Source organism: Anopheles coustani, chromosome 2 (assembly GCF_943734705.1).
Source record: "Anopheles coustani chromosome 2, idAnoCousDA_361_x.2, whole genome shotgun sequence".
Classification (NCBI taxonomy): domain Eukaryota; kingdom Metazoa; phylum Arthropoda; class Insecta; order Diptera; family Culicidae; genus Anopheles; species Anopheles coustani.
In genome coordinates, this window is record NC_071289.1 from 67,892,767 (window position 1) to 67,962,758 (window position 69,992).

Here is a 69,992-nt window from a genome sequence, read left to right on the forward strand (position 1 = left end):
CATCATCTGCGGCATCACGTCCGTCGCGTTCTCCAAATCCGGCCGGCTGCTGCTCGCCGGCTACGACGACTTCAACTGCAACGTCTGGGACACGATGAAGGCGGAGCGGGCGGGCATTCTGGCCGGACACGACAACCGGGTGTCCTGCTTAGGGGTCACGGAGAACGGTATGGCCGTCGCGACCGGCTCCTGGGACTCGTTCCTGCGCGTGTGGAACTAAAACCGTTCGCCCCCGGCTTTCCGCTGAATATTCGCTACTACCACGCGCGCCAGCATGACCACACACGGTCATGGGGGCAAGGTGGTTTCTGGCGACATTCCTCACAAATCACAACCGGCACAAGGGTCAAACCAAAAACAAAACAAAAACTCAAATAATGGACCAGAATTAGGCACAGGTTTTGTTCATGGAACACTCTCCAATGGAAAGTACCCTACGTTTTTGCTTTTCAAATGATACCAGATCCATTGAGGTAATCCTGTATTTTGGGTTTGTTCGTTTAAGTCACAGTTTTGTTGGAACTATTTCAGTACCTTTTGCAAATGTTGCCTTCTTTATTCCCTGCCGGTGCAAGTAGTCACTTCACTTTCCGACTGTTATGGCACTGAACAGTTCCATTGCAATAGCCTAGTGTACTAAAGGACTGTGCATCGTCAGTGTGTAATGTTTTGGCTCATTTGATCTCACTTTCCACTTGCCATTTAACACTTGACAGCTGTTGACAGATATTGGACGGAATTTCCAAATCAACCGCATTAAGTCGGTGTCATGAGGCAATTTTTATGCATGTTTTCGAATTATACATTTTTACAACCTTAGTTTATTCCCAAAACTTAGGAAAAACAACATATCCATTCTTTACCACCCCCTCAACCGGGCGAAAGGATGGACATGCTGTCACAATTGGCACAAAAGGCAAGAGAATTGGCATAAAAAACAAAAAGGGGCTCACCATTGGCAAACACAAAAAAAGTACATAGCGTAAAGCGTACAAGTCTTGCGATAAACATACAAAAAGAAAACAACGGGATTGGATCTTCCACAGGTGGTTTTGTGTAGAAGTTTGCAAACTTATTTTGTTAATTAGTACTGCTTGTTTGGGTATATCCACAAACATACCAACAAATATCGTGATGGGCTACAGTATTTATCCATTATAAATGCAACCACACAAGCGGGTTGATAGGCGGCGAACGGTTTCTAAGTAATTCTTTTAAATCAAGTGTTTAGATACATGTTAACCCTACCATAGATTACACAAAACTCTGGAAAAACTATAATTCATGCAAACATACAATACGCAGACTCACACATACACTCTCCAATTCAAACGAACACTAACACTATTTCACACTCATATTCACATACCAGTAACGCTTACAGTCACCTCTCCCGCCTCCCCTCCCATGTCTCACTAGGATAACGATTTGATTAGTAGTGAATGCAAATACGGATGGAAAGTACGCAATGGAAGCGTCTCCGCCGTGGAAAACCCGTTCTGTAATAGTCCTTTCCGAAGATCAGTTTTGTTTGAGTTAGTTATGCTATTTAAAAAAAATCAAAAAAATGCTTCTTCTCCCGTCCATTAATGTAGCTACGTGCTACGCTCAGGGTAAGGATTGTTTCCTCTTTTTTTCTTTTTCCGTTTTTCTTTCTACTTTATTCCAGGTCGAAAACGTATCGTTACCAAATGCCACGCACATGCGTACAGCGGGCGTGCGTGTTCGTGCGATACATTTTGTTTTTCCCTACACCCAACGGTTTATTTTTCTTCTCAATCTAGTTGGCTCGTGGTAGATCGCTAATTTCCACCAGGGATTTGAATTTGTTACCAGCGAACTCCATTGACCATTCAAGTCCGCTTGTAACAAATTCAAAACCGGGAACAAATTGTGTGCCATTTGTTCGAGTTTTAATAAGTTACGATGTATGCGTTGAGGGTGAAATTGAGATGTTGGAGGAAAGTAGAGTACTTTCATTTGAATATTTATCTTATTTGTTATTAAAGTTACGGTTATTGTTTCGAACATTTAAATTCAGATTATTTCAAATACATATTTATTGTTAATTCTATGTACAAGTAACTAATTATTGGTTTTATTTAACTTATTTTATAAAAACAAGTGCAAAACCAAACATCCCATTTTCCGATTCATATGTCTATCGATTCGGTGGCAGTGATTGTGCTACCTCAAATCGACGTGTGTGTTGCTTGTATTTAAGTTCCTACTATACGTGTATATGTGTCCCATCCGCGCCTATCGTGTACACCACACACTACCCCATGCTACACACAGACAACGCACAAATACACTAAACTTCATCTTCACTACACACATACATACACACCTATCCGCCAAGGCATATGCGTGTAAAACTTTCTTCACGATGTTACGATATAAGAAACCCTGCTACCTGTTTCCCGGAACGCGAAGGAATGCCGCTCAACAGGGTCGTAAAGTGGTTCGGTTCCCCGAGGTGGTCGAAAACAATGTTAACTGCTCCCTTTCCCCAACTTCCACGTTCCTGTTCGGGATCCACTGACTACAGATCTTTCTCCTTCCACAATCCTTTTCCGTTACATCCCATTTTAGAAAAAAATGATACACCCACACCCTTTCTTATTTATGCTGCTGTTCATGGGGACAATTTTCGACCCCGTTCGAGGAGATGAAGTGTCCTTCCCATGGCGTTCCGAAGGGCGACAGGGAATGGGGTAGGATGAGCGCCTCAGATGAGCTACTGGGCGCCTCCATTGCTCACAGGGTCGTCACCGCCACCAAACCAACAATCTCAAGTCGTAATTTTTTGTACCTTTTTTGTGTGTCGAATGAGAGAAGCAGGTGGATATATGGAATGGAGAGAGCAAACCAGGCATGGCAGGCTGTAATTATGTGTACGTTTTTTCTACTCTTATTGATAGGAAGCTACTTTGTGGAGGTCGATTCTGTGTGAAACAAAATAGCAAAAGGCCCACTAAATACTATCGTTGGTGTTGAGTGGAACATCTTCCTAGTACTAACCATCTTAACCCGAACGAATGAATACCGAAACTGTAGTACGAAACACAAAAAAAAAAAAACAAATCAACCAAAACGCAACAAAACAATGCGAGAGGAAAGAAGAGACATTCTCGAAGCCATACAATTATGCCATTTTAGGTGCCGTTTAATTCACACCCTTTAAAGGTTAAGTTCTAGTTTGGCATTTACTGCCATGGATATATTTATTGTGGTTCTACATGTTAGTACAATTGTTTAGCAGGCGGACACCTTTCTGTTTGTTACCCGAGGAACTAATGCATCCGAACACAAAGGGCTCACGGATGCGTTAAATAATTTATTTTATTTAATACAACACTTCCTCGCGCCTTCAACTGGGCTCAATGGACGCGTGACGGGAGTTACGTTTCATTTCGTCCATTGCAAGGGACTAATGGACGCGTTACAGTATTTACTTTTTATATGATAGATTTTATGGAATAGTATTGTTTTTAGTCCGACAATTCGACCTGCCAGTAAATGGGTTTTCGTTTGCTTTCGGCTGTGAACAGGTTGATGAGTGTCCGTAGCAGGAGAACACAAGAATACATGCAAGGTAGCAAAAGAAACAAAAACAAAACAATCCATTCGTTGCAACAAACGGGGCTAACATGGGTAAAAACAAACTGTTATCCGAATACGAAACTAAAATCAGAAAGTTGTACACTAAAGTGTGGCATACAACCAGCAACTTCAAAACAGTGTGAAAATGGCACCGCGATGTTGCTACTGGGCTCAGGAGGCATTTCGGTGTCCATTTTCACACCCGGCCCAACGAAACATTTCCTTGTCTCTTTGTACTGCCACTAGTTCTAGAGTTAGTTTGTCGCGTTTTGCAAACCTTAATCGTTTGCATACAAATGAAGGGCTCAGTTGCAGGCGATAAAGGTCAGCAAACGCGGGAGCCTCCCTATGGGAGCATAGAAGAAGCGAATGGGGGTGGGGGTTACTGGGGGGTGGATAAGGGTCATACAGAACAGACGTCGGCAATCCAGAAACATATTGCGAGGGCTCAATCAATTTGTCGGTCTCGATTGCGTGGAGTGTAATTGAAAAACAATATTCAAATAAGCAGAACCAGAACAAAAACGTACAAGGACATCGTGACAGAGCAAGAGCAAGAATATGTTTGCTGGGTCGCGTACCATATACCACCACATACGATCGGTGTCGGTCTTGTTGAATTTGGTTTTGATGTGCTTCTATTTTGATGTCATTCTAAGCATAAGACAGCAATTCCGAAGAGGCAAAGCGACGCGCAAGTCAACATACAATGCCTACAGAACGCGCAAATTAGATCTACTCGTTACTGTTTTTGTATAACAAAAACATGCTTCATTGGCAAGAGGTCAAAGGAGAACAATATCATAGACAAACCGCATGTTCCAACAACTTCAATCCACAATCAGGTATTCTGGAGGCTGTAATGTTTCATTCTTGATAGTGGGAATGGCCATTTTGGTTACACTCAACCAGATCATAGCACTCCAATCACAGCAAACCTACCGTAAATCATACCGTAAACACACTGACACTGCATCAAATCACCCATAGCAAACAAACCAATACACAAATGGATAAACTAAATCACAAAAACTTCGTACAAAAATACACAAGAAACAATCCTTTCCTAAAAACGAATGAAAAATAACAAAAACAAAGAATGCCACACACTGCCTAATTTCACTAAGTCTCAAAGTAATGCGAATAAGAATACCGTTGGACGCAAAAACACGATAAACGGAAGCGGAAGAAGAAAACATAGGAAACTGAAGAATAAGAGAGGAACACAAGAATTTTCAATAAATGTGAAATTAAAATGCACAAAAGTAAAGACAAACAGCGGTGCACAAAGATCTAGCAACAAAGAAACCACTGTCGATGGTGCACAACAGCACGCCATGCTATAAAAAGCGCACATGGTGCAAATGGTACAAGATATGTTCCATGAATCAGAAACCGGATCGAAAAACGATAAAGAAGAGAAGTGTGGAGTAGAATGAAAAAAATAACTAATAACAATGTAAAGAACAAGGAAAACAACATTCAACACGCGCACAAGGTGTAAAGGAACAAACTATGCTCAGTTTGGGTAATTTGTATAAGTTTAAAAAGATGCATTTTCCGATTTTTTCTTCGTTTTCCAAAAATGAAACGGTGAGCATTGAAAAAGTGGTTTGATAATTTTTGACGTTATAATTTTTTTTGTAAAGTGTGTATTCCTTATTGTTTTGCTTTCGAATGCTAGTGTCACCTGCGCTGGGAAAACTCTTTCCGATCGAAATGGCCATCCCGTTGGGTGTCATGATAATGGGCACTCTTCCGTTCGAACCCCTTCAATGGGGGAACAGACTTGTCCAACCGCAGTTGATACGTTCGGCACTTCCTGGATGAAATTGCTCGACGCTGGATGGGGACGGGTGGGTTACGTACGACGGTACATCTAGGGGCTTATGCCGGTCTTTGCGGGGACTGACTCGAAGGGGGCCACCGGGATAAAGGGCTCTCCCGGTTTGGCAAGGGGTCGAGTAGTTACCGGAGAGATTGGTTTTTAGTATGCATCGCCACGTGACCAGGCCGTACCTATCCCTACTGTCATCGAGTTGCATCCGGGTGCCAAGCTTCGAAGCTGTCCAATCGGACGGCACACTATGCAGGAGGAGCGCACTACTTGTGGCAAACAGAAGCCACCCTGAAAGAAAGCATGTACTAATCCAACTAACATAATGTGGAAGAAGAAGACAAGCGAAATCGCTCCTCCTGACCGTCCGTTGGTCGTTCAATTAGTTCTTTGTTTTGAGACGAGGTTACGCTTTCCTCGTTGATTCGCTCCATCTCGTCAACCTATTTTATGAGCTTTCCCTTGTTTCGATGTTACAATCGACAGTAAATGTCATCATATCGAGAGGGAGAAAATTGTACACGAAAGAGAAGTAGAACCAAACTCTATTTAATGCTTTTAAAACAACAAAACCGTGTATGCACAAGAAGAGCATACTTCAGAAGAAAAAGAAGCATATGACCGCCAACCAGTACAGAGTGGCACTGCTAAGCTGTGAAAACTTACTTGCTTCGTGGCAAGCTACTATTTCTCTCATGATGAAACAAATCAATAAAAGAACAACAACCTGGACACCATAAAATATCATGCCAACAAAAATATGAAAAGAGATGGAAACTGAACAAAAGTAATGAATAAAGTGCGTTAGGACAAAATCAAAGAAAATTATAGGAATGAAAGCGAAAATACGCAAATGTAATCGCTTGGGAACACGAATGGATTGTGCACAAAACAAAGAAGGATGGCCCAACTAAATAGTTGTAGAAACGAAGCAAAAGAAATGCACTAGCAAATGCTATCGTAGAAGGGAAATGAGGAAATGCCACTAAAGCGTGTAAAAGCGATGGATGTGGAGTGAAAAATACCTAACTTTAATTCTAATGTAACTCTTAGGGGCTTTTGAACTAGCGTGTGTAATATGGTGGCGCTATTTGTACAATTTATGTTACAATCAATAAACACGAACAAGTAAAAGAAAAAACCAGTAAAATAAGGGCCGATGCTCTCGAATTGATCGAGAGACGCAGAAAGTGAAGGAAAAAGCACAAAATATGACGGTAGGCAAGACTGCTTCGGGGTGGCAGCATCTTGCAGCTTGTGCTTCTAGGAGGATATGCTGAAGAGGTGCACTATGGCCGTTCGAAAATTGGGACTGCCTGGAGTGCGCTTCCTCTCTCGCTCTTCCTCTTATCGTACGATGTCGTCCCTAAAGTCGAACGCTGGTAAATTTGTACTGAACAAACAAATTCACTGCAACACGGCAATCTAATGGGAATGGCGTTGTAATACTAGTTGTATATGTGTATGTGTGTTCTAAAGCCAGCAGATAGACGGGACCGAGAAGATAAACTTCACGACGTGAGCAATGTTACTTTAGACTACATTAGGTATCCCTTTTTTCTTAGTTTCTATTATACAAGACGACTCTCTTTTATGTGTTTGTATTACATCTCTCCATATACGAGAAACTTTAGCGACCAAAGGCAGAAGGAAAGCTTATTTCTTGTTATCAATTCTATTCACAAGCACATACACAAATACAACTACCTCAGTATGTTCTATTGTATGTTCTCTAGGTCGTATTGAAATAGAAACAAAGATGAAGAAAACCGAACAAAAGAAAAACAGAGACATCGCTTAGACCAATCATCGCACACGACATCAGCACAAATACTGGAGCGGATATGAGATATGCGAATAAGCATTCAACAAAAACTCGTGAGCAAACAACCAATACCTAGTGTATCGAGTAATGTCATGTTCGTCTCCTTGGAATGTAATAAAGATGACGAAACAAACAGAAACAAAAAAACAACACATACACACTATCCGTATATGCAAACAAAGATGGAAAAATAAAATTAAAAAAATTTAGTAACAAATGTTCAATAACAACTAAACGTAAGCGGAAGAACGTTCGATAGGTGAGTGAAAAAACACAGAAATACAAAGAGATTAAGAGATAAGGAGATTGGGGAAGAAAATCACCATTTTTACACGTTTTGAGATATCGAAAATATTACACTGCGACCGGTAATAGACGGTAGAGAAAAAAAATTAATAAACGATCGAACCGGTCGGAAGACGCGAAGGGTAGCTGCGAAGAAAAAAAAACAAATACAAACAAACGACAGTAAAAGTGCGCTAAATCGAGAAGTAAACAAAATATAGCGTTTAAGAAAGTGAATGAAGGAAATAAAAATAAAAATAATGAAAATGGTATAGAAATACAACTAACTTATTATGAATAACAAGAAAATACAGAGTTAAGCGTACAACAAATCCTGTTTTTCCTATTTCCACTTTCAGTATATCGGAATAATAACAGGTAAGATGATGCAATTGAAGCGCAAATGTGGGGATAATCTGTGGGGATTGGGCATGCATGATGGGACGGTTAGCGGTAGAGTAAACCGTTTCAAATAATTTTGCTGATGTATTGAATCGTTCACAACCGTCAGTTTAAATTGCAATAGTATTCCTATTTTTTATCTTCAAGATAAGCTGGAAAGAAAACATTTCCAAACACTGTAACTGTATTGATGTGTAATTTAACTGTATTGATGTTACGAGTTGCCCTATGTCGTTAAAAAAATCACGGTAGTCAACTGCCATTTTGAATTGCAATAAAATGTTCACACTGAAAAAAATAGGAGAACATATCGATTTTCAACGAGAACAGAAACAGAAACAGAAATAACTGAAATCCGAAAATTACAATTTAGTTAGTATAATGGTGAATTTCTCAACTTAAAATATTCCAATTTGATAAACACAACCACAATGACACAGTTTAAATAAACCTTAACTTAATTTCTGCTTTGTTTTAGACATGCAGTTCAGTTTACGAATGGTTGGAGTAGTTTTCTTATAGAAACTGTTTTGTGATTGTCTTCCCAATAATTTCAATAGCTCTTTGGAAGTATAACTTTCTAAAATAATCACATAAACTAATTAATGTGCAAAAATGGGTTTCTTCAAAGTTAATAGAACGTGTTGGATAGCATCAAATTTTCACTGGGCTTTGACTGAGCAGCGAAAATGGCAGCCTTTGCCGTGCGCATGCGATTCGGATCGATTGCTGCTTTTCTCCGCACACGCGAGCCGTGAGAAGTAGTAGCCAGCATCCTGGCTGAGCGGGAGAGGAAAAACCGCCGTCTGCTGCCGGGCGGCGGCAGTGTGTCAGAATGGGATGCCTTTCGGAAAATGGGACGAGCGTTCCCTTGCCTTGTGGGAAAACTCGTCCGGCGTGAGAGCGCAGGAGAGCGCGTGAGCGCACTACCATGGCGCCCCAATTTTCATGGAGTTGCGCTGGCACACGTATCGGACTCCACCGACCGTTGTACGTGTATGAGTGTGTGTGTATGTAGGTGCAAAGTGTCATCGGTTGAACGAAGGAAGGAAAATTCTCTGTCGTCACGTCTGTCGAGTACGCGTTCGAGTCACCGTGTCGGAAAGAAAAGTGACCGTACTGAAAGGTGAAAATCACCTATCGCTATCGGGGGAAACGCTGGAAAATCGTGCGTGAAAACCGTGCGGGGACCGAGTGCAGTTAATTCGTGCCGAGAATGTGCCAGCAGCCGTAGTAGAGCGCCGTCAAACCGTACAAAGTTGCAGACGTTGGCCTGAGGAATAGTAGGGCACGGCTATGCAAGTACGTTCATCATCAGCAGCAGCAGCAGCGGCAGAAAATTTCCGAACCGCTCGCTCACCCACCCACCCGTTTCACCCCTCGATGCCGTGCGTTTCTAAAGGCATTTTCCGACTTTTCCGACAGTCACTTTTAGCGTGCGCCTCAACCCAACTTGCAACTGGTTGGAGCTTCAAAAATGACTGCGCCCATTGATTTCCCGTTACTTGGAATACAGTAGGCGAGCCGACACAAATGGGAGACAATCTGGACGATTTCATCAGCAACCCCCAAAAAGAATCCTGAGCTCGAAATGGTCCAATCCTCTCCTCTTTGGCATTTCATCTTTGCACTGCAGTGCAACTTTTCCATTGGCATTCGATAAAATCACACACACGCCCTGATCACCGTCTGGAGTAAAGGGAAATAATAATGTGAAAAGGCTGGAAAGCATGGAAAATGAGTCTTTAAGACCGACCGTTATCCGCGATGGTATTACAAACAAGGGGAAAATTGAATTGATCATTTGATCCCTACCCAATCATTCTATGGACGTTTTTTGTTCACACCCAAAGGTTTTCCGCTTTCCAACATCTTCTTCGACGGACCACATTTTTCGCTTGGCCATTTTCGTCTTCTTCTTTCTTACCATCGTTTCAATTTCCATCTCTCTCTCATGCTCCTTTTTCGAGGGTGCACTATATCGGCACTGTGTGAGCGTTGCGTGAGCGGACACCCTGTTGTACCAGAGAATGTAAATTCGCCCGTGTGCCTGTGTCTGTCCGTGCGTGTGACTGTGATTGTATGTGGAATGTGGATGGAATATAGAATCTAATGTCCACTTCGATCGGTTAAAAGGAAGGTTTGCTAAAAAAAAAGGACCATCACATAGTGTATCTTGGGAGGAAACAAAAGCGCGACAATAAAAAACGAATGATAAAACCGGGAACACTGTTCCCTGCAGGACCATTGCGTACGTGCTATCTGTGACAGATCCAAAAAAAAAAAAGATTCACGTCTGTCTGGCACTGAAAGGGGTATGCGGAAGGCACCTGAGTCTGAGTCTACTAGATATTACTTTTGCTAACGAATTGCGTGTAGACAGTATGAAATATGAAACAAATGAAAAGTTATTGGAAAGTTTATGTTTGCCGTGAGAAAGGACGATAGAAATGGGCCAGTTCCCACACGGTGTAATCGGAAAATTTCTCATCGTGCCAATATCCTGGCATGTGAACGGTGGAAAAGGAAGTCGCCTAATACGCACACACCCATCGACGTCGGCAGCCCCACACACAACCGCACGGTTGTGACCGCGCCTCTCGTTCGCGTTTGGCACGCACATATCCCGTGCTGTGCCACAAGTCAGAGCCTTTCGAGCGGCGGGGCAGACAGAGAGAAAGAGAGAGTGTGAGCGTGGCACTAACACCGACCACACTGACGCACCTACCACCAGTGAACGAAAGGACCAACGGAGAGCAGAGTGCTGACGGCAAGTGTATGCGCACACCTGTCTCTCGTGTGTTGTGATGGTAGTAATGAGGACGACTGAGGGGGGTTCGCACTCGCTGGTTTTTCTTCAGTGGTTGGACGTGCAGAACCTGTGTGTGATGGAACCGAAACGAAAGGAAAACCCAAAGGAATGTTGTGTGCGTGTGTGTGTGTGTAGGGATTGGTAATTACTAAGGACTCATACTAAGCTTTTGGAACTCGAGCTGAGATAGATAAAGTGTGTTTTAATCAATGTATACCTCCTAAATCAAAAGCAGACATCACCCTCAACGTGCATGCGGTGAAAAGTGAGCGCATATACCGGACAGTGAGACCGGAAGTGGGCAAGCGATCGGCAGGAATCGCGAATAGTGTGCGCTGAGATGAAATGTATCGCGACTAATAGACAACTTTGTGAGTTATCAGCAAAGTGAGCGAGTCAGTGAGAACTTCCACAAAACCTCTTCACGCAGGGTGTGGTGGTATGGTGTGTCCGTGCAAAGATCCTCCTTCGAGGACTTCTTACCTTAACGGAGCGTTGATTACCGTGTTTTGTTTGTCTAGCTTTTCACGGATTTTCCACAACGAACAACGGAGGGAATTTAAGGGAAACATGAAATAAATTCTAGTTTTTCTTCGGTGTTAAACTTCTCTCCCGTTAGTGCCGTATGTGAATGCTCCTCAGTAAAGCTGGACAAGGCCTGGATCTGAGGGCTGGTGGACTTTTCCGTGCGAATCGATAAAATGACTGGTGAAAAATTACAATAGAGGTTAGAGAAACTAAACAAGAGAATGCTACTCGGAAGCGCGTGTCAATGAACAGTTTCGGTCTGGAAATGTTGCCATCAGGGAAGAATAACTGCCTAGCTTCATCCGCTCAGTCGTTACTTTACCTTGTTGAACTCTACTGCTGATGTTACTATATCGAGTTTCATTGCAACATTATATGGTTTTCATAGTGTTTTCAGATTTCATTTGACATCATTCCGTTTTGCTCTCTCTTTCTCCATACCAGTAACCGGCGGTGAAAGCTGCTACTCATCCCTTCTAGACGGCATATTATCACCAAGCGCCATCATCACACCACTCTTCATCGTCATTGTGGTTCACAGAGATTCCTCGGGAAGCTCCAACTACGAACTCCCAGCCGGTAGCCGGAACGCCGAACGAACGCCGATGACGGCAAAACCACATTCCAGCTCCAGTAGTACGCGACTGCGGTGGTGGTGACCACGTCGAAGTTTGCCCATTTTGTTTTCAAGTGTACCGGACGCTCGGGACGGCAACAGTTCGGACACGGGCGCAGACCGGAGTGATACGGCAAAGCAAGCGTCAAACAGAAAGTGTTCATTATCGGTAGTAGTTTAGGCAGGAGAGTAGACCACTGGGTGGGACAAAAGCGAAGGCGCACAAGCACACAGGCGTCGCACAAAACCGGAGAGACCAAAGCAGATGCACGTACGCGCGGCCGCAATATTTGGCATAGTTTCAGGAGTTTAAGAACTTAGAATATATACATCTTTGTGACCTTTTCGAAAGCTGTGCGTGGACGTAGACATAGCACGGTGTGACTAGGAGTGTATTGCCAGTGTAGCAGTAGCCAATCAGGATCTCTTTCCTTTGGTCAGCGTGATCAGATCCGTTCAGAGCGTAACCTACCACTAAAGCCGACAGGATGAATGAGATGGAAGCGCTACGGCAGGAGGCGGAAACGCTGAAGAACGCCATCCGCGATGCGAGGAAGGCGGCCTGCGACACGTCGCTCGTGCAGGCGACGAACAATCTCGAACCGATCGGGCGAATACAAATGCGCACACGGCGCACCCTGCGCGGCCATCTGGCAAAGATCTACGCCATGCACTGGGGCAGCGACTCGCGCAACCTGGTGTCGGCCTCGCAGGACGGCAAGCTGATCGTATGGGACTCGCACACCACGAACAAGGTGCACGCGATCCCGCTGCGCTCGTCCTGGGTGATGACGTGCGCGTACGCCCCGTCCGGGAACTTCGTGGCGTGCGGTGGCCTGGACAACATCTGCTCGATCTACAACCTGAAGACGCGCGAGGGCAACGTGCGCGTGTCGCGGGAGCTCCCGGGTCACACGGGTTACTTGTCGTGCTGTCGCTTCCTGGACGACAATCAGATCGTGACCAGCTCGGGAGACATGTCCTGCGGGCTGTGGGACATCGAGACGGGCCAGCAGTGCACCTCGTTCCTCGGCCATACCGGCGACGTGATGGCCCTGTCGCTGTCGCCGCAGTTCCGCGTGTTCGTGTCGGGGGCGTGCGACGCCTCGGCGAAGCTGTGGGACATCCGCGAGGGTCAGTGCAAGCAGACATTCCCGGGGCACGAGAGCGACATCAACGCGGTCACCTTCTTCCCGAACGGGCACGCGTTCGCGACCGGCTCGGACGACGCCACCTGCCGGCTGTTCGACATCCGCGCCGACCAGGAGCTGGCGATGTACTCGCACGACAACATCATCTGCGGCATCACGTCCGTCGCGTTCTCCAAATCCGGCCGGCTGCTGCTCGCCGGCTACGACGACTTCAACTGCAACGTCTGGGACACACTGAAGGCGGAGCGGGCGGGCATTCTGGCAGGGCACGATAATCGTGTCTCGTGCTTAGGAGTCACCGAGAACGGTATGGCCGTGGCGACAGGGTCTTGGGACTCGTTCCTGCGGGTATGGAATTAAGTGTTACAGCGAGTTCTAGTGGTAGTAACATCGGTACAGGCAGCATTGGTCGGAAGGAACTAAGCAGGAAGAAGTTAGCAAGCTTCTAAACGGGGGAACGATGGGCATACGGTGTGTTGGCAGCTGCAGAAGTAGGTTAATACTATGATATATGATACAGATTTTTATTTCCGACACAAATCTTAAGGCTACCGGTTACAAGCAAATCTTATGGTGATGCTGTTCTTTTTTATATAAGGAGGTCCTGAGGACACACACCACTGTCGTAGAGGAGAAAAATAAGACGGTCACTGTTTCATCCAAGATTCAACCTAAGAAATATTTTCACACAAATAAACAGACACATAGAACACACATACACACATAGCCATCCATTACAGTATCACACAATCGATCTGATGAAATACTTAACATGTCCGGACTGCGCAGAGAAATTAAAAGCCGCAGTTATTGAACCGAAATATATTTCACTCCAGTCACGTGTCCACCACTGGAGGCGTCATTTTTTAAGTTTATATGCATTGGTGTGCAGCAACAACCGAACCGTATTCTTTATGTCCGGTTTTAGTTATTATTATTATGCGAATGATATCGAGAACGAGAGAAAACACGCACATAAAACGCAGGTAAATTACACGCACAAAAAGAAGAGCGAACAAAATTGCATTGGCATCTCTATGTAGATCGAAATGGACAAGAAAGTCACGAAGCGCAAGAAGAAGAAACAAATAGATAACAAACTAGTATGCTTGTGAGAGTAGAGAAAAAGGGACACTCGGAATACGATTATGAGATGGTTTAAGTAAACCTAATTTGACAGAAAAGAAAAAATGGAGTTCGGAGTGAATATCCTATTGTTTCCCTTAATATGTTAGGGCGGCTTCGCGTTTGTGAAGATACTGTGCTTTGCAGCTGGCTGTATTTCAAGGCAAACCTTTTGACGACAGGCGGATTCCAAATCGGTCATACGAACGAATCTTGTATGCTTCATAGCATCTATTGCGCCTTCCTTTTTTCCATTACGCCTAGTAACTGTTTGGGTTCCATTGATATAATAAAAAAATGCTCTTTCGATATAAACTTAAACAAAAAAACAAACAAAACACATACACAGCCACACAGAAAAGAAAATAAAGTAAAACTAAGAAAGAATGCTAAAACAATGAACAAACAGAACAAACAAATAGGTAAAATAAATATCAGTCGAATGTTAGAAAAACCAGCTAGAAAGGATGAAAAATTGTTTCAACAATGCGAATACAACCAAGCATAGCGTAAGAGGGGAAAAGCTGTCTCAATAGGTGACACTGAGAAGAAAACCACAGTAAAGGTAAAGGCACAAGGTAAAACTAAAATCAATAAATTGTACTAATTGGTGGTCACAGAAGCAAATCTCGAAGAAAGTTAAATCTGACAGAATAATGCAAAAGATATACTAATATTTGTCCCTGTAATATATGATCATGAGCTAGTGATGGGGTAGTGAATGAAAACGTTAGCGGATATCAAAAAGAAAAATAATAATAATTATAATAATTGCAAATAAAATTGAATCAGAAAACCCGAAAATCTACCGTAGTGTGGCTAACTCTCTTTCTCCCGGAAATGGCCTTCTGTGGTGGGTGACCGATGGTAACCGGATGTTTAGAAGCAAATATAAACCAAAACAAAAGGAAGAAGATAGGTATACTTACATGCCACCTTCAGTAAGAAACGCCGAGTAGCACACGAGGAGGGTCGTGCAAAAGTTTGTCACAGCTAGGACTGCGCTTTGGCACTAGACCAAGGTTCGGTCCTTAGACATTGCCCCCTTTTTTGTCAATATTCATCTCTATCTCTCGCTATCATACACATATACACACATATACGCATCACGAAACAGTTGCTAAATTATCGGACGACGGCGCGCGTTTGCAGTAATTATTGGAAATACTATTAACCTTCACACAACCATAACACACACCGAAACCTGAGGCAGAAATCAAATGGATTTACTCAAGCAAAGGCGCAAACAGAGATCAAACAAGAATAAAAAAGAAGCAAATAGAATCATCATGGTTTTTCTACGCATTGTGTATATTTAACTAAATGTTTTGTGTAAAATGTAATGACATATTCAAAGCAGCGATGTAAAGAAAATGAGAGAAAAAGCAAAGCAAAAATAATACTAACAACTAATTCAGTAAAAGCAAAGTAATAAAATTAAAACGATGACGTCAGCATTGAACGAGCAACAAGAGATTTACATCAGCAACTCAACACGGATAAAACAAAAACTATCAAATTATTAAACAACTCAGCATTTGTGGGCTGGTATGCTAGGCTATGAAAAATTGAGGCAAGTGAGATTGAAAAAAAAAGAATTAATGCGGATTGGTCACTCAAAACTCCCTTACTATTAGGGTCAACCACAGTGATTGAAAAAATATGCCGAAAGTAACAGCATTTGGAAACTCGAAGTATGTAATAAATATTTTATTTTCATCGAGAACAACCATTGGATGGTTAGGCCAGTGTAAACCATCTCGGTATCTTATGGAACCGGTGGTGTGAACTTGCAGGAAAATGGTAAAGTTTATTTTGATTTGCAGTATTTCTGGAAGAATTGAAAGAGGTTACTAAAAGAATGAACGACTTTCGTTTCTATTCTCTGCACAAATGTATTCCCCGGGGAACTTTGAATGGAAACACGCGATAATGCATTTACGCAAGTGTATCAGAATGATGGTTCAAGCCGATCGGCAAACGAAAACTGGCGATGTAGCGCGTTAGATCCGGTGCGATTGGAAAATAATAAAAGAAAGAAAAAACAAACAAAACGAAACACTACTGTAAAATTTTTGAAATCTAGAGCATTGACGAAGGAAATGTCGAAAGAAGTTACTTTAATCTGGAATCGTTAAAATATTGCTTCATTTCCACAGGTAAGAGGCATTCTTTTCCTGGCACAATACCCAGTACAGAAGTGGTTCCGCTTTCATCCGGCTCGACAACACGTGATTGAAGTTTTCGCTCTATATGCGAATGTGTACGAGGGTGTGTGTGTGTGTGCGAGTGTGTGTATGCTTTCTAAATTACATTTAAAAGAATTGACAAGGAAACCAAAAGAGGCTGGACCTCTGTTAACGTGAAGATATATAAGATATTTCTATAAGCAAAAATCGTCATCACGTTTGGTGCTGAATATTTGAACGATCCGATGTTGGAACATCAGAAGCATTAACTTACAAACAATTCAATCATAATAACTAAATTATTAAATTACACGCACACACAAGCACACACACAGAATTGTGCAATTTTCTTCGAAGGATTGACATTTTTTTTAACATGCTTTTCACCAGAATTGGTTGTATCTACAAATCAAATAGAAAATTAACAACGCACTTTTAATATATTACAAAAACTCAGTTGTTTGAAAAATCTATGCGACTATGACCAACGGCCGCGAAAGCTCGTCGAAATCAGAAAATATGAAAGAATAAAAACTATGCCACAAAATGGTTGAATCCCCCTTTTGAAATAGGCGAAGAAAATATATAGTAATTGATGGTATTCAATCACCTAGTTTGATGCAAAAGGGTAATATGATTTAAAAACGGACTATTCTAGCGTACATAGAATTTAACTCGTAACTATAGAATGAAACAAGTGAACTTGAGATAAGTATAATACATCAACATGTGAAAGACCATACCAAATATCCAAGGCACAAAAAAATATTAAAGCAGCAGCGTTGGACGACGGCCATGCTGTTTGCACATTGAAAAGAAACAAAAATAAATGAAAGAATACGCATTATGCGGATGCGGCTGTGAACCGGCCGTCATACAGTTAATAAAAAAAAACGAACAAATTTCAGCCATTCAAACATTTAGAAAGAGATTCCACTGCAAGAGTGTGAACAAACTGCATACCAAAAATCCCAAAAACCCAAAATGTTTTCATTCACTTTAGAATTGTGCTGTGGCCACAGAATTAGGTAGAACCGCGAAAGATTGATTCAGCAAGAAATGAAGCAAGGACAGGTAGAAGAAGGGAAATGGAAACGAAGGAGCATGTTATTTAAGAAGCTGTTTGTCTATCTATCCAACACCGAGCGAATCGTTAGGAGCAACCGATTACTGTGCAAAAAGATGTTGTCGGATGAAAACAATTTAGTACACTACGCTACATGTAATTGCCAAACGGAACAAACATTTAAAAATCAATAACGGTTAGAGAGTATGATGAGATGTAGAATGACACAAACTAGTACTACAATTACAAGAAGAAGATCATTAAGAAGAACAAAAAATAGCACTGATACATATTTCGATAACACTCCGAGTGCTTCAATGATGGAGAAAAGAAAACGAGGGAAGGTAAAGGAAACAACAAAATATGTTTATGTGACACGATGAAGTTGGAAGAAAAGCTAAGATCTTTAATGAGCACCGAGTATGCTATATCGGAACCAATCGATTCGTAAATCCTGAAACACGTGCGTGGCGTAAAACTGAAGAAATAAAATAAAAATAAAATTGAATGAAACGAGCTGCATGTAATTCAATTCGGTTAGGTTTGTTTTTATTTTGTTTATTAATAGTTGGGATGCGAAAGAAAAGGTAAGTTATTTTTTGACTAGTGCACTCCGAAGGAGCTGAAAGGAAACCCGTAGTCCGTACCGCAGCAATACGATAGCCTGCTCTACTCCTAACAGCGTGTAGTAACGAAGGTAAAAGTATTCACGTGATTCTAGAAATACACCCAGCCAAAAGTAGGCACTTTTCACAATCCGCACACTGAGCTGCCATAGGATAATGACAGTTTTGCTGGCAAGTTCATACTCGCGCGAGTTAATTACCAGAGAGTAGCCAGCGGCCATATTGTACGGGAGTTTTCGAACAAAGTATACGGCGTTTGCGAGCGTCAATCGATGCCGGAATCCGGTAAAGAGCAAATTCCATTGGACATCATGCATTCTTTGTATGATGCTGGGAGGCTGTTTAGCTTGAACGGGACGCATTTCCGTCTTCTCCGGTACTCCAGCAATTTTCGACGCTTTAATCTTGGTTATTTCGTTGATGGATACTTGCGACTGACTTTGGTGAATGGAACGCATGCAAAGCAGTGCACTTTCAGGCGATACCGGTTGTCGCGGGAATGCTGAATAACGGTTAAAGTACGGTTTCATTTGTGCTCCCTTCCTGCAGCCTATGGCCATTGGATGTGTGTTGAACAGGATTAACTTTCGATGAGCTGGTAGAATCATGTTTAACTGGTGTTCAAGAAGTGTTGGTACGAAGTTTTCAAAAGTATTCTCTCCAGATGTATTTTTGCACAGGCTTCTACTCTTAATGTCGGGGGTTCTTTGGACAGGAAATTTATTATACAAAAATCTTCCGCCTGCTACACGCGATGATAGAGTTAATTATCTAATTTTATTTCAAAGCTCTGTCGTAACCATGGCGACCAAGAAATGAGAACTTTGATAACGTTATTTCTGTAGGGGAACTGTTTACACCATGCGTTGTAATGGAGACGCCTGGTCAATCGTACCACAAACCTGTTTTGTTTTCTTCGAAAGATTTTATTGATCAATATTTGTTCTTACTTACTATCGATAAATCAAGTACAACTCAGTTCCACCAACGGTTTCGGCTGATCGGTCTACAGATCGCGTCTGGCCTGCGCTTAACGTGGACGCAGCTGTTTCTAATAAACGCACAGACTACTAAGAAAGACATGCTGGAAACAAACCCGTTCTTTAGAAAGAATCCACACCGGTTTACTTTCAGGATTTTCTCCTGCTGCCTGTTTGGTCGCACCAAAATATACTATCCTTATATACGCTGCAATTGAATCATCTAAAGCTTACATTCAAATATACTTTTTTCCGTATTCTCACTTGCTGAAGCGCTTCTTTGAAAGTTACATTTTCATTCGTCTTTATTTTGACATGTACCTGTTTGAATTAATGTGTGTGTTTATATATTCGTCACTGTGACTCTGTCTGCCATTAAATTCCTCCTTACTGCTATGAAGCTTTTGCTTCACGCTCTGTTAAATTATAAAAAAAACACATTATCAGTTTAATTTTTTTTTCTCAAGTCTTAAATTTGTATTCTCCTAAGTCGAAAAGAAATCTGATTGATACTCTAGTGGAAGATAAAAAAAACGATTTATGGACACTACCAGCAATACTAGTAGTAGTATAATATTTGTTTAAGTTTTACTGTTGTTCATATTCTTTTCCTTGTAGCGCTGCCTAATTACAAGAATGTGAACCACGTCAGCATATCCGGCTAAGGGTAAGCTTTGTCGTGAAGCAACGTTCTCTATACTTTTGAATTAAACTGAATATGCAAATATAGTTTTCCATTTTATTTTATTTTACATTTACTTCCCATCAGGCCGTTCTTTGGGAAGCTATGCACGCATAGGGTTCCCATGTGTTTTTAGTTGGGTTTCTATCACAATTATTCTATTCCTCCAAGCGAGGAAAGGGAAAGGAAAGTGACGGGACCTATGGTTGGCCCGCAACAAACGAGACAAGCTAGATGCATTTAAACTTTACGAGTTCGTGGAGAGAGTAAGAGCTATGATGTTTAATGCTTAAAATCATCATACTGTGTGATTTTAAACTGGCATAGGCTCGTTTCCTACTTTTGAAGAGAAAGCATTATTCTAAAGTTGAAGTGTATGGTAAGCTTAACGGTTTATCGATGCATGCATCTAATCCAGCATATTTTACAGCCCGAAATGTGGAAACGTTTCACTACAAACTGTTCCGTGTATAGCTTCTCGCTCACGAAGGTAGAGTAACACCCGGCTGATCTTCAACGGAACCCATTTGAATTGAAACCGAAAATAAAGAGAGCGGCGTTCGTGATAACCGTGACCATGGTGAGCAAACTGCCGAATCATAACGCTTGCGAACATCCCGCTTGATGATCTTATTGCTGCTGCTGTTGATGGCCTTGGTGATCATCGTCTACAGAGCCAGCGCCCCCACTGCCGGCACTAGAGCCGGAAGTTCCACGCACGGTCGCTGCGTAACTCGTCCCTCCGGATGGTACGACTGTGGGGACACCGATGGGAACTGACTCTGCAACAAAAGAAGAGGCTTACAGGTGGTAACCAGTTTTAGAATATACTTGCTGCGCAAAACTCTTACCCGCTCTCGGTGGATTCGGTGGTGGTTCGATGTTCCGGAGATCGTGCTTTTTGATGAGCTGACACTCACCTCCTTCCGTAGGTAGTTGGTAAACGTAGAAATATCCATCCTGGGATGCTACCAACATTCTATACATATATGAGAAGATTTTAAGCACAAATCAAAATTCGCAAACTGCGTGTGGAGGACATTATCAATGTAGACAATTACCTTAGAGCCTTCTGAATCGTGGTGATGACACAGGAATGTCGCAGTCCAGCCACGGGTAGCAACGCCGACGCAAAAGCGCGCCCCTGGGTAAACACATCCGTCACCTGGGATGGCAGGGCCATTGGCAGGTAGCTCGACACTGCCTTGCTGATGTACCCATACCAGTGATCCTTGGCGCCCTGATCATCGCTGGTTTCGGGCGTGCTGCGCTCCAGTTTGAACACGTGCACCGTCTCCGTGTTCGAGCTGCAGCACAGATACTTCGAGCAGGTGCTGAACGCCAGAGACGCTATCGAGACGCAACGCTTGACTCCGCGCCGGAACTCGAACAGCTTCGTACCGTCGCTCACCGAAAATACCCGGATGACCGTGCCCTTCTCGCTGGCCGTCGCAATTTCCGTGCCAACCTGGCTGAAGGCGATAGCCGCCAGGGGCGAATCGTGCGCCGGGATCATAATTTTCGCATGCAGATTTACCGCATCGAAGATCTGAACCTCACCGACGGTCGCACTGCCCGGGTAGGCCAGATAGCAGTGGTCCGAGTCCGAGGCAAGTGCACACAGACCCGTCTTGTTGGGCGGTGTGTCGCGTATCGTGTGCACCACCTTCATGTCGCGTATGTTGTGTATATAGAGGCTTTCCTCCAGGCAAACGACCAGTCGGGATCGGTTCAGTTTGACCGCCAGAATGGTGTTCGAGTACGAGTAATTGCATATTTCCGTTCCCTTTTTAAAGTGGCAAACCTGGCCGTAAATAAAAATTAGGTGTCAGATGAATATGCGTGTATGCTTCAGAAAGGACATAAGGGTAAAGTACCTTGAGTTTTCGTGGTGCATTCAACGATACGACAGCAACCAGAGAGCTGCTGAAGAGACGCTCGACTAGACAGATATCCTCGCCGTAGCTCGTGTAGATCTGGTCCAGATTCGAATCGACCGAGTTCAACGAAAACAAGCTATATCCATTTTTCGAGCCCACTGCTAAAGATCTGTCCGAGGGAAAGGGAAACATTGATATTGCTTACTTCGCGAAATATGCTTAGCCACAGCAGGACACTTACGAACAATCCTGGTTGAAGTTGACGAAGAATCCCCCAGCGTCGATATCCGTTCTAGCCAGTAGGCTCATGGCTTGCCGCAGCAGGAACAGACTCGCCTCGAGTGGAAGATTGTTTCTTTGTTTACGTTCTACAGCTGGCAATTGTTTTCGTTCTTGTTGTTTGCACTACCGATTTTTCGCACTTAATATGGACGTAGAAATTGCTGCCTGCAAACTGTGGTACACACTTGGTGGCTGTTTTAAAGAGAGTTTCGGAAGGAAAAGCAAGTTATTGTTTCGGTTGGTGCATATTGCTCCAAAACACACATTCATGTTGTCAAAAACAAAGTCGCCATAGCTCTTCTTTATCTCACCTCTTCCTCTTTGCGTCTTGCAGCCCTTCCTCTGATAGTTGTTTTTGTTTGTGCGGAACCAACTTCCAAGGCCACGGACGTGCGGCGAACTTGGAACGGAATTGCAGCACAATATGATGTCGATATAATACGCCCGTTAATATTCTCGCTGTGTGTTTGCCCAACTACTGAAGAAGGTCGCCTGTTTACGGATTGCTTTTGTTTCGATGCGAACAGCTGATGCAAGAGTGCGATGCTATCGATGAGCAATTGGTTCCGAAGGAACGTGAAAAATGCACTTGCTTCCCTTCGAACGCGAACCGAGCCGTTGGTGACTGGTGAATTTTTCTATTTTGCACGTACAGTGTCGCGTGTCACGGCGTTAAAAGCACTGGAATGATGCCTGTTCTGGGATATGAATTCGGTTTTGGCCCGTTCTATGTGCGTCAACCTTGAACGACACCACGGTGGTACCTTCTCATTTACTGAAGCGTATTAAGCGAAAACAAGACGGTATGAAACTTTTGCCCCAAAGGGAGGTGAAATGTTCTTCGCAAGACAAAGGGTTTTTAGAGTATCGCAACTATTTTCACCTAAGCTCCACGATGACCGCGACAAGAAACGATTTTAGGTATAAAATATTGTGTCTGAACGAACGTTTATCAAACACAAAGCCTCACGCACTGGTACAGGGCAAACTTTCTTTCAAACAAACCTCCTAGAGCAAACTTTACTACTGACATCCGTTTACTTTGCGTTTGTTTTTGCGTTGTTCTGCCTTGTTCGAGTGTTTTTATTTTCTCGTGGTCACAGCGCGCACAACTGTTGAACGAATTGAACCTTTTTACGACGCTGGAAGAAATCCAACTGGAGACGACTTTCCAGTGCGTGGTGATATGTTTTCGCGTAGATATGCAACTTTAAAGCAGCTGCGAGATAAACCCCTAGTAATCGAGCTGAACTTCTTCTTGCGATGATCGTCCGATTATTTTTTGTCCTTTTGTGTTCTTTTCTGAAACTGCGATTCTGCTGACAGCTGTGGTGTGGTTCTGCAACCGAGCAAGTTCGTATTGACAGTTTTAGGAACGGTGCTATTTATTGCTGCATTATTACATTATTCTATCAAAGAAATTTAAAAGGAACACATGGGCATTCACCTGGTGAGGATTTTAACAAGAAGTTTAGTTATTTTATGCTAAATAACAGTAATATTGACAAATAGTAAAGTCGATTTTTGAAGACCCTATCATTCCATTCGTTACATACTGTCGTAAATAATGTGACAGCGTCAATTTGATAGTTATTTCACTGAAGCGATGTTTTTTGATCAACTATTAAACAACAATCAACAACACAGAAGATTCTGTGTTCCAAAACAGAACCAGTTTTATTTTGATGTTCTGTTTTATGTAGTCAGTTCCTGTGAAATTTTGGAAGCAAACAGTGGGGCGGCGGTGTAGTCGCTCGTTGATGGTGTACAAATTAAAGAAATCATAAAGTTTTTCTTGTTTACTGTGGGCCACGTACAGACCAAACAACGCAATGCAGCGCGAAGAAAAACAACTTGATATGCTCTTGGAAGCAGTCTTGAATAGACTAAATGACTTGAAGCATTCCATCGGAGTGATGATACACAGACTGGAAACAGAATATGAAACCATCAACTGGCCCACTTTCCTCGATAATTTTGCCCTGATATCTAGCCATGTAAGTAGCAAAGCCAGGTTTGGTTCAGCGTATGTTTTCTCGCTCTCATCATGGATGTTGTCTTGCAGCTCACTGGTCTGATGAAGATTTTGAGCACTGAAATAGGAACACCTCTGCGGAATTTGACCGTACTGCCGTTAATGCTTACGCCGGAAAGGGATGAAGCTTTATTGCAGTTAACCGAGGGTCGAGTGCCGATATTTTCCCACGATCTTGCACCTGACTACTTACGAACCAAACCAGATCCGGGAGCCGAAAGTAGGCAAGCAGCGCATGAAGCGAAAGCTAACAATCTAACCGTTGAGGCTAGCATGAAACAGGTGGCCCAGTACAACAAGGTGATATCGCATGTCTGGGACATAATCAGCAAGGCAAAGGAGGACTGGGAGAATGAATCATCAACCCGGCCGGGGATACAGCAAACTAGCTCGATGGCCGATACACAGGCGCTAGTGGCTGCTGTGGGTCTTGGCAACGGGTTAACCAACCCCGGTGGCAATGCGGGAGGTGCGGGAGTTATGATACCACCGGCCATTCGCCAGGGCTCTCCAATGAGTGCTGTATCCCCGTCCGGTGGTGCACCGATGGGCAAAATGCCGTCGGGTATTAAAACTAATATTAAGTCCGCCAATCAGGTACATCCCTACCGCTAAAATAATAAAATTAAAATATGACAAATCTGGTAAATAGTCTTGTACGTTTTAATTTATTCACCATTTTTATATCGGCATAATACAATTCATGGATGAAAAGAAAGGGGAATTATCCCAGGAATTTGTATAATCGTAAATAAACATAAATGTGACTTTATCAGTTACGAAACGAACTGTGCAGTATAAACACATGCGTCAAGCTAGCCTAAAACATCGTCGGCATTATGCTTGTCAAACAAGTATTGCCGATGTAAACAACTGTGTACTTTGTGAATGTTTTATTCTACTAAAAATTAGCTAAAATGATAATGGATAATTCAAAAACCACCAGCAAAACAACTCTTCTCAAGCTGATGTTGCTGCGAGCATGGAAAGAGCGCTGGACCGACTGCCAGTGGGGAATAAATGTAAAAACGGTAAGCATTCCCATTACACGTCGCTCTGGACTGCGCGTTCGAATTCTTCCAGCAATTGTAATTGCCTCGGCGTTAGTTTGTTCGGCAGACGAATCTGCAACGTTAGCACGTGTTCCCCAATGTCCTGGTGGAGGGCCTTTGCATTGGAAAGTCCTTTGCCTGGGATTCGCAACTCGGTGCCACACTGTACGCCCGGCTGTAAACAGATACTGTAGATGCCGTGGATTCCTCGGACAGACAGTTCGCCTCCTCGAATAGCTTTAAGTATCGAGATTTCCTCTGTGGAATATATGTTCAGTCCATCGCGACGGAAGTGATTCGAATCTTTTACATGCAGAGAAACATAGAGCTGCCGCTGCAGCCCCGGTATGCGAACCTTCAATCGGTCCCTATGCTGCGAGAGCTTCGGAATGTTCACGGCAATCTTGTGCTGCTCCATCACGATCCCTTTACCGTGGCACTTGGGGCACGTAAGCTTTTGTGGCATGCTTTTAGAGCCGTTGCAGAATTTGCACGGCACCAAAAGAGTGCCAGTTTCCGTGTGATGCAACTGCTTTCCGGTTCCTTGGCAAACGCTACAAGGGCTATTGAATTCGCCTGATGGTTGTTTCCCGGTAAACCCACAGCGATCACATTTTACTGCAATAGGCAACGTTAGCTCACGAGTTGTGCCTTCGATCGATTCTTTAAACGGGACAGTAAGCACAACATCTTCATAGTTCAACTCATTCAATGCGACTCCTTTTCCAGAGTCTAGTGCGCTCGAACTGCTTCGAGGGAGGAGCGAGTGCTTCCGTTGCACATCGCGATACAAGGCCGAATTTAGGTCGACGATGCTGTTAGCTCGATTCTTCATTTCCTTCACTAGTTGCTCGTACGCCTCCGTGATTTGATTAAATTTCAACTCCATATCCGCCGTTTCCTTCGTCGCTGGGTGGCTTTTGCTTCGATCCGGGTGAAATTGTTTGGCCAGTTGGTAGTAGGCTTTTTTAACATCACTAAATGACGCCGATCGACTCACGCCAAGGACGGTATGAAAGTCCGTTGACGTCGAAGCTATGGGCAATGTTTTTGAATTTTTACTTGATGATTTCGACGATGAATCTTTCTGTTTACAATTGGAGGAAGGGTTCGGAATTTTTGCCCTACCTTTTCCAGCGATCAATCGTATCAACCCGGAACCGATACGAAATTTGTCAGCCATTGCAAAAACGTGTTACATTATCGCAAAAAAACGGCTAACAAAGTGCACTCGAGGTATTTTGTTAGTCTGGTCTACTTTGTTAATGCAACTTGATTTACTTTCTTTTCAGGTTCTCACACGCGGCGTCAGCGGTGATGTGTACAATTTAGCGGATGCAATTATTCAGCAGGCTGTAGTAGGTTCTGGCGCCAATAAGGTAAGATTAAACTCGTTAGATAATGAGCGATAATATTGAAATATTAAAGCAACAAATACGTATTTCACGCAGCTTTTCCTCTCGTACTTAAAACATTCCCTGTGCGCGCATTTGATTTCACACGCAGCCGTTCTGAACCGGATCGGCAAGTATGAACATTTCGACAAACACCACTGCCTGATAGCTTTGCTCGATTTTCTGCAGTCCATCATTGAGGGTGTAACCTGCCGAAGCAAGCAAGAAGAAGCGCTTCTGACCAAGGCGATCATATCGCTTGTACATTGGTTACTGCAGATCTACGAGAGCGTACTCAAAACGTACGCCGAGAGTCGTGTTCTGTCCTGCGAGGAAGAGGAAGTGGTGCAGAAGGTGGCGATTGTGTTAGAACGCATCGCCGAGAGCCCTTTCCTGCTCGGCGTAATCTCGATATCAAAGTGCGAAGACCTGGAACTGTTCATGACGCTGCAGAAACGGTTCAACGGAATTAATAATCTTACCCTGACGACCGGCTACGTGGCGCAGGTAGGCAACGCGAACCAAAAGAACGTCACCGTTACCGATTACATGCAAAAGCTGGTTCAACTGGAGGTAGACATATTGGAGATGAAGCTGTTCGATGGAGGCAAAGTGGAACCGATCACGTACAGCATGCAACCGTTGATCGCCATTGAGGTACTGCTGAATCCTATGTGCGACACGGCCATGTACGTGGCGCAATTTATCAACCTGAAGCGCCTCAAGGGCTACTCGTACGCGCGCCTTTACTGCGAGATCATGCGTGGTTGTTTTATTTCGCTGAACAACGTGGAAGGAACTTCAAAGGAATCGTTGTTGTGTGCCTTTGCGTTCATCAAAGTACCGCACATTTTGCGCCAGATTCATGCGAAAGTGAACGGCAAGGAGCAGAAGGATGAGGTGACCAATGCGACATACAGCGTGGAGATAGTCGAGGCGTTCGAGATGCTGTTGCAGGATTCGCCCGTGCTTGATTACATGGACATGAAGTGTGCCTGCAACGTCGTCGAGTGTCTACTGAAGGAAATGGCGAAGCATAATCTCGTTACGGAGACACACGTAAAACACTTTGTAGCCCTCCGAGAGCCGGTGACGCTTGGTTTGCAGAAACTGGAAGCGGCCAACACTCAACTTACACTGATGGTGAAGTTTGTATTCCGCGTGGAGTCCCCTTTGGCGGGAATGTTGAAAGCACTCAGTGCGGATTACAGTAAGGTACAAGATGCGTTGCTCGCCATGCTGTGCCAGGTGTTAACCGGAAACAGCCTTGACCTGGTGCTTTCCGTGGCATCAGTGGAAGGAAAGTTCAAGGCGTTCATCGCGGGACTGCTCAAGTGCAACGATTACGCCAAACAAGCAACCAGCGTTGAGATGGGCAAAGCGAGTGCGACCCGTGGTGCGCTGTTCGACGTGACCTTCATGATACTGGCCTGTATTGCCCAGAGCTACGGGTCGGACGTAATACTGGCGGAGGGTGGCAACAGTTTCTTTGAGAAGTGGGTGCGCGATTTTATGGTGGAAAAGAAGAAAACCAAATGCCCTATGAACATGGTCAAGCAGGCAGATCCGATGGTTCTGGAAGAGCTGATTATGGCACTCAACAACTCGGAAGGCGGTGGTGGCTTAAAAGCATCCAATCTGCGCTGGGAAGACGTGTGCTTCACAATTCCCGCCTTACTCCACCAGGTACTAATGGCGTGGGTAAACGAAACCCTCTCGCCGGTGGAAATCAAAAAGATGCTCGATGGGCTGAAGACGTACTTCTGCTCGTTTGCCGTGTGCGCCTCGTCGTGGCTGTGCGCTTATATGCACGCCGCAGGACCCGACGAACAGTTGAAACCGATGAACATGGTTCAGCAGCTATGCAGTGCTCCATCCGGACCGCAGGCCGAAGAGTGGCAGCAGCAGGACTACTGCAAGGAGCGATTCGGACTAATGGGACAGCTCATCCGCCGAATGCAGCAAGAGTTCCAAAGATCGCCCCAGGTCAATCCGAAGCTACGTGCCCTGTTCCCGAACCAATTGCATATGGTGTCCCACCTGCCGGTAGAGGAACAGTTCGAGGAAGCGTGGAAAGCGATCGCTGAGCGGGGTTGGTTGCCGATCGAGACCATCTTCCTGCTCGATACTCTGCTGCAGTCCTGTGGACCGGTCTGGTTGATGGAAAAGCTCATCGCCAAGCTTTTCGTGTGCAAGTACATACGTGATCTGAACAAAACGATGGACATCGTTTTTGCAATCATGCACCTGGACATCGAGCGATGCACCATAGCTCTCTTGTCACAGATCGTTCCGAAGATGATGCTTAACAGCAAGCAGTTAGTATTTTACCCATTGACATAACTTTTGTCGACAAAATAAACCTTACCTTGAAATCCGCTTTATTATATTTTTACAGAACACCCGAGATTGTCGATCCACAGTCGCGCGTTCTGGCTAAACTGTGTGTCTATGCGATCATCGTCACCATGGAAGTATCTCTAACGGCGTCGAAGAAACGCACCCGAGGAGCCGCAACCGGCCTGGACGCAGAAGACCCGCTCGATTCGCTCTGTTCCAGCGCGAAGATCCGTAAACTCGATATCGACGGTATGGGCGTGGGATGCGAGGGAAGCGGTGGTATGGGGACTGATTTTGGACTGGACAGTTCCCTCGAACCGGTGGCTGGGTTTACCGAGACAGTAACTCCAGTAGCTCCCAGCTTGAAGGAACCGCTGCAGGGTTGCTTGCAGACACTGTTCCGCACCTTCACGCAGTACATCTCGACAGACGAGCTGTCTCCAAAGGTGTACTTTGTGTTCCAGTTTCTGTCCCAGCTGGTCGAGAGTGGGCGCGAGCAAGTCATGACCGTGCTGAAACTCGTCCCGAATGGGTTGGTGCAGAACCTGTTGAAAATCAATGCGACCGACGAGATGACCGTGGGTTTCATTTTAAGGTAGGTGTACTAAATCTTCTTTGTCGTCATTGATTGTCTTTGTTTTGAACTTTGTGACTGTGGATGGCTGGTTGAAATACAACAACATCAAAATTTAACATTAGGAAAACACACTATATGGTAATGTCGAGGAGGTAGCGGATTGGCTAGCTTTCCATTGCTATGAACATGGAACCAATTGACCGAGTCTCCCTGGTTGAATATCTGGGAGTCACTCCGGAAGACGGGCTTACATTCTATACACACATTGATGGGGTCATCGCTAGGGTGGGAAAAAAGTGTAGAGCGCCACGAAAGATGCAGAGGCTGCAAACGGTTGCGAGTTCAAAAATGACAATTTGAAGATGATCTTTCTGTAGGAACTTCATCAGTCGCTCTTGTGCAATCACATGTGTGACGCCTTGAATGATGATTTGATTGATGTTTTTTTTTCGACGCGACAAACTGTTTCACGGATAAGGTTTGTTTAATTTATCAATCTTTGAAAGTGGTCCCTTCATATGGTGGGCAAGGGCGGTACCGGCTACACAAATTGGAGGCAGCATTTTACATTGTGACTTGTTCGATGAAGTTGTAGGAAAAACTCAGGAGGTCTACCACACTGAGCTTCGATGAATTTTCAATGGAAATTGTAGCCTCATTAGATTGGTTTCTTTGCTTAGCAATCATCAAATTCACGGCATGAGTGCTGACCCATATAATTATCTGCCTTCCTATGGGCAGATAGTACGCAAAAATTGGAACATTCCTGGCTAAGTGCAGTACCAATGCACACATTTTTTCAACCCTTTGCCATGTTTATAAATTATGTATGGCTGCAAGGGAGTCATCGTTGGTTCAGGACTGTGTAGAAGCCGTCACTGGTAGAATGCATGTGCAGTAGATGTCACGATGTCGTCGGGGTCCTTTGACGCAACGCACAACATCTGGCGCGGTCCGCCGGTAGCTCCGTTGTACAATCCGACCCAAAGTCTCGGTGAGTTGCTGTACCGGATCATGCAGCGGACACCAAAGCGTATCGCACAGATTAGTGCCGACGGTGGAAGTCGTACGGTGACATACGAACGCTTGCATCTTTGGAGCGTCCGGTTTGCACAATCCCTCATCGATAGCTGTGGCCTTTCGCCGGGAGATCTGGTCACGGTGGTGGCAAGAAATGACGAGAAACTGGCCGCGGTAGTGTTTGGTTGCTTCATGGCCGGCATTCCAGTGAACACGCTCGATCCGTCTTTTCGGATGGATGATTTTGAGCACATGCTGGCGATGGTACGACCGCTTGTGGTTGTGTGTGATAGCGAGCTGGTGCCGGTGCTCCAGGAGGCATCCGAAAAGGTCGCGATTAAGCCACAGCTGGTGGTGATCGGCAAACGGCTCAATGGTTATCCGACGGTGGATGATTTTCTGCTCCCTAATGGTTTGGAGACGAGCTTCACGTGAGTACGAACGTTCGAGCCATGGATGGTTTAGAGGAAGTTATTCGTGTTTCTTTTCCATAGCCCACACCACATCACCGATCCAGCGCGTGAAGTTGCCATCATCCTGTGCTCCTCCGGAACGACGGGACGCTCGAAGGGTGTTTGTTTGTCACATTCGGCCTGCATCTCGCACGCCTGTAGCCTCTGGAAGGCGAAAGAAAACGATCGTGTCCTATGCTTTAGCTCACTCTACTGGGTGTCCGGGTTGGCCACTCTACTGACGGGCACACTAGCTGGTACTACGCGTGTCATCACCCGCGAAACATTCAACGCCCGACTCGCGATCGATCTGGTGGAACAGTACCGCATCACGATCCTGTTCATTCCACCCGCCCAAGGATTGGCCATTCTAGCCGACCCGACGGTGGGGATGGCAGATTTCTCTAGCCTTCAGATGGTACTATGCGGCGGTGGAGCTGTCTCGGAGGGGCTGAAGCAATCGTTCGAAACCTATCTGTCCCGCGGAGGAAAGTTTGTGGTCGGCTATGGACTGTCCGAACTCGGGGGAGGCGGTGTCAGCACGACACAGCTCTACAAACCTGGAGCAATCGGGAAGCTGAACCCACGCATTGAAGCTAAAGTGGTCGACGCGGAAGGCAATGCACTCGGTTGTGATCAAGACGGTGAGCTTCTGCTTCGCACCGAGTTCGTCTTTCTCGAGTACTTTCGAAATCCGGACGAGACAGCCGAAATGCTCGATCCGGACGGGTGGCTTCACACCGGTGATATCGCTCGCTACGACACTGACGGTGTATTTTATGTTGTTGATCGGAAAAAGGACATCATTAAGTACGCGGGATACCAAATTTCGCCCACCGAGCTGGAAGAAACAATTATGCGAATGTTCGGTGCATCGCTTCTCATGGTATGTGTGACCGGTATTCCGGTACCGGGGAATGATCTACCGGTGGCACTGGCCATCCGGCAACCGGGCGGGACCGTCTCCGAGCAAGAGATTGTGGCTGCGCTAGCTGATGTTGTGGCTGACTACAAACGACTCCGAGGGGGACTGTATTTTGTCGACCGACTCCCGATGACGCCGTCCGGAAAGGTTCAGCGACGACGCTGCCGGGAAATGGCGGTAGAACTGTACAGTGGTGCAGCTATCCGGGAAGAGTAATTTAATCGATTGGAGAGGCTCAAAGGGTAGTACTGTATTATTTATACGCACGTGACGTGTGCACCAGACGTACCTTGCAGCACGACGGTATTGAGGCAATGAGTACTGCTTTCTCGAAGTGACTTATACCACATCGTGTGTTAAAAGAAAAAAGAAATAAGCATGTGATTGTAGCACAAACTATTAGTAGAAACAATTTACAAATGCGAAAATGTCATATAAAATTATATATAACACCAAATATATTGCATACAGTTCTGTTACTGCACAGGAACTACTAATTGTGTACAAATGAAATTGATTGATTGACTATTCTTATTTATTAGCTTGTGCGGACATACTTTCTCAATACGTATAACTATGAACTAGGCTTTTTAATTCAAAATGAGACCCAAAGCCTAATTCAATGTTTCATATTGATTTTCTTCTTTTCCAGACTATACGATCTCAGCACTGGTAGTGGTCGTCAGTTTGCGATGTCGGACATTTGCCTCCTACGGAATATTCAAATGCGTAAGGACAGTATTAAGTTGTAACACAACGGAATATTTGCATCGACAAGCTATGCGTGTGTGTTTCTGTGCTGGTAAAACAACAATAAATCGATTAAGAACTATATCTGACACGGATAGTGTACGTTTTATTCCATTGTATTCGGATCGCACGCGTTCCGTCTGTCCTGATGGACGATAAGAGCATTTACGTCAAAGCGATGATTGCGTAACAGGACGGCCGATGTTGCTGTTGGTGCTACTTCCACTGTCGCTGCTTACCACACTGATCCTAGCCCTCGATTCGCGTCGACTCATTTCTATCTCTGTATTAACGGCACTGACCTGTCGCTGGAGTCGTTTGCGGTACTGCCAGTAGCCGAGTCCAACGGCCCCACCGAGCACCGCCACTGCTCCGATCGCCATTCCAGTGATTGATGCGGCTGAAAGTGGCTCACTCGCCGGTGCCGGTTCTTCCGGCGGTTCGGGCACCTCGTCCCGATTGTGCAGCATCAGCTGGGCGATGTGTTCCGTCGCGTGTCCATCGATTTTGCCTGCACACACCCACTGCCCGAAGTCTTCCTGGCGCACCGAGGCGATCACGAGCGAACAGCTGCCACGAGCGAGATTATGGTTCGGGTTCGAGTAGAACCGCTCGAGAACGGGCCGATCGGAGGTGACGTTTTCGTTCAAGCTGAATGCTTCCCCGGAGGGCGTAACGAAGCGACAGTATTGTAGGGGTGTACCACGCGGAATGGAGTCACACCCGATCAGTGCGGGAAAGTCCAGCACGGAGTCGACCGTGTCGGCCGTGGCGATCATCTGCGAGGGCGATACGCGAACGGTAAACCCGGCCGACACTTCCAGCGCCGAAACGTGCCCATTGCCGACGTAGCAGTGCCACCGGCCGGCATGTTCGTGGTCGCTTATTGTGCCCAACCCGATGCCACATTCACCCATTGCGAGCGAAATGCCGCTGTACCAGTAGTGACCCGCACCGCGCTCCTCCGAGAGTCCCTCTGAGAGCGAGTAGAACTGTCCATGCGGTCCCCGGAACCAGCAGTAGTCGATTGGTTTGTTCGCGTTGCACTGCAGACTAACGCTCGACTCGTTCTGGGCCGTGACCGTCGCGTCCAGGTCAATGATGGCCAACGGTAGTGCCGTGTCGGAGTTGTCCACGATCGCACCGGACACTTTCGTAATCGTTTCATCGCCGTAGCCGAGGAGACACTTCCATACGCCCCTGTCGAGACCGTCCGGTTCGAGGATTTCCAACCCACACTCGTTGCGCTCGAAGCCATCCCCGACGTAGCCGTACCGGGACGTGGCGATGCCTGGGATGACGTTCAGTCCAAACCCGTCCGACAGCCGTACGAAGCGGCAGAATTTGAGCATAAGCTGTGTGTAGCGTAGGTAGCAAGACAGCACGTGGTAATCGGGTTCTCTGTGCAATGTCGTAATGATTTGCTCATCTGTAAGCATATTACGAAAACAAGTTAGAGGTTTTAATGTTTTGAAAAAAAAACGGATCTGCAATATTCTGGACATAAACAAGAGGATATTTTGGGTAGTCTGTGCATGGAAGGAATGTGGGTTATCTATACGTATGGCGCAATTCATTAATTCGAAGAGATTACGAAAGGTTTAACGGTCACCCATCAAATCAATATTTGAACAATGAAAAGGAAACTGGTTACACCCTTTAATCAAAATGATATCAATTTCACACATTAACGAGTTGGTCATCGGCCTTGTCTTAGTTACCTTTGTTCTCGATCTGTATCCCGTAAGTCATCTCGCGCATTTGTCCCCGTACCCCGGCGATGACGTTCCACACACCGGCACCGGTTGGATCAGTAGAACTCAACGGCAGCTTGCACCGTTCGTGCATCGGAACCTCATGTTGCACTTGTCTCTCGCTAGCTCCACCCTGGCGCAGCACATAACAATATTCCGTGCGCTCGGGGCTGATTTCATCGAGCGAACTCACACTGGCACCACCGCCGACGCCCACCTCCGGCACCGACGGACGCTCGATCACATCCACCATCGAAACGCCCCGTATGCGGTCCGTCCCACGGACTAACGTCAGACGCCAGAATCCGGCATCGCTCTGGTGCACCGGATTAACTCGTATGCCACACTCGTTCTCGAGGATACGCAGCAGCTCCGGTTCGCCGTTAACGTTGCGGCGTTTACGGCGCGCCACATTCCTATCATCGTCGTTGCTGGCGTGCACGTCAATGTCAACGGATGAGCCGGGCTCGCGGTAAAGGCAACGGTCACCATTTTGCATCGGCACGAGTAAACGCAGGTGCATCACTTCACCCTCCGCCACGGTCACACTGGTCGGGTAGACGTACCCATGGCGGATTTCGAAACTGGTCAGCAGATTTTCCAACCCGGTAGCCGATGGAAAAACCACGCCACAACAGCATATCAATCCGAGCAGGATCGAGTGTGCACTGATTGTCACCATCGCGGCGTCGAACGATTACTACGATGAACACCAGGACCACGAGCGGGTCATATGGGTTGTAAGTGGCCATTGGGATGAGCTTTATCATGCTTCGATTTCTTTGGTTCACAACAATGAAATGATTATTCCAGATATCGGGACGGCTAAAACGAGTATTGATAACGGTAAATCCAACGAAAATGACTTGAAACATTTTTTCCCACACACGCTACTGTGATAGAATAAAAACAAAACGAGTGGTCGCTATTTTTAATTTGTTATTCAATATATTTTGTATCAAATTAAATTACAAAACCCCACGCGGGGGGCTCGATGCTGGGGCCACGCATAAAATAATATGGTTCGCGCAAAGGTTAAAATCCTGGTTTCACGATTGATCATTCCGATTGATTCGGTTTCACTACCCTCTGTGGAGGAGGGGCAGAGCTGGAATATTTACTCCTTTTCCTATCACTGCCGTTACAGTGCAACCGAAGACAACCCTGCCTGTGTGCAATAATTGTCCCTTACTTCCCCTTTTTTGATTCGTTTTCGATGCCCTTCCAGTGTCTTCTACTTCAACTCGCTGCTGATACATTCCATTTTGCACCGATGCATTGTTTTCTGTCATTAACCTCTCAATTTGCTAACGCCAAATGTTTCACTTTCATGTTCGCCTTATGTTGATTTCATTCTTTTTTAAAATGTGCACATTGTAAACGAGGGTACTAGAACTGTTAGTTTAAAATGTTCGATGTTAGTTTTCCATTTGTTCGCGTTTGAGGCTGCCCAAAGAGTGAAGCATAATTCATGATTTGTGCGATAGTTTTGTTCAGTTTTCCTTCCAGTATTGTATTTTATTTGTTGCGTAACATGTTTTTTTTAGTTAACACACACATTCATACACAGATAAAGTTAAACACATATTTACGTTCTCCTAGTAAAGTTTCTGTCATCTTATCTCTTCTGGTAAAATCCTCAACATGCGTCTCGTTCAATTGTTATGTTCACTCTATATAATCAATCTACGTTTCACTCCTTGTTAGCGGTGGTTTACATTCGTTTTGTGTTTTGTTTTACGTTTCCTTGACACGTTCTACAAAATATGTTCATATCAAAATTGATAATCGTTCGTCTTGTGTTTAATTTTTCTACCTCCCTCCCTCGACGCTGCTCGGTGTGAATTCAATGTAAATTGAACTTTCCAGTCAATTACCCTTTCTTAAAAACTCGTCCCTTTCTTAAAAACTGGCAATGTTCAGCCTTGTTTATGACCGAAAATTTGCTTGCACCGAGTCGTGTTGGTTCAAAAATGAACAAAATAACTTTTGGCAGATCGATTGATTGATATACTTTTCAATAATGGGAATTCAACAAACGCGGCACCGGTTCCGTTTGGCAGGATACGATTTAAGTATTCAAAATCAGGAAGAATCACTCCGTCCATCACTAACAATTTTGAGTTTTTACTTTTGCTATTTAATGCCAGCTTTAAATCCCGCTCAACGCCCTCTCAGTAAACTTTTATTGTAGCATGATCGAAGCCGCATTACAAAAGCATTCGGGGGGAAGGATTTCTCGTAAATTACTCGAGATTTTGCATATGATACAAAAATATTTTTATATAGATATATATATATTCATTCGTACATGTACGTTCGTTACAAAATAAATTCTTCTATCATCTTGCTGAGATGTTTCAAACTTCACTTGTGCGTGTCCGTTTAACTTCGATCGTCCTCATCCTACCGATGATAAGTCTCTGTCTGGTTAATTGGTAGTCTATTATGTTTCTGTTATTTCGTGTGCCGATAGAGCAAACTTTCGCTTTTTCTTCTTCAGAATGTACTTCCTTTTTCTTGCAGGATTCTGTGTTTGTGTGTGTGTGTTTTTTAACCACATTAGTGACTTTTATCACTTACTAACAATTTTGGATGCATTTCCAACCTGTTCGTTTTACTTTCACTACCAAAATCAAACACCGGGTAACAATCAACAGCATTTATAAAAAGATCATGTTGGTGTAACATGTAACATGATGTGACTTGGATAACGCGTTCTTTTCGCGAAATGTGCTAAAATGAATATTTTCTGCAAAGCAACATGCTGTTTGCATGCCGAGACACAATAAGTTTGATGCTACAGGAAAACGGTTTTCACAACGGCGTCAACGTAAGGCAAGAAGCGCACCATCCCATTGGGCAAATAGACGATAGAGTGAGGAAATGCAGGACACATACCTCCTGTGGAGGGTAGTTCTACTTAGATTGCGCAGATGGAATGGCCAAGTATACAATAATACATGCACGTAAATAATGTGTACCCACGTGTTCGTGGGTGTGGGTGTGTTTATGTGTGTTTGACTTAAAGCGAAAATATCATAAATGCACCGTACTACAAGCAAATAGAACCCCAAATTGCTCGGAAACAATATTTGCCTCGCTGTGCCTTTCTCGTCATGAGGATTGTAAATAAAATTAAAGTAAAGTCGTTGCTCCATGACGCAAAATAAATTTTTGATGAATGTAAATAAATAGCAAAATTAAAATTTACTCCCGAAACATACAAAGGAAAAGTGATCTATAAATTTAGTTAGGAAATAAAATTGCTTACCGAATGTTCCATTCAATGCTTTCCCTATCCTGCAATTCTGTAATTGAATTGAATCATGATTGATTTGTGGTATACCAATAACATGACCTCTCGCATTCCCCTTTTCAAGTATTACCTTGACTCAAACAACAATTTATGTTCAAGCACCCTAATGGTGTACAAGAAAGGGAGGGATGTTTATGTTGGATTTTTTAAAGATTTGTAACTAGCAACATCGTCGTTAGATTGTTCGTGCTCAACCTAACTCTGGTTTAGAGTTGTACGTTTTATGGTTTTCTTTACCGGTTTTGTTTTGCCATGTACGGCTAGAGAATGTTCTCGTTACTGGAAAGCTCTTAAATTTTCTTTTTTTTAAGCCTTGCGCGTACTGAAGCTTACGGACATGTTGGTTTAAAGTCCATTCACCCTCTGGTTGCTTCGGAGAAGAATAAACTTTTTGCTTACCCTCCAGAAAGCAAGTCTCCCTTCTTTGCGCATGGATAAAAACCATCCCTATAACCTCCTTCCGTTTGCGATATCAAACTTCATTTCCTCTGTCACCCTCGTACTCTCCGTTCATTTCCTTATTAACTATTTTTTTTTTGCTAAACCTTTGCTTTACCGATCCTCACACGCACATACACGGGGCATATTTTGTTTTACTTAATCTATGTTTGTTTACCTACACTAAACTAGAGCAACGATGAGGAGAAAACGAAACGTCTAGGAAAGTGTTGCGTTGAAGAGAATTTAAGTGATTCATCCCACATTTCATTGCAACCATGTGTTGGTGCCATGGGGTCATGTACTCCATTGGGTCATGTACGTTGTAGAAAATGGAGCACCTCCGTTAGCAAACCCCATTCCGTGCCTTTCCAGGGAAAATGATATTGGCAGCTACTGCTTAAGGGTTTTTTTTTTCTTTCCGTAGGGGCTAACTAGTTTTCAATCCTTTTTGTGACACCTCGTAGTGTCACAAATGTGGAAAAATGGGTAAAAGCTACCAATATGGATTACCTCCGAGCAAGTAGAGCGTACTGAAGGATCGTAGAATGTTCACGATAGTAGTTGAACTAAACATAATTAATAGCACTAACGTATAAGTAGGTATAACACGCATAACGGCCGGCACCAATCTGATAGGGCATCCGGGTCTGCCTGTCACTTTGTGCGCCCGTGGGGCGACGGTCACGCAATTTGTAGCTGCCATCGCTATATGTTGCTGCGTTTGTGGGGTTTTGCTCTTCCCCCATCTCTTCACTTTCACCTCGGTTTTATATCGTTGGCAAATGGAAGCTTGCTGCAGCTAGCATTGACACCTTAAAACAACCCGCAGTCCTTCAGGTTGTTCTTGATAATCACATCCGAGACGGCATCGAACACGAACTGGATGTTGCTGGTGTCGGTGGCGCACGTGAGGTGGGTGTAGATTTCTTTCTGATCTTTTCGTCTGTTTAGGTTCTCGAACTTCATCCGAATGTAGCTGGAGGCCTCCTCGTACGTATTGGAACCTGATGGTGCGGACATACAATAAGGAAGGAGGAAGAAAATGTAAGCGTTTTGTAAGGGGGGACAATCGTTTCAATTCCCTACCGGCGTACTCGGTGAAACAGATCGTCAACGGCGATCGGACGATTTTCTCCTCGAACAGGTCCTTCTTGTTCAAGAACAGAATGATGGACGTTTCCACGAACCACTTCGAGTTGCATATCGAGTCGAACAGCTTCATCGATTCGATCATGCGGTTCATCTCCTCATCCTCGGCCAACACCAGATCGTATCCTGAGGGAGGAAAAGGAATATAAATGCACAATCCATAGAGGTATTTTGTATGGAGTTTGGTAATGCTTCTCAACCTACCAGACAGTGCGACACAAAAGATGATAGCCGTCACACCTTCGAAGCAGTGGATCCACTTCTTACGCTCCGATCGCTGACCTCCAACATCAAACATTCTGTCAGAGCAACATAAAGAGAAGGAACATGTAGATAAGCAACGTTACATTCTCTTAAAGTCGAGTCTTTAAATTGTCGTAATGTTTTGTTTGAAGTTTAATCAATATTATTTTCGGTTTTACTGATCGTGTTAGTGCCAAAGGTCATTATCGCATCGAATTTGTCATTAACCTCTCCCCTGTTTTGCTAGTTAAATTCCCCGTCTGAAAGGATCTAAATGTGCACGTACTTGAAATGTATGGCCTTAAAGCTAAAGTGCGTCTCGACGATGCCGGTAGTCTTGACGCGCGTCCTCAGCACGTCCTGCTGCGTCGGGATGTAGTGCGGCTGGGAGATGCGGTCGAGCGAGTTCAGGTAGTAGGCGGCCGAATCGTTCAGCTGGTACTCGCGCGACCGGGAGAAGCACAGCTGGACGCCCGGGTCCGTCCAGAGCTTTTTCATCAGCGAGACGAGCTCGGGCGTCAGCTCGCCCTCCTCGGTGGCGGACGCGTACGTGAAGAACTGGCGTGCGATGTCGGTCTTGCTCGGGTCGGCAAAGTCGATCCGCAGCTGGCCCATCGCGCGGATGATCGCCATCAGGCTCTGTATGGTGTTGCTGTACACGACCGGCCGGTACTGTTCGCACTCTTCCTGCGAGTAGCCAGTTTCGTGGATGATTTTCATCTGTTTGACGATCGTCGATTTTCCCGATTCACCGGCACCTAGAAACAAAGGGAGAGAGAAAAAAAGGCGAGAAATGTTAATTCGTATAAAAGGCAGATTAATTACTGATAGCAGCAATGGCTTTCATTTCACAACAAAGTTCTCGTTGCTCCACCACTCTTGTCGGTCTTGTCGGCGACTAATTGAAGCGTTCTCTCTGGCCTCTGCGGCGCGTAAAGATGAATAAATTTGATCTCCCTTTATGTCAAGAGGCGGCGACGCGCTGGTCAATCGCGTAAGATTGGCGCGGAGTCGTGCTTTTTTTCTTTCTTCTCAACCAGCCGAGAAACTGATGAATCATGTGATTCTTGCTGTTCGGTTGGCAAGATGAGAGAATGAGTGCAGGGAAAGAATGTAAGATCGGATTGAGCTACATTCTTCTTCTAGGCTGTTCCATCTTGAACCGCCACGGCGAGTAATTGACAGCGGGTGCAAGTGAAGTCCAAGGACTCTCTGCCGGCATGCGCCATAAATCCGGAGACCTTTTCTGGTCAATAGAGTTACAAGATCAATATAAGACCTAAGCTTAGTAAAAACGGATCGAACCCCTAAAGTTTCAGTAGCGTGATGAGATAATCCAACATCATAGAAGAGATATTCAACCACATGATGCAAAAGATCCTAAAAAGGCACATTATACTTATTTCAGTCCTAACATTCTCAATGTTAGGAAATTTATACAACGTCGACTTAGAAAAAAAAACTAAGTTCGAAACATTCCCTAGAGGTACCTTCTTGAAAAGATTAACTTCGCAAATTAAGCAATTTGATCGAACACATATTTTCAAAAACTTTCCAAATGTTTTTTTTTTTTGTGGTAAGTGAAATGTTTGTCCATCGCAAACGAAATGTACGTGATGTGTGAACTAAGAAATTGGAACCACAGTAAGCAAAAGAAAGAATCTCCTAAAGTGATCGATTGCAAAAACGTATAAACCACTTTTTTGGCTTTAGCCAACGTGCCTTCCGCTGTCTAATTCAGTGGCATAAAGCAGCTACTAATGTGCCATTGTGGGCAAAGGTCATTATGGCCATCCTTACTACCGTCCTCTCCCATTTCCCGGGGAGGTGTTTCAATCGGTTCTAGCAGCTTAAAGTGCGGAGAATGACTGGTCTCGTAAGATAACGGAAAACGTACCGCATCGATGGCAAACACTTTTTCTTTTCCTTCGGGTGAGAGTGGGTGATTAAGTGTTGGTTTTACCCCAATGGTTAGTACTTATTCGTTGTCAGTTTAGGGGGTGATTAATTTCGCAACATTTGTACGAATATATCAACATGGGACATTGGGGTTGCGTGTGTAGATGAAAGTATGCAACCTAATCGGTCTATTAAATGTGTCAGTTTTGTAATCACTCTTGTGGAACGAAACCTTTTTGCTAAGTAACAAAGTAAGAGCCCAGACAGTCCACTTTCTTTCAGTAGACGAATACTAACAACATTCGTTGAATTATTTCACGGAGATAAGCAACGCCCCAAATTTTCCCCGAACCGGCCATCGATACCTGGTATCAGCACTAGCGTGTAAGATAATCAAAATCAACGTCAAACAGCAGCCCCGAACGACTGTCGACGATGGGTCAATATCGGTTATCGGTGGTTTCCATCGGCAGTTCACACATTTTCGACGTTGGTTGGTTTTTCTGTTTATTTGTTTCACTCTGACCTGCGAGTTCATCGGATGCGATACGGAAAATCGACCGTTTTTCCCTTATCTATTTCAACATGTGTTGACGTCTTTCATCAGTTGTCGATCTAAACTGCCACAATGGAGGCAGCTTCGTTTCAAATATCCGTGGGTAAAAAAGGAAGTGTATGTAGGTGAAAATGACGCCTTCCATCTTTCGGTTGAGCGATCGATCACTGCTTCACGACATCACACTACAAGAGCTGGTGCCTTCGTTATGTTCCGAGATTGAGAGAATAATCGCCCTTTTCCTCGTGTAGGCAAACCATACATCAATGGTTCCGGATTATCGGAAGTAGGGAATGAAAGCAGAGCCGTATGAAAAAATAGATCTTTCGGAGGATGTCTACACATGTTTCATCACAGGAAGATCAACGAACGAAATGTTTTTGCTCTAAAACAAAAACCAATATGCAAGATTTCCTTTTTCAAAAATAACCAGATGGAAACGTTTGCGCTCATGCACGTGCAGAATAAAAACGCTTTGCTTGCTTTTAGGCAAACAAGTGGCAAAAAATGGAGCAATGGTGCAATTCGGTTTGCACAACGCCGCCATACATATTTCGATGGTCAACATGGTCGTGGTGCACACATAACGGCGTGTATGAGTCGGGAACCATTTGGGAAATTATATGTATAGGGCCGCCGCCGAGGGAAAAACGAAAGTAATTCATTCGACATTAAGTAATGATCTTTTGCTGGATGAAATGGACGAGCTGGTGTTTCAATTTCGTCTCGTCACGCCATTCCGTTTCGGTTGCAAATGTTTGTTACTATGCGGATCCACAAACGAAATTGCCCCCATTGGGTAACCTGAGGGACGGACGGTTAAACTATATGCTCGATCAATAGTAGGGTTTTTGGGAGTGTTCGATTTTTGCAAGAATACAGAGATCCAACTGTTTGGCGGGCGTGTTCTGGTGAGGGACGTTAAGTAAGAGAGTGAATAATTTTAGGTTCTCAAACAACTTAGGATACAAGATAAATAAGATAAAGAAACAAATGTTTAACTGAAAGCACATAAAACTGGTTGGATTATTAATCGAAAGCTTGTTTTTAAGGTACTCGACAAATTGCAAAGCATCTGGTGTTGTTCTGGTTTTGTCTGCTGATTACAATTGGCAATTGCTGATCTAAAACATTGGCAATTTAGAATGATTCCAAATATGAAGAGTATTTTATTAAAAAATTATGTTTTTAAATTGCCCACAAAAAAGAAATGAGGTAAAATTTATTAATAATTTAAAGTTTGGTACTGACCAATATTTGAAAAATATACAGCAGCGGTGGTAAACAAACAAATCAGTAAAAAACCATGATAATAGGCACAAGTTAGTGTTAAAGCATAAATGAATTAATGTTAATTATTGCTAAGGAGTAGTATCTAGGAAAACAACAATTATTTTCGTGAGACAAAAAACTGATAAGCTATTTTAAAGCTAGGTGCCTTAAAGACAACACCATCTGCTTTCGAGCAAACATTTATTGGCAACGGGTGTATTTTAGCAAAGATATACAAAAGTAAACTTTTATGTCTGTGAATGCAACGAGAGATTTTATGGAAGTCACGATTAAATTGAGCCAACGACGTCACTTTTCTCTTCATACCTTGTAGAACACCACGCTGGACTCTAAGGAACACTTGAGGAAACATAGATATTTGTTATCGTTATCGGATCAACAAAGGGTCATAATGGAAAAAAACCTCGAAGATAAGTTCGCAAACGCAGCCTTGTTTGTACAACATTCAATGTTGCTGCTTCGTGTGACTCATTGCTACGGACGGGCCCCGTTTCAGGGGTTTTCAGAAGGACAGAACGGTATTTAAATTTCTTAACCGATAATTTTTGTTGTCTATTTTGTAACTCCATTCTGCGAAATGAGAACCGAGTTTTCTAATGAGAATCGAGAGTAAAACAATTTCGTTCCACAACCGCAACATTCAATTTAATTTTTTGTTATGACTGTGCAAAATGAAATATTTAATTCCTGACCGCAATACATTTAACAACAAATGCTCCAATTACCAACCCCGCCGCTCTGGGTGCGTTTTTTCCCCATTTCTAGCATCTCCAAGGGGTTGCCGGTGGTATCAAGAAGCGTCGCGAGGTCGCATTTAATGGCACAATCTTGGTGGTGTACAGGGGCAAAGAATGCAACCGGTACCCCGGGCGGTGGGGTGCGGGAAACCGTAAAGTAGTGGAGGCAAACGGCGACTCAACCCTCCTCGAGGCAACTGGTGTGATACGATTATCGCGTCGACGATGATGATGTCATTTAATGTGACATCGGTACGAGAATATGACGAAAATACAGGGAAAAAAAACACATCAAAACGCTGCACCACAGCGCCGTTATATGACAGAGATTGTGTGCGTTCACGTCATGTCTACACGGCAAAGTTGTTCGACTAAGCGACGAAAAGCAAAGGGGATTCTTTACGTAACGCATCCTCGTCTGAAGAAAAAACCTATGAAGCTTTATACGCCAGTGAGCAACTACAAGTTTTCGCTTATTTTCCAAATGTTCTCGACAACAAAAATCGATTGTCCATTGGCGATCGTTGTCATCCGCCGATCGACACGTTGGAAAGCGAGGTGTTGGTGATTCAATTTGTCTAAATTAGAACCGTGTGTGCCCTCGGGGGGTCACACTGTCCGAGAGGTCCCCTAAGGTGTAGATTTCTATGTGTGTGAATGCGTGTGTCCGTGCATATGCTCAATTAAAAGTCTGTTCGGTCGTATTGTAGGTTAATTGAGTACAAACCGTCCCCCACCCTTACAACCCCTTTTTTTCCCGTGGAGAAACGGAAAAACGTGCCCGAGTTTGTCAACATATAGAACGGTTAGTTGAGGCCTTTGCTGGAATGGTCGTCGGTCGGGTGTTTTTCTAGCGTTGATTTTTGTTTAACGATTATTGAGCTCGAGCTGATTGATCGACGGTTTGACGTGCGATAGAAGTTGGCAATCACCGGCGGGGAGGGAAAATGGTTAACTTGATGACGCCAAGAAAAGCGGCGAACTGGTCACGTTATTTTGTGGCGGGGAAACTACGCAAGGTCAACAACTGAAAACTAGTTCTACGTATTTTTTAAAAACCCTTGAAATTCAATCTGACATCGGCCTTCATTCTTACGGAGGGTGATGGCTTAAGTAATAAAAATCAATGACACATTCCGAGTCGCTAAATTAAAGAGAAACCTGTCCTCTATTCCTCTGACATGTGGCATCTTTTCATCTGGGAAAAGATAACACACATTGCTTTGTGTCCGGAGGCACTGAAAACTTCCCCCGGTGTAAGACACGCTTCCCAAAGACATGCGAATTAGTCATGCTAATTGGTGGCACCCGTTACGACCCTTTGCCGGACCGGCTACGGTTTCATGAATGAAATGTAGTTTTCCTCTTTATTTGCTCAACAATTGGTGAACGCCAAGAGGGGGGAGGGGAAATCCACACCCATCCGCGTACACGTTACTGCGCCAATATGGAGAACTGTATGGTGTATGATCTTCTGTATCTCCCCACTTCGCAGAAGCTGATTCATCTTCCGTGCCAGCAAACAGACGGACCTTGGAGGCGCCACTGACATCCGCCCGCACTCTTGAGCCTCGACACGATGCATTGAGTGGTGTTTTCCTTTTTTTCCCCCGAACGACAGAACTATTGCAGAACTGCAAGCAGACGTGCGTTTGATTACACCGTTAGCTTCTATCGACGAATGGAACACGCCATTTTTCACCATCATTGGCCAGTCAGGGGACTACTCGCAGCAACGGGGAGTAAATGAGCCAAGTTTTTAATCGAATAAACACTTCTCGACTCTTCTTGCTTTGCCGGGGCATCTGCATCTGCAGTAAACCCATGAATGAATGGGTGCGGTTTTATTAGCGCCAATGTAGACATCTAAAGAGTCCGGTTAAAATTTAACCGGTTCGGTGCGAGCTTTCCTTTGCAGTGATCTGGATTATTTAAATTAAATAGTACAACAAAACAAGTGGTTTTTGCAATGTAGGCATCTAAAGGTTATTCCATATAAAAGCAAAAGGAAATAGCAAGAGTTGTCCAACTAGTTCTCAGCGAAGACTCTTCGTTCGATCCTTATGTGGCAACCGATAGCTGTTGCCTTTCTCGGTTCCCACTTAGGGCAGACGACGGGAATTTTCCAGAACATTCAGAGATCCCAACCCATCGTTCTTCTCTGGCAAGCAAGCTACTTCCTCGGACGTAGTGGGATAATATTTTGGCACCATCTTTCCAGCTGATTCGCTGTTTTCGCCATTGAGTATTGCAACTGAGAAGTAAGCAAAAGTCTGCACTTGCTGATTGAGAAGTTATTTGATCAACAACAAATCCATCGCCGATCGAATTGAGCGAATACGAAAATAGATTGCATGTTGTTATACTCCCCCATTTTTCCCACCTTTTCCCACGCACGATCGACGATCACATTCTGGGATTTCTGCTACTCTCGGAAAAAGTATTAGTTTTCTTGTGGCGATCCCGTTCACTTTTGCCGGCGAGTGTATAGCAGTTTTCCTTTCGCCTACATAAATCTGACAATTCAGATGTTTCTGTTTTTTGCAACTTTCTTACCGATGTTCAAAAAGAAATCAAACGTTAGCGAAGATCGGATCGCAACGATCAGCTTTGCGGCACACACACAAGTCGTCGCTCTTGATCGATCTCGAACTCGCCCCGATTCGCCCCCTCGGGGAGATTTCATCATATAGTCGGTCAGTATGTTTTCCGTTGTTGCTCTAATGTGCGTTCACACCGGGTGGCTTTTTTCCTAACTTCCTTTCTTCTCCGGCCGACCGGACCGCCACCAGACAAACGCGAAAAAACAAGATTTCGAAACAACCCTGCTTCTCGTCTCCCTGGCGGGGCACGAAAAAGGGAAGCCGTTTCGGAAGTTTCAGGTTTTTGCGCCCACCCTGCCTTGACCTGGCGTGATGTTGTTTTTTTTTTAATGTTCAGAAGCTGCTTCTTTACATGCGTTCCGTGTCCGATGGGCGCGAGAAGACGATGAAGATGAAGTAAGTTTTCTTTCTTCCCCGGAATTATGGACCATGCACACGCTACATGCGTATGGGTCAAATAATGGGCGCAATTCATTTGGGTGATTGGTGGCCCACGCGAATACTATCCGGTTCCGTTTTTTCTGTTACTGCTACACTTCCTCCCTTTGCTCTTGTTTGCAATTATCATCTTCCTGCATCATCCCCCTGGTGTGTCTTTTTTCCTCCTTCCCATATGGCACCACACTACCACGATCATCTACGGAGGAAACTTTGCGTGTTTGACCAACGGCTCCATTACTCATACGGCTGCTCGGGAGAATTTGCTGGCAGTGGTATTTATCGGTAGTATTAATCATCTTCACTTCGCTCGGGAATGAAAAGTGGCCGATCTGAAGGGCAACCAAATGGGTGCAACACGTCGTTCTTATGCTGCTGTGACCACGGCGACATGCTCCACATGATGCTTCACTGGCAACGTTCCTCCGTGCGATTTGCGTACAATCGGATCGATTGTGCCCCCGGTGGTTGGGAGGACGAAATAAGATCGGATTGAGTGAAGCGAGCATTTCTTGCGATGGGATTTACTGGAATCGTCAAAACCCCAGTGGGGGCCTGCTGCGTTTAATCGAAGAAGCTGACGGGACGGTCGGGAAATTGGAGCGCTTCTCCCCGCGCGTAATGAGAGTATTTTCTTTTTACGATCGAGACTAACTGCTGCTATTTCCGTCCAGTAGTTTATGTAAACACACCGGTCGTGCGGGAGGGCCCACCGGCAGGCAAACGAAAAACAAATGGGTAACTACAGCCATTTTTGTTGGACGTAATGTTTGTCGAAATGTCTGCTATTGATGTTGGGGAAAAAGTGGGCAGCCAATTGGTTTGCTTGAGATTTATGCCTGAACGGGTTTTCTCTTGTTCGTTGCTTTTAATTGTTTACATTGTCTGCCTGCGTCATACGCAAGAGAAGCTCCAGGGTTTGGGATATATCCAACAAAAATGGGCAGCGTCTATAGGGTTTCTTTTGATCTTGTTCAATGTTGGCAAAATTGTGAGCTCACTCCTTTCCGATAGTTTTCAATAGAATCATGTTTTTTAATTTTCATTATCAGCTAACAGTTCAATTAAAACGTCATCATCCTGCAACCTGCCATTTAAACATCTTGACGTGCTTGTCGTCATGTTCGAATATCTTTTTCGAACTCCTCCCTTCTTTCACCTCGCTACACCCATAAAACCAACGGTTATAACCGATTCGAACGTTTGTGTTTGATCTGGTCAAGGTCATCGAACCGGTTACCGGGTACACAACGGATTTGGATGATCAAACGCTTCATTTTTCCTGGAAAACTGAAAGCCGACAAAGATGCTCGGGATTTGCTGGTGGAATATTGCGTTAAACATTTACCTAGCAGCAGCAGCTTCACCTCACTAGCCGCCCGTTCACCGTCGGCACGCAACGCACGGTCAATATTCTTCGACCGCTCGATGGCTTCCTTATCTCTGCTGACGGCACAGCCCATTTTGACTTGATTTGAATGGCTGCCCCGTGCTATTCGGTCGCGCTTTTCGCCTTTTCACTTCACTTCTTCACTGCTCTGCTCTGCTTGTCGGAGGAATCCACTTTCCCAGCGGATCTTCTACACCAGCGCGCTGCCACACATTACCCCGCGCACGGTGGGACAAATGGAAAACTGAAAAACACACTCGCACCACCCGCACCACTATTGCAATGATTTCACTTTTTCTTTTTTCTTCCGATGGAAAACGGCTACCAAAATTCAGCACTTTTTCTTTCTCCCCCCACTACCACCGCTGCGTCTGCCGCACGACCGTTTGGATGATGCTGATGCTACGCTTCTTTCCGTTTCCCACTGCACACTTTCTTTCGCTCGACGCTAGTTTCGTCACCAAAAACGAATAACACAACTGGTGGAAAACCGCAGCTCCCGGACGGAAAACTAGCTCTTCGACGGCCACTTGTTGCACGGTGCTGGTAAAAATGAAGGGCGTTCTTCGCGTCCGAGTTTTCCAGGGGACGCCGCGTCGCAGTGGATCGTGGTGTTGTTTTTCTGCTGCTTTTCTCGAATGAAGCAAAAACTGCACGCTGCTACCTTGAACCGGAATGCGCTGCTAGCGCTACGTCGATCACACGCGGCACGTAACGAAACTGATAATTCACATCAAAAATACATTCCACAAGTCCGCTGACAGCAGCGCAAATGAACAGATCCTAAAAAATGTCTGGAACACGACGACGACGCTGTTCGTGACGCGCGAGTCGGAATTGAACTGCTTTAGTGTTTAGTGTTGGCAGAATCGGGATTTGGAAGACATGAAGATTCCATCCCTTGACGGATTCCAAAGGATTGAGTCCCATTTGACAGATCAGCTTTGTTCGTTCGGAACTCGATTCCATTCGATTCTGACTTGATCCGTATTGTATTTGAATTTTATGTGACTCGCTCAAGACACGAGGTGAGTCAAATTAGACAAGTAACGAGTCGATCTAAAGACAATTGGTTTTATCTTAGTGTACTCAAGTTACAGGTCGCAATTGAACTGCTCGAAAATTCCGACCTGCTTTCGAGCAGCTCTTTGATAGCTTGTGTGGGAAAGAGATAGCAGCTTGATTTGCAATTCAGGCGACAAATGCTAATTTGCAAATAACTTTTAAATTCCTTAACCGATTGTGACAAATGACCCCTCAAATGAATGGACTATTCAAGACGCGCAACTTTGTGGATAGTATTCTACTACATTTAAACCATCTTTTATTGTTTTTTCTCGTCTCGGTCGTGTGTCACAAAGTGACATTCGCGGTGTAAATACCGGTTCATTACCGATTCAGTGACCGTGAAAAATACTGTGGCTGTTGATAAATATTGATTTTGAATATGTCGTTACGTTTGAATCGTAACATTTTTTCCGAAGTAAAATCAGTACAATTATTGGTAATAATACAAAATTAAGCAGTGAATGAAAAGAAAATAAGCCTATGCAGTTGTTTAATTCTTTATATGAAAAAAAGGTTCCAAATAGTACGTTTACAGTCATGGTGGATTGTCAAACATGGAAATATATTATTTTCCATTTCGCATTTAAGCAGAAATCTCTTTCATTCACTAAACTTACTACCCCATACAATAAAGGTGCAGTGTTAGGACAAACTCTCAACCTCAGGCACATGCTGTCGTGGAGGTCTGCTCGAGGTTGAATCGTTTCCGGAAATGAAAACACATTTATTTATTATCCAGCAAGCGAGGTAGATTTTTTACAGGCGGACGGGTTGTTCCATACTCCGACCGGAGTTAGAAGGGAGAAGTAATAAAAAGATCCCACAACACAATCGCCTTTCGGTCGATCGTGGCCGAAAAGTAACGAACTGTTTTATCGTTCCTTTCCATTCTTCGACGCGTATGTTTCCATGATGTGCTGATGCGGCTCTTGTGCATGTGCATTGCGTGCATGATTACCGGAGTGCAAGCAACAGAAAGGGGACGCACGAGAAAGGGTAGTATATTTATTGTTTCAAAAACATCTCGGTGGTAATGACGTTAAACAAAAAAACTGCACCGAAAAAACAATTCCCTCTGCTCTGGGGACGATGCAAAGGGCGAGTGCACGTCACGGTGCCCTGTACTCGCAGTCCGCTTCGTGGCGAAGGATTGTATCGAAATCAAGAAAAATAAACACTCCGAAATCTTCTTCGCGATTGGGAACCAGCATGCTGGAGGAGAAAAGCAAATAATCAAAAATCGTGCGCTCCTCAAACGGTACTGAAGCAAGTGGAATGGTCAACCGTTTGATGCATGTTCCTGTCGATTCCGGTTCTTAGGTAGGTTTTTAGTTATCGAAGGAAGCAAACCAGGAGCAGAGAGATAAAAAGGAGATCCTTAAAATGTGAGGATATGAAAGAATTTTTTTAGTCCTAACATACATTAATCTATCGTTGGGACTTATAACCATTCCTACACGATCATGGTTATAGCCTTGTTAAAAGTTATCCAAATGACCATTCATTTGATCGATTATTTCGATCTCGATAGATTATATTCGAACATAGGGAACTAATTACGGCTCTCACGCTCAGCTTCTGGTTCGAAAGACAGAGTTATGTTTCTTATAAATCAATCCTCACCTCAAAGATACTGAAGACTGCTTTAAGGTAAGATACGATCGAGACGACGAGCCCTACAACCTCGATTCTTGTCTGTCGAATCAAATGCCCTAACGTCTGCTGTCAGCGTGTCTGTCTGCGCCGGAGAATCGACGATCTTGGCCCCCAAAACGAACTCTGGGCTGGCGTAGCCAGTTTCTACAGTTTCCCGCGCGACCGACCGATCTTCTGGCGGAAGCCACAAAACCGTCAAAAGTGTTGCAGTCTGGCTGGCTGTAAAACTGTCTTGGTGCATCTCGGGAATTCGACTGCGTCCCGACGCACGGCGTACCAGAGGTTAGGTTTTCTCCTAATGTAAATATTTACATTCAACTGCACATGGTGTGATCCAATAATTCATAACCACGGCCGCCATCCATCGAGCCCTTTGCCAGCGGGCTGCATGACTTTGTGCTGGAGATGGTACGCCCAAGAACACACTCCCATAGCGAACGGGGTGCAATTCTTTCCTTATCAGTACGGCGACGCGTGTGAAGCATCACTTGAAATCCTGAATGTCCTGCCCGGGAACAGCGTTGACAAACGTGTGCTTCTGGGACACGAAAGTTTCTGCACTTGAGACACTTCACAGTTCCTGGCTTCCTCAGGAGCTATGGGCTCACCGGGAACAGCAATGATTCCGCCGATGGGCATCGAGTACCCCGTTACCAACGACAACGCCGGGTATCCACGGATCTTGCGCGCCCTTCGATGGAATTGCGTATAAACAATGCTCCTGGAAGCAACACGAATTCGTCGGGAACGGTGTAAGGCCCGCGCAAAGAGCGGGTAATGTCCAAACATGAAGCAAAACACATGTTCCTCCGGCCATTTTCCCCCTCTCAACCCGATCCGTTTAGGTTCTACACGGTGTTTTTCCTGTACACGGCGGCATGAGCTAGGAAAATCCTCTAACGCTCTAGCCGCTTGATCATGTTTTATGACCGACAAGAGCCAAGAACCGTTCCCCGTCGTCCAGAGATGCAACCAGAGACCATGCCTCCTGCCTTTCCTTCTTTTCCTCGATGCACTTTGCCTCGGGGTTCGGGTAGTTCTTTGGTTCTAGAATTTGGTAATCCTGCTGGATATGGCTTGTTTTTTTCCTTCCAAAAATCGATTTTATTGACCGTGTTCGAATTTCACAAAAAAAGAACCGCACCTCGCACGGTTCTTGGTCTTGGCCTCTTGTTCAAGTAAGTAAGTTGTAGAATTATCTGCGATGGAAATAACGCGGAGTGTAATAAAAGTGTGTTTAAACGTGACTGTATGAGCGTCAACTTAAAAAATAGATGAACTTCAAGTTTGAGAACACTTTATTTTATTAAGCTAACATTCTAAAAAAAGATTTTTATTTAAAAATGCAATTATTATGATAAAAAATTGGTCTTAATAACGTTGAGTAAAGGTAACGTGTTCAATGAAGAGAATTAAACTTTCTGTCTGAACCATCTGAACATGCGAAATGGCCATATGTGTGCAACCTGGTTCTGTAGGCAATAAACTCATCCATCGAAAGATGACACTCTTGGTTGGTGGCCCAACAATAAAAAACAAGCAACACGACAGTTTACCGCCGACAACACCCGGCAACATGGTGCCATCAATTTGTCATATGCAGCATCAGGTTTGTTGTCATCCTCAGCCGCGACTTCAAGCCCGTCGTCGTCCTCGTCGTCGTCGTCGTCGACGTCGTGGTCGATCGTTGTGTCCTCTAGGGCACCTATTTTACTCTCTTTCACCCTCTTTGCCTTGTAATCGATCGCCGTTTGTGTGTCGCCCATCTGGACGACGTCGTGGTGCACTTGCCAACCGGCGCTCCGCGGGATGCACTTTCCCTTTGCACTTGCTGACGCCGGATCGGGTTCGTGTCGAGTGCGGATTTGTTGAGGGTCCTGCCCACTTGGATCAGGGTGGTCAGCTCAAGCTGGTCCATCGTGGTTTCTTTGGAAAGGCTGTTCCGAAGCTGTCAAGTAGCGGATAAAAAATGGTAATTAGTGACGAGTCATTGAAAAAATATGGGTTGAGTTCAGCGTTGGCTACTGAAAGCACTGATTCAAATCGAATAGCAGCAGGAAGCAGTATCACGCTTCCTCAAGCAGACAGTGTCTATATGTCAATATATTGATACGAGACGGGCTCATACTATCAATGTAATTAAGTAGATTGAGCCATCTGCTTACACTATCTGCAAAAATCTGAAGCCATTCTTTCTGTTGTCCTTATTATTCTCTTACTATGTGTTGTTATTCGAGTTTTCTTCAAAGATATATTTCTAAAACTATGTTTTAGTGGGTTATTTTATGACTATACATGATTTCTAATGATATCTAGATATCTCGACAACGGTCGATTGATGTTGGCTCGGGGTTGGGTGGAAAAATTAAAAAATATACGTGTGTTCATGAGGCATAATAAAAGAACGCCGAAATAATGGATTAGTTTGGAAAGAGGAAAACAACAATCGATAATCAATTCTACGTTGCGCCCGAAACAAAAAGATCTACCCCTACTGGTAGAAGTTTGTTTTAGAGATTAACAAAAAATCTAGCGAGAAAACGGAAAAAAGAAAACGGCCCATCAACAAACGATCACGTGGCGCCTGGGTAGAAAAACGTTCTTCGTACAAATAAATAACCGTCGCGGGACGATTCAAAATCGATCTGTCGGTATCGAAACGGAATTGAAATGGATCGGGCGTCCGGGATTGTGTTAGGTTTGGCAGGAGCATCAGGCGCAACTTAGACGAAGGTTGCGTTTGTGGCGAGCAAAGATGGAAGGAAGGGGAAACACCAGTGACATGCCTTTGTACGCAACACTTTCTTTCCAGTCAGCCAACCTTTTAGTTGTCTCCATTTACGTGCCTCTGCCCTTCGAAAGTCCACTAGCTCAACAGACGGAGCTCACTGTGTTCCGTCGCTAAATGTGTTCGCCACACATGCGGGATCATGGCTGACGGCTGCGACGTCCTTTCATCTTTGGCCGCCAGAAGAGATCATCGTTTGACAGCCGCCAAACGACCGATCGATTTCCCTAACCGCGTCGCGTCAAGGTTTTTCGAGCTGGGATCATCCGATCGTCGTCGGGGCTGGAAAAGAAAAGTTGGTGTTGTAACGTGTGCTTCAAACTTGTCGGATGCTACACGATGTTCAAGATGACGATGGGCGACCACCCACGCTAGTGTTCGATTAGGTGCGTAAGGAATCTATCTTATTCTTCCATCACGATCGCTAATTGTTCGCCATGGAATTGAAAATTAGCCTCATTGGTTAAAACTAGTTGTTCAATATGAAACATAAAGTTACTTCCCAATGTAATGTCCTATTTCTCCTCCCGGTTGTCTGACGTCAACGTAAGGCGGGGTGTACTCAGGTTATCAAAAAGGTTCGAACGCCCAGAAAGTAAACGGCAGCACTACTCCACGCCATTCGTCCGCGAAACGGCAGCTCGGCAGGAAGCATCGACACGCATCTGACACATCAGCATAAATTTCCCGCAATGCCCCAGCGAGGCGTCTCCCCGGTGGGGGTCAAACCTGGTGTGTTTTCTCCCCAAGGACTTGGCTTGTGCCGCTACTGCTGCTTCGGCCGGGACCGATACCGACTGCTTGGAGAAACCAGAAGAATGAGGAGATTGGGAAGAAAATGATCGTGGCGGGTTCGAGGTTTTGGCCCGTCGATGGCCCGTCCACCGATAATCGATCGTTGCCGGTGATATAGAGCAGACGCACGTCGCACATATATTTTATTGGACCGGGTTCAATAAAATGAAACCAAAATGAGGGAAAACAATGCACGGTAGGGGAAGGAAAATCTCCCTCCTAGTGTGCCATCCTTGAACATGTGGGCTGGGTTTTTTGTTTCACATATGTTAAGTTTGATCCAAGAGAAGATCAATTTAACAAATGTGATCTGTTGTTGGCAAAATGATTAACCTTAAGTTTTTCTTTGGAGATTATTTGAATTGTTTTTTGCCTGCTTATTCTGCATAACATTAATGCTTTATTCTACATAACATTAATGAATTGTTGAAGGTGAAATATGATTTTTCGATGCTGTTATTTCATCATAAAAGTATTGCGGAAGGACAATCGTTATATTAACAGAGTATATATTAATATTTTACACCGTATTTTAAAATGTTGGCCGTTTTGCCTGCAATTTTAAGATATTCTAACGATAAAACTCTCTCCATTAGCAAATGTAAAGATTCTGCTCGTGTTTCCGACGAAAGGCGTATTTTTAGAAGGTTCAGCAAGAACGCCAAGCTAATTGTAGTGGAATTTTCATTGGCTGTCAGATCTTTCTCCGCAGGTCCGAACCATTACCTGTGTCATTAGTGTTTCGGTGTTTCGGTGGCCAGCTCGTGGGCGCACGTCTTCGTCCCGATTTTCCTCGAGATTGCCCACCGCTAGGGAAATGCGCGTTGCGGAACCGGACCGAGCAAAACCGCGCGATCCCAGCTGAAGCGCTTTGGTTGACTATTTTTAGCCGCACGCTCCGTGGAACTTTGCGCTTTTCCGCCCAGCGGGTGGTGGGGAAAGGCAGTGGGCACGTTATGGAGACGGCATCCAAATGGAATCCTCGTTTGGCAGGGTGTTTATTGGGTGGCATTCGATGGGATAGAGATGGAACGGGTTTCGGAAAATATTTGTTCGACCAAATGGGGCACTTAGTGTGGGGTGGCCATTTTCACTCGGAGGCAAAAACCCGTGCCCGGAAACTTTTGCAAACTGGCTCAAAAGTTTGGGGTAGAAGAAAATGCAGCAGTGATTTCCCAATGCACGATCACCATTTCATTCATCAGAAGCAGCATGGGTCGCTTTTTGAACGAATCTTTTGCCTTCGCTTAAAGCGGCTCTATCGAACACATTTTTCTGGCTCGATGATGCACGACGCGATACTAGGCGTTTTCTATGAACCTTTTTCCCTTCTTTTTTACGGGTTTCCCGGGAAAACGCATCACTCGCTCGGCGGGACCGCTCTGTTTACGCTTCGGCATACGCTCAGCATCGTTGTAAACAAAGCGTATAATTAGTACACAAAGATGTAAACAATGGCTGGCTCGGAATTATGACATTTTAATGTTTTTACACTAATTAATCTATAAATCGCGTCGGGGGGGTTTTCTATCCATCTTTCTTTTTCGTCTGCGTTGTTTTGTTAATTGTCATTTTACTTCCGCGAGTTGAAATTGGAGTTTAAAGGGATGAGCTGCATTCTTCAGTTAGTTGACGAAGAATGTCCAATTCGTATTGAACGTTGAATGGAGTTGGCAGACAGTTCGACTTCGAATGATTAAATGAAAATTATGCCCACCGAATGCCAAGCACAGACTATGTCGTGTAGGGAAGAGGTACGTTTTTCTTTTGATCGCAAGTTTCAGCGATCGCCATTTTGATTCCAACTATCGTTTCCTGTCCGATGGGGGAAAACTTTTCCCACCTTCAAAGAACCAACTCTCCGTTTGCTAACGTTGCTACCCAACTTCTGTAAGGATCCAATGAACCCATGTGTATGTGTGTGTATGCGTGTGTGTGTATGGGGGGCACGAAAATAGAAATCGTTTCCATCGGCAGGAGACCGACGCACTAAAGAGAAAAGAGTTGAAACATTCGCCAGTTGAAACAAACCACAGCGGCGTACTCCGGGCAAACCCCATCCCCGGGCCGGATCGATTGGCTCCGGATCGATCATCATTCAACACATCCGCCGCACTTCCGATGATGTTCTAATTACCCGAGCGAGCGCATGCAGGGCCGGGGTCGGGAGAAAAGTCAACGCCAGACACCCGGCAAACCGTTGGAAAACGGCCCGATCGTGCTTGCTCTGGTTTTTGGCTTCCCGCACCTTCGACGATCATGAGGTGCTAATAATCGGAACCGGATAGCAACACCAACAGGAACGACTAGCCCGAATGGCCTACAGGCCTCGGTTTTCCACTGATTTTTCTTCCTCGATCCAGGAAAAAATAGCCCCCGTGAAAGAAAACCCCACGCCCTAATGGATTCCGAGAGCGGAGGGAAAATCACCACGGTTTGCTACGGCTCCTGTGGTCTTTTCTCGCCACCTTCACAATTCACCGGTTTTCCACTCCACCTTTGCCCAACCTGCCGTTGCCATTGGGTTTCCAACCCCAACCGCATCGTTTGCGTGACCAAAGAGGCGGCAACGATAGGAAAGGAACCGGCTAGAGATCAAAGGACTTTTACCCTTTTCCCGCCTGTAGCGGTGGATGATTTATTTTCCATTTTGGCTTTCAGTGTCCAATTTTTCTCGCACGTCCCCAAAACGTGCCCGCCGGATTGTGCTCGCGTCCACGTACAAGCGTGTTTCATTGCTTTGGTCCATCTTCTAAGGGAAAATTCGTCCCGCGTGGTAATTGGAGTGTTTCGATCGAAAATATCGGATTCGGATCCAGGTTTAACTTCTTTGATTTGGATTTTCATCGGATGGAAACTGAACTGAAGATTGATCTATCTCTACATAATCTAATTTACAGTATGCAATTAATATCCATTTGATCTCCAAATCGATCTCTAATTTTTGCTCTACTTTACTTCCATTAGCATTTTGTTTCTCAATTTATGCCGACCGGTACAGTTTTCTCCTTGGTGGAATTAAGCAATAAATAAAGTTGTTCTTCCTGGAAAACTATTACTTCTCTATCATTAGTTTCTTTTGAGCTTAGTCTGTTTTCCCAAATTATTAAGGGTCCTTTAGAAAAATTTTTATTTACTATTCTTTAACGTAACAACTCTTTCGGTAAAAATAAACGCAGTTTATCCGCTTGCGAAACCACTTTACCGCCCTCAACAGCCGATGTAAGTATGTTTGTAAATAGTTTCTTCCTGGTTGCCCTGGAGCAGTTTACAAGCGAGATTTGTATTGCCCGCGCTTGTTGACATAATAGAGCCATGCACAAAATATACAACATTTTCATTGTAAACAGTCGATGAAAGTTTCTTCGTGGTTCGTGGTCCAGAACCAACCGAAACGCAAGTATCAAGGGCAAGGTCGCACACACCGCCATTCCGATTTAAAGTTCATTAAACACAAAAATTAAACAGTGGAAGTTTACACTGGCGAAGTGATCCTTCCTAAAACCGGCCGGACTTTCTCCAAAAAACCACACACACACACACAGACACACATCCGAGCGGTTAAGGCCGGATAATTGTGATGATAAACACATAGAGACACACACGCAAACACACATTATATGTTCAGACACAACAAACCACCTTTTGGGCCACCTTTTTCTACCCACCCGCGGGAGTGGACTTGGAGATGTATGTTTGGAAATTTTACAAATACGCAACGTGGCCGTGTTTACAAACAATTTTAGCGTATTGTATTTGGCGCCTTCTGTTTACACGCGCGCCTTCTAGTGGGAAAGTATCATCACTTTCGCTTTCCACGCATCGCCTCGCTCCTTCCGCCTTGTTGAGGTTGCGTAAGTGGCCAAGTTCCAAGCGAGGTCCTAATCCCGAGAACCCTTGGCGCACTCCAAACAAATCCATCCAAATCCGGTGGTCAACCCCGGAGACGTTCAGCGATGCTTAAGGGATGTTTTCTATTCCTTCCCCCCGGGGGGAGAGTTTGTCGAGTCTAGAGAACCGATAACATAATGGGAGGGGTGGAGGGAATAAAAACCCACAAACACACAGATGGGCGGCACCACCACCAACACCACTGGAGAAGGGAAGGAGGTGAGCTGGTGAGTGTGCTTATGCAAACAGTGGTCAAGCGGGAGGAATTTTATATAAACAATTTATATTTTGTTATAAATTATAAAACTCTGTTTATCAAATAGCTCGGGAAAGTCTCTCCCTCCTTGGTGTGTGTTTGGCTCACGCGAGCTCCTCCCCTCCACCTCCCTCAGCGCGTCCTGGCTGGAACCGATGCGAAGGTCCCCGGGGAACGGGTCCGGGTTTTGCTATGATAAACATTTACAGCAGCCGATCTACAGCATATTTTAGTGAATGAAGCCGGTGTGTACCCTCGAAGGTTGTGATTATCTCTCGAAAGATGATGATGATCATGACGATGGCGCTGACGAGGAGGCGGATTATTTGGACCAGCCTAGCCACGCTGGCGCCCGGTCGGTTTCGTGCAGATCTTGACCTTTTCCTTTTGCCGAGCCCGAGCATCCGACCACCGATGGACGATTTGTGGGTTTCGTGTGTGTATACATATTTTTTGGAGCATTTGTTTGGGTGTCGGGGCGGTCGGGGACGAACGCCGCCGAAGGGGAATATATACATACCATATATGCTGTGATAAACTATGCAAAATGTTTCCATCGGGTACAGGGGAGATCACCCGGAAGTGCGGGAGAAAACTCGTTCCGGGGAGGAATGTTTGGAGGCTTGGCTACAAGTTGTTTACTAAATTGGGGTGAAATGAAATAGTAAACTTGACCACAGACTGGCCCTCTGGGAATTGGTTGTTTGTTTTTTGTTATTCGTTCCTTCTTAAACAACAAAAGTGTACTCGTGGATTCATTCAACGATACTAGAGACGATTACTACATTCAGTGGAAGGGAATCGCTGAACCATGCTGTATCAGTTTTAGAGGATCTTTACGGGAAAAAAACTCATCGATCTTGGTCATCTTGGTTTTCTGCAATCGCGATCTTGGAATCCGAACAAACAAAGAATGTTAAGAATGTTAAACAATTATTGCTTTCTTTCATCTAAGCGATTTATAAAAATTTTCTTTCAAAAAATCTATAAATTAACTAACGAACAATTTGTTCAGTTTTCTCTAAGTAATTCCTAAAATTTCAAAGTGTCAATGTTTTGGCTCATAAACATATTGTCCATTGTGAATTAATTTTAATAGTCGAAAAGTATTGGATTAGTGAAATATAGAGACGTAAAGGGGTATAGAAATTTAAAAAAACAAAACAAAATGTGAAATAATAATAGATTGAGAAATCAACTAAAATAAAAGTTACTTACATTGTTATACAATGAAAAGTAATTTGACGATTAGCGCAACACACTTCTGCAGAACCATCAGTTTTTCTTTTCAGTGTAAACATTGGTGAGTTTAGGGTTACCTAATGTGAATAAAAGTTCGAAGAAGAAAATTGACCAAACAAAATTCCGATATTGTGCTGAAAAAGAAGTTTAAGTGTAACATCGACAGTCAAAATGTGTTAAAACTAAATGGTTTGTTTTCGATCAGTCGATCGTAAGTTTGACAACTATGTGCTGATTTTGAGGATACAATCAGCCTTGCACATATATCGCCAACGGGATATCAAACCGGTTAATCTTCTTCCGTAACCGACCGGAGATCGATCTTCGCAAGGGAAGGAAGATAAAAAGCAAGAAGCCGTTCTTCTTCTCGAGGATGGACGATCGCCCTCGCCGGCGATTGGCTGCTGCTTGGCATCCTGTTGCCTTCTCCCGTCGGGCATTGCTGATTGATTTGCTTTCGGTTTTGGGTTGGTCGTGTGATGGGGGGTTAACCGTGGCGTTCATTCGCCCACCACCGACTTCCCTAAAGGTTGTTTCGGAAGCGGGCAATCCGAGGGGGAATATGCCGGTCGAGGAAGCGGTGTTTGCTTTACGGTTCATTTCCATCGTTTAGCTCCGCCTTTTCACGCGCGAACACACGCTCGCTTCGGCGCAATGCGAGCTCGTGAGCATCTTCGACGGCCTGTGTCTTGTCTTCGAACCGTACTTTGACTTCAGAAGTATAATTTTTCAAATTTTGTTGCTACGAAAGTTGATCTGGAGGTACTTTATTGGTTTTGTTTTCATATAAAACATGTCTAATTAAGTTTTTATTATTTAAAACAAGGTTGGTCCTCTAATAGTATAAAATACAATATTTTCACGATGATTGTAATAAAATCTACAAGTGATCATTTTCATTTTAAGCCCGGTTTTATTTCATAGTAGTAGCGGATTTTTTTGTGATTTTTATTGCCTTACTTTAATTCTCAATCGTCGAAGCTGAGAAGTGCGAGGAGATCTTCAATTCATATCATAATTTCCTCGCACCTAGTGAGAACAAAAAAGCCAAACTCCAAAGCAAGAAACCATGCCTAACTGCCCCATTAGTTTTAGCCATTTGTCTTTCTCCACGAATGAAGGTTCCCTCGTTTTCAAAACGCTTTTTCACCGCTAAACACCACCACCGATCATTAATTCTTACCCTACAGCATCCTACCGCTTATTCCATGGCCAGGAAAAAGCCAACTGGAGCTGCATTGTGTCGTCGGAATCGAAATGGCGTTCGTTTGAAGGGATCGATGAATTAGACACAATTTGGAAATGGTGTACAATTTTTGCTGAATAAACTATGAAGTCTTGAAGATATGTTGAATTGATCACTGTGTGGATTTTTTTTTCTTAATTTCAATATATCAACACCGTGTTTGTTTATTTTTGATAGGTTTGAATGTGTGTTTTGTAAGAAAAACCAAAACTCCCATTCAAGCATATTTTCGAGCAACTCGTGAAAAAAAGCATTAACCTTAAAATTCTTATTCGGCAAAATCGAGACAAGTGTGCGGGGATCATTCTGGAGAGATGAAGCAAAAGAAAAGAATGAGTGAAAGAGAAAGCTTCAGAGATAGAGAAAGAGAAGTACCAACCTAGGAGAGGGGGAATGAAGAACGGGAGAAGGGACGGCTTACTGGACGTTTTCCTTCGGACGCAAGCTGAGATCGAGAGCGCGCCGGAGCATTCGGCTCAAGAGTTTCACGAACCGAGCCTGTGGCCAAGAGGCGGAAAACGCCGACACGTTGGCTCATGTGTGTGCGTGTGTGTTGCGGTGCGGGCGGAGGCGACCGACCAGCCGACGAGGGAAAACCGGCGGCCAACCGTTGCCCCCTGGGTGCCCACGCCACCAAGCTCGAAATTGTTTACATTTCGGTGTGGTATTTTGTTTTTTCGGAAGGATTTCTCAAATTAGTCGATCATTACGCTCCGTCAAGTGCGGACAGGCTTCGGGATTGTGTTGTGTCGAACGCGAGATCGCACTGGGAAGTCCCTCGGGAAGGCGAACGTTAGCGGTTCGGGTCGGGATCGTTTCGGTTCAGTGTAGTTTCAGTGGTCGGAAGGGATCGATCGATTATACAAATTCGCGCGTTGTTTGGAGCGTCGATCAAGCTTTTTTTTGCAGGATACTTGCTTGAAAGAAAAGTGAAGTGCAAACGATTGATCTGTGCTGATCTTGAAGTGTGAAACGTTGGGAAAATTTGGGTTAACTCGAACCAACCCAAGGGAGGATCTGCATAGATCCAGTGAAAAGAAATGAATTGCAGTTCATGATTGAAGTGCTCCAAACCCAGTGATTAAGTGAAGAAGACAATTTCATAAAGCTTGTCTCAAGTGTGTTTGAGATAGAAAACTTCGTGCGGGAACATGATCAAAACAGAGGAGCACATGGATACCTCAGCTTCGATGGTGGACGTCAACGATGATCAGGGTCTCATTGGCGGTCCTGTCGGTAGTGGTGGTGGAAACCAAAACGATTCGTCCTCCGGTTACCACTACCGGCCACTTTCGTCCAATATCGTTATGGCTACGCCGCACATCATCGAAAATCCCGCCCTGCAAGGATCTCTTACGCAGGATGATGGAAGATCGTGTGGCCCGATGGTGAACCATTCATACCATCACACGTTCCATCACCACACGCCAACCGTTGTCCCTCATACCGTGCAGCATCATGGTCATTTTCACCAGCAGCAACAACATCAGCAGCACCAGCAGCAGCATCATCACCATCAGCAGCAGCATCAGCACCATCAGCAGCATCAGCAAGGGATAGATGTAAAGAATGAAATGGATGATCGGAGCTCACCGTCATCGGGCGTGGGTTATCCGGTGAACGTGGAGCTAAAGCTGGAAGGTGATGGTGTGAAGATCCCTTCGATGTATCATCCACATCATCATGCTCATCATCATCATCATCATCTGCACCATCCATCTCCGCACGCGTTCGATAAGCTGCCGTCGTATTACATCAACCACCGATCGCCGTATCTCATCTCGCAGATCAACGACCCGGAACCGGCGAGTGTCGAGGGCGTGGGGCTGGGTGATAGTGTTCGGGGGGCCACCGGGGCCTACCTGCTCGAAGGGTCCATCAACACGCTCAAGCTAAACGGCGAACCGATGGCCAGTGCCGCCTCGCCGTCGGTAATGATGGGTTACGGCGGATCTTCAGGTGAGCTTGCGTTGGGCTCTCTTGCGGGCCATCAGCAGCGCACGCGCAGCAATGGAAGTAGTGCAAGTGCCGGCAACGTATCGCCCAGCTCGTCGACGATCGTATCCAACCCGTTCGCCAGCCAAAGCTCGCTACAACAGCAGCACACCCAGCAACAGCATCATCAGCAACAGCAGCACCATTACCATCTACAGCACCAACAGCAGCAGCTACACTCGACCGCATCGTCCGACTCGGCGATGGGCGGTGAATCGAGTCCCAACCTCACCACGGCGGACTCCGTTGGGCTCGGACAACATCCGGCACACGGACCGGTGGCTTCGAGCACGAGCGGTGGACACATCACCATCAACGCCGCCGGCACATCGGTTCACCTGCCCAAGTCGACCTCGGCCTCACCGATTTCGCACATCGGTTCGCCTGGCTCGGTGTCCATCTCGCCACCGATCGGTGGAGCGGGGGGAGGATCCTCGCATGGCCGGAAAAACGCAACGAATGCTGGCGGCGGAGAGCAGCAGCTCAGCAGCACGACGGGGAACGGCGTTTCCGGCGGGAGCTCGACCACCGATGGGCAGAAAAAACCGACCGGAGGCCGACGGCAGGAAAAGCCGCAGCTAAGCTACATCAACATGATCGTGATGGCGATCAAGGACTCGCCGCACCGACGCCGGACGTTGAGCGAAATCTACAAGTATCTGCAATCGAAGTGAGTTCGACTGGATAAGGGATTGTTCGGAACAGTACTAAATCGATTAACTAACAAAAGAGGGCAATGAAAAGTGTTCTAGAAGGCGATGGAGTGATCATCTTGGAGTCCAATTCCATCATCCAAATAGGTTTTTTGTCCAAATAGTTTAGATTCTAATCAATCAAATCCATTATTCCAACAATATTTGAAAGCTTATTAAACTAGATACTTTTAGAAATTCTATTTGTTGCCTTAATGATCTGTACCTTAATAATAGTCCTTCAATTTGTTTTTATCATAATTAATAATGTCATGTTTTTTTATCTAACATTTTCCATCATCTTTCGTTATACTATGCTATTGTGTTACTATTTTATTTTCATTGTTGAACATTATTGATCGTTGTAGCATTTTATTTGGTATACTCTCTCTCTCTACTATTCTCTCGTTGTTGAACATTGTTGATCTTTGTTGCATTTTTTTGAAATTTTCTTACTTCGCTCTACTGTTGAATTCTTTATCAATTTGACACTTAAAATATAAGTAACTAATAACTAATTCCTATCAGGAAGTAAATTTTAAAGCAGTTTCTTGTTGGTGTTTTGTGTTGGAATTATGTGAGACACTCTTAACGTTCATGTTTCATATTGATTATTTGTTAGTTTAATCACACAGTATATGAGTGAACTTAATTTCAATTTTACTAAAGATACACCGCATGATGATTCAAATTTGAAGCAAAATTTCGTGAATCGGAGAAATTCATGCCTGTTCTGCTCACGTATGACATCATGCTGACGACTGTATCTCGGTGTTCGACAGCCGATTGTTGCAAATGGTAGTGCGTTCGGGTGGGAATTTCTATTTTCGCCCGGAGCAGCTCCGTCTGGACTGGGCATCTTCTGCTGCGCGAAGACGTAGTAGAGAATCCACGGGCGCCTCTTTTACATTTTATTGGTGCGGAATGCAATGCACAGTTGGCGTGACCGTGTGGGCTTCGTCAGGGTGGTCTTCCGCTGGAGTCGTGGGAAAAGTGAACTGTTGCCATCTTTTTACGACCATAATGTTGCTTGTTTTGTTTTGTTTGTTGTTTTGCTATCTTCGCTGTTTCATGTTCGATTGTAGGATTAAGATACGTAGGTTTAACGATTCCTAACTTTTTCTCATTCCCTGCACCTCGTCAAGGTACGAATTCTTCAACGGCGAGTACAACGGTTGGAAGAACTCCGTCCGGCACAACCTCAGCCTGAACGAGTGCTTCAAGAAGCTGCCGAAGGAGTGCGGCAAGCCGGGCAAGGGCCACTACTGGACGATCGACGCGTCGGCGGAGTACATGTTCGAGGACGAGGGCAGTCTACGCCGGCGGCCGCGTGGATTCCGCCGGAAGCAGCAGCTGAAGGGGTACGGCGCCGGCAGCGCCTTCTACCCGGCCGGAAACAGTGGCTACGAGATCGCGGAGCTGTCGGGCGGTTACCTCTCGCAGCCGTACGGAGGTTACGCCGACTACGCCAGCATACCACCCCCGTCGGCGGTGATGGGAGCGTCGGCGGGTGCCAGCGGTGTCGCGGGGGCAGTAGTGCAAGGCAGCGGAGGATACACGGAACCGGCGTCCGCCTCGTCTTGGCACTATCCGGCCGCCGATAGCCTGAGCCAGTACTCGAAGATCACCCACACGTCGCTGCACGATGCATCGCTGCAAACTCCCGGATCTCCGGAGCATCAGGCGCAGGGGACGGTGCTGGAGTACGGGGGCTACACCTTTACCAGCGCGACCGGATCACCTTACGGCCTAGATGCAGGTGAGTGTTTTTTGGTGGGATACCAAAAATGTTTTCCATGATTTAAAAATAAAACAACAAGACTAAAATTGGCTTATACATTATGAAAGTTTCATTCAACTGGGCAATCATAAACTGGTCTAGCGCGAAATTTTGGATCGTTGTTTCTGAATGTTGTTCTGAAGAATAAGGCGGCTTTGCTTCAGTGGTTCAAGAAGTTTTTAGTTTAGAGCTTTACAACTGAACACGTAGATATGGTATGTGTTTCAATCTAAGTATGAATTTCGTGTTAGTAATAATTTTTTTACTTCCACCATTTGTCTGTGGGTTCGTATATAAAGACATAACTGAACCATATAGAACAGGGGTCGGCAAAATCCGACCCACCAGCCGATTTTATCCGGCCCGTAAGAAAATTCTAACCTCAATTGCCTTACTTGCCGTTACCTAAAAATGTACTATAAAACCGTTAAACTACTATTCTTAGACTTTTTGATCGTGTTATTACTGTTGATCGTTCAGCCTCCAGCGGTAAAATAACATTCGATTTGTTTTGGATCCACAATCACAACATTCAAGGAATACAATTTTCGACACCGTTGCGTAACAAAATGTGGTTCGCGGTATTCAAGACATTTAGAAGCTGATTTATCTTAATAACTGAGTATGGACAACTTGATTACGATATTAATTACAGGGATAATACAAGAAATTAACTCAACATGAAAACTTTGAATGTATCGTTTAATATCGCTTTCATATTCTATTTCATCATTTGTCCCTGTTCAGAAAACGTGTACCGGCCCCTGATATAGAACATACATACCAAATTCGAAACTATTAAAAACTGAAAAAATATTTTCCGTCTACCGCTTCAGCACAGATCGTTCTAACTGTTAATTTTTCTAATGCCACCCCCGGAAACGCCACGAACTGACAAGTGCTAAGGCACGTGATTTTTCGTTGACAATGTTTATGTTAAAAAAGAAAATGAGCCGTATAAGGTGCGGAGAGAAGGGTGGATTTAAAGAGAACCCTTTGTGAATAGGTTGATCGCTCGAACGGGAAAGAGTATGTCTTACTTTTCATCTCGTTTGAGCATGCAGCTCGAAACACCGGAAACTAAACTAAAATTTAATCCATCTACGCTTGTATGTTGCTGTTGTAGGAATAAACAAAAAAGAAACTATGGACCGATTTTTAGCTTGTGGCGTTGTAAAAATTCGTCCGAAAGCCAAATCGCAGTTCGGAACATAACGAAAACTGCCGATCGGCAAAAAAAGGCCAGGAAACAATTAATATCCCTGCCGCTCGTTCATAACCGCCTCCGGGGGCTTGTTGGCGACGGGCTACAAATTGGCCACTTGAGAAAAGGGAAGTGAAAAAAACTACCCCCGATCGAACCGTACGCCGTACGGCAAGCTGGCCCGGCCTTCGAACGGACGATCGTGATCGTGTGTCACGTGTGGAAAGATTTGTCTGCTGAAGAGTGGCGAGCGGAAGGCACCCCTGGGGGGAGTGGTACGGGTTAAGAACTGTTGAAAGTATCGTTTTAGCAGCGATTAAGATTCGTTGATTTATGGTCCATGGGGAGGGGGGTGGGGAGTTGTGGGGTAATCGAGACGGGAACGTATGCACGCAGTTGGATGGCAAGTGTTTCGGAATGGTGCGCACCATTAACGCTGACGTCGACACGTTCGCTGCTATCGATACGTTTTCGATGGCAAAGAGTGGAAGAAAAATGATCGGAGGAAAAGGAACACTGAGTCTGAATGGTTGGACACACACAAAAACGCGCTTGTGACATAAATTCGGGAATCGAAGATGTTGAAGGGCACGGACGGAAGCGAGTGTGACTGACAAGTGCTAACGAAGCTATGAAGGCATTGAGGAATCGATTGTAAATGGATTTCTAAGCAACTTGTTGATTGTTCGGGGAAAAATAAATTGCATAAGACATGAGTTCTTTGTCAATTTCAACTAGGAAAGTGGAAAGTTGGTTGTCAAAATTATTCTTACAAAAACGTTGAGCTACGCCAAATACCTGACTAATAATAATTACCTGTTTTCTTTTACCCTCTTTCGTTGACCCTTTCGTAACAGGTTTAAAGATGGCGTCGCTGGCGCAAATGGCACCGCCTACCACGTCCGCCGGTTCGACCACACCTGGCACACCTTCATCCGTGACTGCCGCCGGAAGTTCACCGTCGCTTGCTTCGATGCTAATTGGCAGTCCGGGAGGCGGCACGGCGTCCACATCGGGAAGCAACGAAACGTCCTCGATCGGTGGTGGGGAAAACGACTCTGTATCGATGGACTGCAAGGCGGCCAACAACAACGCCTACAACGTCGGTGGTGGAGTGCACCCGATGCTTCAATCAAACAACGGCCCGCCGTCGTCGAGCAGTGGATCTTCGCCGACCTCCGGACAGCTGAACCACCAGCCGAATCACAACCTTAACAATCACCATCATCACCTGTCACACCTGTCGCAGACACACCCTCACCATCCCGCACACACTTCGCACCATTCGCACGGGCACCTGCATCATCATCATCATCACCATCACGGCAATCACCTGAACCTTGCCGCACCCTACTGATGGCGATGGCGTCCAAACCTGACTGACCAATCCCCGAGCACACCTGCGACGGCCATTTTGGACTGCCATGTTTCTTCCGTTTTAACCGTGCATCGCCGGAAACGGGTCGAAAGAGGACCACAAATTACAAATGGAGTGGAGAAGAACGAGAGGGCTCGCGTTTTGGAGATAACAACAGTGAAGACAAATGAACCTGAGGTGGTTGAAGTTTTAACTTGTGAAATCTAGTTTGATAGTCTGACATAATATGATACAGTAATAAATATGAAAATATAGAATTAAAAGAAAAAGAAACGTATACAATTATTTGCCCTGTGATGAAAAATATTAGAGAAATTACATAAACCATTTAAGCAACAAGTTACTAAAAGATCACAGCTTATTGCTTATTGGAACTATCGTGTAGTGATATCCGCATAATTTACCAATATTAGCTCCATGGATAATCAGCATTCAAGCCCCAATTACCGGGAAACGAACAATGTACGAAATTACAGAAATATTTAAATAGATCATTTCAATGCTTTTGCTGATATGTACGAAGTCATGATTAGTTTTAACTATTTCGATTCACGGAATACCAGTCAACGATCAGAGGTTATTTTTCGAAAAACCAATAAGATCCTCCTATTTAAACATTTATGTTTCATCTTTGACACAAAATTCGCAAATTCGCAAAATTCGCAAAATGCTCGAAATTCGTCTTGATTTCATTTAAACATTTACAAATTTTAATTCCGCAAGCATAGAACTGTTCAACGACCTTTTTAAACGGAGAGTCGTGATTGGTCGGCCCGAACCGGTCAAAACCGGTTCTCCGAAACGGTTGTCAAGGTGGCTACATGTGGTACAGCTTTGTTTTAGCAACCGTGTTCTTAAAGCCATTTGTGTAAACCTCGGTTTTAGGCGTATCTTTTTGCAGCAACCTTGACCAACGGTAATTGAAACGGTTCGTGAAATATATTCAAAACCGATTGAAATGCTTCAAATTTCTAAATAAAACGTCCGTTGATGAAAAGTGATAATCGAGAAGTAAACTCCATGAGATAACAATTTGTGGTTTAATAATGATGATACAATATTGCTCATAACAATATGGAATATACTTACATGCATATAAATGTACGCATAGAAAATTATACTATATATTTGCTGGTACAAACATTAATCGATGAAAAACCTAAACCATAAACATTTAACAGCCTCAATAAAAATTACTTTATTTGTTAACACTCAGTAGTTTTCAAGTTGATTTTCAAATTCCTTGCCAGACTTCAAGCGATTTTCCAATAGCCGATGAGAAATAACACGTTCTTTGGGAATTCAAATGGTGTGTGAAGGGATTGATGTGTATTCAGGTAAGGCTCACGAAATGATTCAATCATCCGTCCTGACATCGATTCGTGACAACCAAACATTCTGCCCACTACGGGCGAGACGTGACCGGATGGTCGAGCGTCGATTTTACGACCCGGAACAAATGGATGACCGATAACCGATGGACAGTGGTGACGTTGTTCGGTTTGTTGGCGAAACACGGGGATTAAGGATGGAGTTGCGGGCTTTGGATTAGGCACGGTCCCAGGGTGTTTCCTGATTGGTCCCGGGCGTAATGAGCGGAGCGTCCCGGGGATCGCCGTGGCTGGGCATTTCCCGCTGCTAATCCCGAACAGCGTGGCTCTAGCGCATCCTGTTACGCCGCAGGATAATGAGGCAGCAGAAGCTGAACCGGAGGCTGACCAGCACAAAACGGAGCGAGAGGG

At 44.7% G+C, this 69,992-nt stretch overlaps 8 protein-coding genes across 8 annotated transcripts in view; 5 read left to right on the forward strand and 3 right to left on the reverse strand.

Moving 5' to 3' along the window:
- Positions 1-220, forward strand: part of LOC131266332 (guanine nucleotide-binding protein subunit beta-1) — a 1,023-nt gene extending 803 nt beyond the window's left edge. Inside the window, exon 1 of the mRNA XM_058268804.1 lies at positions 1-220. This exon is cut by the window's left edge and continues 803 nt beyond it. Coding sequence (XP_058124787.1) covers positions 1-220 — 220 coding nt within the window.
- A 12,179-nt stretch (positions 221-12,399) lies between these two features.
- LOC131267000 (guanine nucleotide-binding protein subunit beta-1-like) lies at positions 12,400-13,422 on the forward strand. Its single transcript, XM_058269725.1, has one exon. It carries the CDS (start codon positions 12,400-12,402, stop codon positions 13,420-13,422), a length of 1,023 nt encoding a protein of 340 aa, XP_058125708.1.
- A 5,575-nt stretch (positions 13,423-18,997) lies between these two features.
- On the reverse strand, positions 18,998-22,026 carry LOC131267501 (WD repeat domain phosphoinositide-interacting protein 2). Its single transcript, XM_058270394.1, has 5 exons — positions 21,852-22,026; positions 21,608-21,779; positions 20,792-21,534; positions 20,582-20,709; positions 18,998-20,512 (listed from the first exon to the last, which is right to left on the reverse strand). Exons 1-5 carry the CDS (start codon positions 21,917-21,919, stop codon positions 20,361-20,363), a joined length of 1,263 nt encoding a protein of 420 aa, XP_058126377.1. The 5' UTR covers positions 21,920-22,026; the 3' UTR covers positions 18,998-20,360.
- A 1,506-nt stretch (positions 22,027-23,532) lies between these two features.
- LOC131263464 (mediator of RNA polymerase II transcription subunit 8) lies at positions 23,533-24,570 on the forward strand. The gene is made up of 2 exons (XM_058265664.1): positions 23,533-23,889; positions 23,958-24,570. The coding sequence occupies exons 1-2, from the start codon at positions 23,725-23,727 to the stop codon at positions 24,540-24,542; spliced, it is 750 nt and encodes a 249-aa protein (XP_058121647.1). The 5' UTR covers positions 23,533-23,724; the 3' UTR covers positions 24,543-24,570.
- A 247-nt stretch (positions 24,571-24,817) lies between these two features.
- On the forward strand, positions 24,818-32,526 carry LOC131261925 (mediator of RNA polymerase II transcription subunit 24). The gene is made up of 5 exons (XM_058263785.1): positions 24,818-24,958; positions 26,272-26,358; positions 26,431-28,691; positions 28,772-29,308; positions 32,340-32,526. Exons 1-5 carry the CDS (start codon positions 24,845-24,847, stop codon positions 32,437-32,439), a joined length of 3,099 nt encoding a protein of 1,032 aa, XP_058119768.1. The 5' UTR covers positions 24,818-24,844; the 3' UTR covers positions 32,440-32,526.
- Positions 32,527-32,607: 81 nt separating this feature from the next.
- LOC131264883 (uncharacterized) lies at positions 32,608-34,873 on the reverse strand. Its single transcript, XM_058267150.1, has 2 exons — positions 34,159-34,873; positions 32,608-33,866 (listed from the first exon to the last, which is right to left on the reverse strand). The coding sequence occupies exons 1-2, from the start codon at positions 34,871-34,873 to the stop codon at positions 32,608-32,610; spliced, it is 1,974 nt and encodes a 657-aa protein (XP_058123133.1).
- A 2,505-nt stretch (positions 34,874-37,378) lies between these two features.
- Positions 37,379-49,079, reverse strand: LOC131267181 (G protein alpha i subunit). The gene is made up of 5 exons (XM_058269976.1): positions 48,218-49,079; positions 39,630-40,101; positions 39,305-39,399; positions 39,038-39,226; positions 37,379-38,955 (listed from the first exon to the last, which is right to left on the reverse strand). The coding sequence occupies exons 1-5, from the start codon at positions 48,330-48,332 to the stop codon at positions 38,765-38,767; spliced, it is 1,062 nt and encodes a 353-aa protein (XP_058125959.1). The 5' UTR covers positions 48,333-49,079; the 3' UTR covers positions 37,379-38,764.
- Positions 49,080-62,352: 13,273 nt separating this feature from the next.
- On the forward strand, positions 62,353-68,229 carry LOC131265536 (forkhead box protein biniou). The gene is made up of 3 exons (XM_058267818.1): positions 62,353-63,866; positions 65,034-65,647; positions 67,730-68,229. Exons 1-3 carry the CDS (start codon positions 62,353-62,355, stop codon positions 68,227-68,229), a joined length of 2,628 nt encoding a protein of 875 aa, XP_058123801.1.
- Positions 68,230-69,992: the final 1,763 nt, after the last annotated feature.

What these genes read in the sequence shown, in the direction of transcription:
- LOC131267000 (XM_058269725.1), top strand. Translation starts at nt 12,400, where the DNA reads ATGAATGAGATGGAAGCGCTACGGCAGGAGGCGGAAACGCTGAAGAAC.
- LOC131267501 (XM_058270394.1), bottom strand. Translation starts at nt 21,919, where the DNA reads ATGAGCCTACTGGCTAGAACGGATATCGACGCTGGGGGATTCTTCGTC. An exon ending in AACTTCAACCAGGATTGTTC is followed by an intron (nt 21,780 to 21,851) that starts GTAAGTGTCCTG and finishes TCCCTCGGACAG; the next exon opens with ATCTTTAGCAGTGGGCTCGA. An exon ending in ACCGAATCCACCGAGAGCGG is followed by an intron (nt 20,513 to 20,581) that starts GTAAGAGTTTTG and finishes CTTTTGTTGCAG; the next exon opens with AGTCAGTTCCCATCGGTGTC.
- LOC131263464 (XM_058265664.1), top strand. Translation starts at nt 23,725, where the DNA reads ATGCAGCGCGAAGAAAAACAACTTGATATGCTCTTGGAAGCAGTCTTG. An exon ending in TTGCCCTGATATCTAGCCAT is followed by an intron (nt 23,890 to 23,957) that starts GTAAGTAGCAAA and finishes GTTGTCTTGCAG; the next exon opens with CTCACTGGTCTGATGAAGAT.
- LOC131261925 (XM_058263785.1), top strand. Translation starts at nt 24,845, where the DNA reads ATGATAATGGATAATTCAAAAACCACCAGCAAAACAACTCTTCTCAAG. An exon ending in GGGGAATAAATGTAAAAACG is followed by an intron (nt 24,959 to 26,271) that starts GTAAGCATTCCC and finishes CTTTCTTTTCAG; the next exon opens with GTTCTCACACGCGGCGTCAG. An exon ending in ACCGTGGGTTTCATTTTAAG is followed by an intron (nt 29,309 to 32,339) that starts GTAGGTGTACTA and finishes CTTCTTTTCCAG; the next exon opens with ACTATACGATCTCAGCACTG.
- LOC131264883 (XM_058267150.1), bottom strand. Translation starts at nt 34,873, where the DNA reads ATGGTGACAATCAGTGCACACTCGATCCTGCTCGGATTGATATGCTGT. An exon ending in GATACAGATCGAGAACAAAG is followed by an intron (nt 33,867 to 34,158) that starts GTAACTAAGACA and finishes ATATGCTTACAG; the next exon opens with ATGAGCAAATCATTACGACA.
- LOC131267181 (XM_058269976.1), bottom strand. Translation starts at nt 48,332, where the DNA reads ATGGGCTGTGCCGTCAGCAGAGATAAGGAAGCCATCGAGCGGTCGAAG. An exon ending in GGTGAAGCTGCTGCTGCTAG is followed by an intron (nt 40,102 to 48,217) that starts GTAAATGTTTAA and finishes CTTTGTTTCTAG; the next exon opens with GTGCCGGTGAATCGGGAAAA. An exon ending in CTGTTTCACCGAGTACGCCG is followed by an intron (nt 38,956 to 39,037) that starts GTAGGGAATTGA and finishes CCGCACCATCAG; the next exon opens with GTTCCAATACGTACGAGGAG.
- LOC131265536 (XM_058267818.1), top strand. Translation starts at nt 62,353, where the DNA reads ATGATCAAAACAGAGGAGCACATGGATACCTCAGCTTCGATGGTGGAC. An exon ending in TACAAGTATCTGCAATCGAA is followed by an intron (nt 63,867 to 65,033) that starts GTGAGTTCGACT and finishes CACCTCGTCAAG; the next exon opens with GTACGAATTCTTCAACGGCG. An exon ending in ACCTTACGGCCTAGATGCAG is followed by an intron (nt 65,648 to 67,729) that starts GTGAGTGTTTTT and finishes CTTTCGTAACAG; the next exon opens with GTTTAAAGATGGCGTCGCTG.